The sequence below is a fragment of the Lacerta agilis genome, chromosome 3 (genome assembly GCF_009819535.1).
Source record: "Lacerta agilis isolate rLacAgi1 chromosome 3, rLacAgi1.pri, whole genome shotgun sequence".
Lineage (NCBI taxonomy): Eukaryota > Metazoa > Chordata > Lepidosauria > Squamata > Lacertidae > Lacerta > Lacerta agilis.
Genome location: NC_046314.1, coordinates 6067136 through 6139224, shown reverse-complemented (window position 1 = coordinate 6139224; position 72089 = coordinate 6067136).

Below are 72089 nucleotides of genomic sequence, written 5' to 3'. Positions count from 1 at the left end.
GAGAAATGTCCTTATTTTCATCTGAGGAATGTTGGAGGGTATGGAAAACTGAAATCCAACAACTGGGTCATCAAGTGTGGAAACTATTGGTGACTCTTACAGCCTTTCAATATTCCCTTTGCTCCTTTACTTTCCATATTTAGAAGCATAGTAGGCTTCAGAATCTCATGACTCCATATAAAAGATCAACATCTATAAACTATGTAAGCTAAAGCTCTGGAAAGGGAAAGCAAAAGAGGTTAAGGATTCACCTTCTTATAGTCAGTCAAAACATTTGCATTCCACTTAAATTCCCCTAGCCTGAAGGCTGTTTTCGCTTCGATTAGGCATACATATTGCTGCCCAATGCCTCACAACTCAATCTTATGCCTATTTACTTAGAAATATATATTTCAGGGATTATTCCTGAGTAAGCTGTGTACAAGTGCTTTTTATAGGGTGGGTGGTTTGGTGGTGGGAAATAATATTAATTAAATTTATATACTGCCCTATACCCGCAGGTTTCATGGAGGCTCACAGGATATTAAACTCCAAGGGTCACTTTTAACGTGCAAAATGGAACTTGTTGAAGTGTGCATGCACACGAAAGCTCATACCAGGAACAAACTCAGTTGGTCTCTAAGGTGCTACTGGAAAGAATTTTTGATTTTGTTGTTGTTGTTGTTGTTTAGTTGTTTAGTCGTGTCCGACTCTTCATGACCCCATGGACCAGAGCACACCAGGCACTCCTGTCTTCCACTGCCTCCTGCAGTTTGGTCAGACTCATGTTGGTAGCTTCGAGAACACTGTCCAACCATTTCATCCTCTGTCGTCCCCTTCTCCTTGTGCCCTCCATCTTTCCCAACATCAGGGTCTTTTCCAGGGAGTCTTCTCTTCTCATGAGGTGGCCAAAGTACTGGAGCCTCAACTTCAGGATCTGTCCTTCCAGTGAACACTCAGGGCTGGTTTCCTTCAGAATGGATAGGTTTGATCTTCTTGCAGTCCACGGGACTCTCCAGAGTCTCCTCCAGCACCATAATTCAAAAGCATCAATTCTTTGGCAATCAGCCTTCTTTATGGTCCAGCTCTCACTTCCATACATCACTACTGGGGAAACCGTAGCTTTAACTATACGGACCTTTGTCGGCAAGGTGGTGTCTCTGCTTTTTAAGATGCTGTCTAGGTTTCTCATTGCTTTTCTTCCAAGAAGCAGGCGTCCTTTAATTTCTTGAGTGCTGTCACCATCTGCAGTGATCATGGATCAAAAGAAAGTAAAATCTCTCACTGCCTCCATTTCTTCCCCTTCTATTTGCCAGGAGGTGATGGGACCAGTGGCCATGACCTTAGTTTTTTTGATGTTGAGCTTCAGGCCATATTTTTCGCTCTCCTCTTTCACCCTCATTAAAAGGTTCTTCAATTCCTCCTCACTTTCTGCCATCAAGGTTGTGTCATCAGCATATCTGAGGTTGTTGATATTTCTTCCAGAAATCTTAATTCCGGTTTGGGATTCATCCAGTCCAGCCTTTCGCATGATGAATTCTGCAGGGAGACAAAATACAGCCTTGTCGTACTCCTTTCCCAATTGTGAACCAATCTGTTGTTCCATATTCAGTTACACACCATATATTTAAAGCACACCCCTCAATAATCCTGGGAACTGTAGTTTGTTAAGGGTGCTTGGGATTGTAGCTCTTTGAGTGGTGAACTGCAGTTCCCATGATTCTCTGTGGTGGAAGGTGTGTTTTAAGCATATGCTGTATACACAGCCACTTTTAAACTTTCACATAAGTTAAACTACATGATAAAGCAATAATGTAATAAATTTATTCGTTTCGGGTGCATCTAGACAGGGACAATATTGCAAAGTGGTTGATCACATCTCACAGACAGGGAAATGACAACAGGGCTTTTTAACAGGATTTACCCTAGAAAGGCTAAATGTGGATTTAAAGGGGTGGAGGACATGAGCTGGTGCCTTGATGACAATGGCACAATGTGTGACTGCAGAGCAAAAATTGCATACAGTGGTACCTCAGGTTATGTACTTTATTCGTTCCGGAGGTCCGTTCTTAACCTGAAACTGTTCTTAACCTGAGGTACCACTTTAGCTAATGGGGCCTCCCGCTGCCGCCACACGATTTCTGTTCTCATCCTGAGGTAAAGTTCTTCACCTGAAGCGTTATTTATGGGTTAGCGGAGTATGTAACCTGAAGCGTAAGTAACTTGAAGCGTATGTAACCTGAGGTACCACTGTTCATGAGAGGCATCTATCCCACAATAAACGCCTAATGTTTTAGCACTTACATTTAACAAGGACCTTCTCCATTCATTGGAGAACAACTGGACCTGTCCCATCCTCTGAGTACTTTCCCAATAGATGTGGGTCTTTCCACATTTATAATTTATAATGGAATATTTGCTGGTGGGTGGTTTCTTTTTGGGGGGGCACATTTCTATGTTACACTGTTGCCATTCAGTACTGTGGGGGGACACACACTACAGAAAATTCCAACTTTTGTAAAAGATCTAGAATGGAGCCGCAATATTTTCCGTTGTGTGGCACATGTACAGGCACCAATGTGCTCTTTGTGCTGGTTTGTAGGCATGGTTTAGGAGACGTCTGTGACAGGCCACTTCCCTCTAACCAATGTGAGCTGTCAGTTTGTGAGTTCAGATCAAAGGGGAGATATGGCAGGTAGAGATGATGTCAAAATACTGCCCGTGACAGCCATCATTAGTTTCAGACAAAATTTCATCATGATAGCCAGGTTCCCCACAGTTCAGACGGACACATTGAGTGCCTTCTAATTTCCCACAGGGTCATAATTATGGAATACTAGACATCGAATACAAACAAAAAAAGCCACGAAACAGCTATTCCCATGTGCATGATCAGAACAAACATTTACTGGCTGAAAGAACACAAGGATGTGTTAAGCGTGTGCCTACGGCCATGAAACTTTTCTCAATTTGGGCACAACCCACCATTAGTGTGGAAAGAAAACGGCACACTCACTCTGTAATAATAGTGACATGTGAGCAAAGGTGCACACAATGGGCTACAAAGTGACTCTTAAAAACGTCAGGTCAAACAGCAACTATTTCTCTAGAAGTGGTAAAAGTGGAAAGGCCCATGGCCATAAGGAAAGGACTGGTGTTGTGATGCTTTTACTGCTATGATCTGTGTTTTAATAGACATATCTATCTCTATTTCTATCTATATGTAGATACAGTGGTGCCCCGCTAGACAAATGCCTCGCTAGACAAAAAACTCGCTAGACGAACGGCATTTGCTAGCGGAAGGCTGCCTCGCAAGACGAAAAAAAAGGTTTTTTAGCGCGAAAACCTCCGCGCTCCATTGCCGCTTCGCTAGACGAAAAATTCGCTCTACAAAGACACTCGTAGAACGAATTATTTTCGTCTAGCGGGGCACCACTGTATAGAAATAGATGTATCAGTGACCAGAGGAGAAATGACAGCTGGGAGGAGCACAGAGGGAGGAAATTCTATGTTGCATCTGCAGCAGCACAACTGGATGCCTTCATCTGCCCCAGCTTCAACAAAACATGTTTCCCCCAGAGGTGTACTCCTCCATTGTTTCCTGAGAAAGATGGATGCCAACACCAATATATAGATATATTCTAAAAATGTTTAATTGTTCTTAATGATGCTTTTTCATATGTTTTTAACAGGATACACACACACACACACACACACACACACACACAGGTGAAACTCGAAAAATTAGAATATCGTGGAAAAGTCCATTTATGTAAGCAATTGTTTTCATAAGCTACTGGAGTTTAATATATGAGATAAACTCATGACATGCAAAGCGAGATAGGTCAAGCCTTTGTTTGTTATAATTGTGATGATTATGGTGTACTGCTGATGAAAACCCCAAAGTTGAAATTGTTAATTTGGGGTTCTCATCAGCTGTATGCCATAATCATCACAATTATAACAAATAAAGGCTTGACATATCTCGCTTTGCATGTTGTGAGTCTATCTCATATATTAGTTTCACATTTAAGTTGAATTACTGAAAGAAATGAACCTTTCGAGTTTCACCTGTACACACAGACACACAGACACAGACACACACACACACACACACACACACATTCATACTTCATCCCAGGGCAACTATCAGCTGGAGCAGAGTGTTCTTTCTAGCACAGGGTTGGGTGGAAGAAACAAACTCCTTGCAGTAGAATTTAGCTACTGCTGGTCTTTTAAAATGAAGGGTATTGCATCCTATTGTTTACATTTCAGAATGAATTGTTGTATTTTATGTGTTTCCGAGTCTTGTGATGAAAGGCTGGTTTAAAATCTTTAAAATAAGTAAATGCAGATCAGTAACAGGTTTAAACACAGGAAGCCGAGAGTAAGAATTAATGAACAATTCTCACAATGAAAGGAAGTAAGAAGTGTCGGTTGGTGTTTCCTCGAGGATCTTTACCAGAACTGGTGCTCTATAACTTGTTCAAAAATGACCTGGAGGTAGGAGCCAGCAGGAGGTGGCCGAAGCTGGAAGACGACACCAAAATGATACAGAATGTGAAAAACAAAAATGGATTGCAAAGAGCTCCAAACGGATCCTTTGCAACTAAAATGTGACTGTGGTACATTTTAAAAATTAAAATTGTTCTGCATTTATGATTATTCTTCAGATAAATGCAAGGGTGCTTTTCAAAAGTTGGCTTAAATCTCTTTTCTGTATACTGTACAAGCCCATGATGTAAATACAGCTTCATAGTGAATTAAAGTTCTCTCTCTCTGCATGTCTATGTTCCCTATTGTACTTTGAGAAATAGACTGAGCCTGATTATTCAGTTAAGAAGTGCGCTGTGAGAATCGGTGATGTTCAAAGGTTTCCCCACAGAGCGATTGCCTCAAGGAGGAGGGAGTTTGAGTTCCCTTGTCATGATGCTAGCAGCTGGATCAATGGCTAATTGTGGTAAGGCTCTCTTCCGGGGAATGGCAACAGATTCTTAGTGCTGCTGGGAATTCTGAGTCCTGGTTTTGAACCAGCTGGGAAGAGGAAGAAAGGAGAAAATTGAATTGATAACAAAGTTAGTGAAGTTTTAATGGGGTCTTTTGCAAGAACTCTTTGCTTATTGATCTTAAAAACAACAACGTGATACTTTTGAGGCATAATACTAATGCTAATAATGTGTTATATAGACATACATTATCTGTAAACCACTAAGTTTGAAAACTGATGTTGAAGTAAAGGTAAAGGTAAAGGGATCCCTGACCATTAAGTCCAGTCGCTGACGACTCTGGGCTTGCGGCGCTCATCTCACTTTACTGGCCAAGGGAGCCGGCATACAGCTTCCGGGTCATGTGGCCAGCATGACTAAGCCGCTTCTGGCGAACCAGAGCAGCGCACGGAAACACCGTTTACCTTCCTGCCGGAGTGGTACATATTTATCTACTTGCACTTTGATGTGCTTTTGAACTGCTAGGTGCGCAGGAGCTTTGGACTGAGCAACGGGAGATCACATCGTCGCGGGGATTCGAACCGCCGACCTTCTGATCAGCAAGCCCTAGGCTCTGTGGTTTAACCCACAGCTCCACCCGCGTCTATTTTGAAGTATAAATTCATTAATAAAAGAAATGAATTTATATGAACTGAATTATTATTTTTTCTACTGTAGCAACTAGAAGCACTTTGGCCACAATCCTATCACCAGTTACCAAGGAGATAGTCCCATTAAACTCAATGTGGCTTATCACTGAGAAGGTATGGCTAGAATTTATTTTATGCAGCACATTGATTTCAAGCACAGCATTAGGGAGGCTTGTGTATTCAACTCTGTCCTCCTTAAAGGAGCACCTACTGACCTGTGCTGAAAGATAGGCATGGGAGACCCTTCCTGTGATCGCTTTGGGGGGCATGTCCCATGAACCTGAGACAGAGCTTCCTTGGTGGTGCCCCCCCCCCATCTGTGGAAGTTATCATGTTGGGCCCCCAACAGAAAGATATAATAATAATAATAATAATAATAATAATAATAATAATAATAATAATGGTGTGGCCTTGGGCAAATCTCTTTCTCTCAACCTCAGTGAGACGATGACCTGAATCTCAGATATGTGTTTGAGGTCAAATGTGATAAGTAAGAGAATAAAGAATGGTGAAAAACTAATTAATAATTACAAAGCCTACACTGAACTAGCTGTTACATTAACTTTCATTTAACCAAACCTACATAGAAAACATCCATACTATATAAGGAAAACAATCAGTGCTTTTTTCTGGGGGACGGGGGACGGGACACAAGGGTACGTATACCCTTAAACATTTTGTAAATCTAAGTTTGGCCTCATTGAGGGGCAGTATTTCAATATGAGTAGGATAATGAGAGCACCCCTAAATATACATATTTTTAGGGGGGAAAACACTGAAAACAATCATCCAATTAATCTGTAAATCATATCCTGACCCCCCCCCCCATTTTTTCATTTAGCTATGTTTGTATAGAAAATATCACATTATGGAAGAAGAAAGATAGTTCAAACTATCCATGTCAAAACAGACTGTTCTGATACTACCAGGGCCGGCCCACCCATGAGGCAAGGTGAGGCAACCAACTCAGGTGGCAGGATCCACCGGGGCAGCAGATCCTGATGTCAATCTTCCTTCCTCTGTGTTCCTGATATAGATCGTTCCTTACCTGTTCTTCCCTGGTGGGAAGAGAGGGTGACATTTGGGGGTCCACCTCAGGGACCAAATATGTTGGGTCAACACAGCACAACTGTTTTGTTCATGGTTTTATTCATCTTTATTTACAAGCATTTAGGGCAGACCTAGATGGGACACTTACTTCTTTGCTTTAAAAACAGTGCCGGGTGTTTGTATTGAGGCTGTGGTGCTGTGGGAGGCAGGCTATATGTGAGAGCATTGCACAGTGATCTGTGCCAGGGAAACAAGAATTAAGCACAGCTCTGTCTGGCTCACACCACATGTTAATTAGCAGAAAATAAGGGTATTGTGTTTGTATGTGTGTATTCTTTTCCCCAGAAGCCAAATGTATAATTGCATATGGATAGACACTGAACATATAAGGACTTGAACTAAAGACAGTGTTGTCGTCACTGCACAGATTTTCTCATTTCTTCTCATTTTTTATTCTAAAGCTTAATTAAAACTGTTTGTAATCCTTACTTTATTGAATTGTTCAGTGGCCACTGGTTTCAGCGCACACAGGATTTGCAGCCTTGGCTGAGCTAAGTGTTTAGAGTTTTACACAGGCAACAGGCTATTTGTCACTAATCTGTGAGGAATTTCTAAGCAGTTTTTACCCTTTAGAAATGCTGCTCAGGTTCAAGAAGGTCAAATATCTTACTGGCAGAGACCTTGATTAAAACATATTCGGTTTATGAAATCCTCTGGGGTTTTGGCATTCCTCAAAATGCTGTATGTTCTGCTGTAGATCTTGAGCAACAGAAAGTTGGCTCACCTAATTTTCCCACTTGAACTTTGCCGGCTTGTGCTGATTCTTTCCGTGTGTAAGCCTGTCCACGTTTATAAATGCCTTCTCTCCGCTGTATACCCAGTAGTCCCATAGCTGATAAACTGATTTTTAATACAATTACATACTTGGATAAATACACAAATTCCTTTTAGTCCAAGGTTTCTGAAAAAAATATATTGTTAGGTCATGTCTGGATTTAGAATTCTTGACTTTTTAGGCAAAATATTACAATGCCATTTGAAAAGATTGTTTAATTTCAATCAAACTTAAAGTAATTAGACACTTTGCAGTAATTATTCTGTATTTAAACCATGGAGCCTAGGGCTTGCTGATCAGAAGGTCAGTGGTTCGAATCCCCGCGACAGGGTGAGCTCCCATTGCTTGGTCCCTGCTCCCGCCCACCTGTTGTTGTTCAGTCGTTCAGTTGTGTCCGACTCTTTGTGACCCCATGGACCAGAGCACGCCAGGCACCCCTATCCTCCACTGCCTCCCGCAGTTTGGCCAAACTCATGCCAGTCGCTTCAAGAACACTGTCCAACCATCTCCTCCTCTGTCGTCCCCTTCTCCTTGTGCCCTCCATCTTTTCCAGCACCAGGGTCTTTTCTAGGGAGTCTTCTCTTCTCATGAGGTGGCCAAAGTACTGGAGCCTCAACTTCAGGATCTGTCCTTCTAGTGAGCACTCAGGGCTGATTTCTTTAAGGATGGATAAGTTTGATCTTTTTGCAGTCCATGGGACTCTCAAGTGTCTCCTCCAGCACCATAATTCAAAAGCATCAATTCTTCGGCGATCAGTCTTCTTTATGGTCCAGCTCTCACTTCTATACATTACTACTGGAAAAACCATTGCTTTAACTATACGGACCTATTTATCTACTTGCACTTTGACATGCTTTTGAACTGCCTGCCCACCTAGCAGTTCAAAAGCACGTCAAAGTGCAAGTAGATAAATAGGTACCGCTCTGGCGGAAAGGTAAATGGCATTTCCATGCGCTGCTCTGGTTTGCCAGAAGCGGCTTTGTCATGCTGGCCACATGACCCGGAAGCTTTACGCCAGCTCCCTCAACCAATAAAGCGAGATGAGCGCCACAACCCCAGAGTCGTCAGTGACTGGACCTAATGGTCAGGGGTCCCTTTACCTTTACCTTTAGTAATTAATCTGTATTTGGTTATTGATGCTCTTCAGAAATTTACAGACAGCAGAGTGCTCCTGTCCAAACGTTGGTTATCTATGTGCTTGGTTACCTGAAATTAGTGCCACAGTGTTCTAAACAATGCACTGCAGTTTGTTAATTAATTTAACACCACTCTGATTTATTCAGAATTTGACTACCTTTCAAGGCATTTGAAGTAGTTGAAGTTGCATACACTTAAGTGAACTGGGGTCATTTTAACTCCTCTTTACTGAGGCTCTTCAAAGCTGTGGGTTAGCCATATTTGTTCAACTACAGAAAAGTGTTTTCCAGGAACTGTCTTCACCCTTGTTAGCCATTAAAAATTGAGACTCGTTAAAACAACCCCTTCCAAACCACCCCTCCCTTGGTTCTGTATTCTTTGGTTACATCTCGGTCATTACTGTTTAGCAATGGGAGCCTGTTGTGTGCTTTAAAAATCTGGGCAACACATTTTCTTTGGGAATGTGAACATTGTGATTGTAAAGAGGAGCCAAAAATAAACTCTGGAGAAGCTCTGGGGGAGATCAAGATGGCAATCGGCTTATAAAGGAGCACTGATCAGGGAGAAGGGTGGGCATTCCCCTGGGATTTCATAGCATGTCAGGCCACATGATTTATACTAACATGAGGTACCAAGATTATGCTGGCATGACCCACCACTCATTTAATTAGTTCAGAATTTATAGACTACTCTACGTTCAGAGGGGAGCAGAAGACACTTTCCTGATATAATAAACTCTCAATTTTTATCACCTGCTTAATGCTTGACTGTATCATTTGCATTGTATACACATGAAATGTTTCTGAGGGGGTGTGGGATACTGGGATTGTTTGTTATGTCATTTCACAAACTGAAAAATAAATTAGTCGGCTTTTTAAGGAATCTGCTAGATTCCATTCATCTCCGGGGGGGGGGGGGGGTTGAACTATCTAATTGGAGTTGTTGCTGTTGTGTATTGATTCAAGGGTTATCATATCTGTATTACTATTGTCTGTACTCACATTAGGGGAAAGTAACTGCCTTCCTGTTCCAGAAGGAACAGCTACTATTGGTTCATTCAAGTTGCTGCATTTGGATCCTCAGTCTTATTGGTTCCCACCAAAAGGCAGCTTTGTATGTATCCTTTCTAGCCAGTCTTCTGTCCCTATAAATGTAGCTTCCCTCTCCTCAGTTCCCCAGTCTTGTTTGCCTGAATAAAGAGTGTTACATGAAGAAGCTGTCTCCTGCCTGCTATGTCAGAGAGCTGAAATCACTTGCTGAAATCATTATTCCCACGCTACTACAGTTGCCATGAGTCCATACCTCACCAGGAAATTCTCTGCTCATGACAATGGAGTTTGAAGCCCCTCCCCTACAAATCAAATCCTCTTCAAGGAGGGTACGCGTTGCACTCGGGTCCCCAGGCATCTCCCACCTCCTGGTGTGGGCAGGGCTATGCCCTGCTCCATTCTGGCTGGTCGTTTTGCAGTCACTTGGTCCCTAAAGCCAATGGCTTGGCTTGGGGGGTGGCCACCAAGCATTATTTAACCCCTGCGCGATCACTTTGCCTTCGCACAGCAGATCACTCGCCCACCCCACCCCCTTTATCTGGTGTTGGCCTTGCTATGGACGATGTTGATCGCCTGTTTTGCAATGGGGTTTCCATCTGGCAGATTGGCAGAGCCATTTGATTTTCGCCTACCACGTAGCAACTGTCACAACTTTATAAGGTTTGGCGGTTAGGCATTGGGTAAGCAATGTGTGGGGGAGCGGAGGTGCAGTCATCACCTGCCCCTCCAAGCTCAAGGGTATTCTGTTAAAGGATCAGGGGTTGGCCGGGGTCTTGTCCGAAAGGACTCCACAGGGGCACCGGGGGTGAGCTCACATCAGTGGGGTTCCTCTGGAGGTGTTTCACCCTTTTATCAGATTCCCCGCGATGCGGCTGGGAGTCTGATATAGTTTGGATGATTCCAATGCCTAAGCCAACACCACTCACATTCTGTATTCAAGTCGTGGCCTAAATTTCCCCCAGTAATTTATCCTAAAATCCCGTGTCAGTGTTTCTTCATTTTTGGGGGGTGGTTGGGGGTCTCAAAAGCACAACACTTGTACCATGCAACATGCAAGGGCCAAACCAACAAAATCTTTACACCATAAAAGCAGAGCATGTAGATTGAGCTCTACATGCCTTGGGAGCTATGTGGGCCCCATGCAGATAAGACATCTAATGCTCAGAGCAGGGGTGGACATGTGATCCTGAATCAGGAAACATGATAATGAAGAAGAAGAAGAAGAAGAAGAAGAAGAAGAAGAAGAAGAAGAAGAGAAGAATAGTTTGGATTTGATATCCCGCTTTATCACTACCCTAAGTGGCTAACATTCCCCTTTCCCTTCCTCCCCACAACAAACACTCTGTGAGGCGAGTGGGGCTGAGAGGCTTCAGAGAAGTGTGACTAGCCCAAGGTTGGCCAGCAGCTGCATATGGTTCACCAGATTACGAGTCCACCGCTCTTAACCACTACACACACACTGTGGTTACAGTGGCTAGGTGGATAAATAAAGGCAACAACTAAATGTGACTTTTGTTGTATCAACTATATTGGGTGGTTTACACGATTTTGAGTTCTTTTGAAAGTTTTCTATCTTTTTTTCTGTAGTTCAATAACATGTATTATCTGAACCCTTTTGGGTTTTCGTCACCCGTTGGACAAGTATAGAGAACTGCCTCAAAGAAATAAGGAAAGGTTAAATGGTCTGGCCATGGGATAGGAATTTGATGTCTGAAAGAAAACACTTTGAACTTTATGAGGAACGCATAGGTTGGAAGGGAGGGAAGAGGGAAGTTATGAAGAAGATGGATGGATGTCATAGATTCTGTTTTGTGAAAGGAATGCAGCTTGGAGAGTCAGTGAGATTGGCTAGAGATAATTCCACATATAGCTCGTAATTCCACATATAATTTACAGGAGAAAAGCAACGATTGTCCAGGATTAGGAGCCTGGATATACTTCCCTTCCCCATTCTCAACTGACACTGCTCCTAATTTTAAAAAGGGAGCCTTTTGCTCAAGAAACAACAAACTTTGCTGTGACTCAGCATAACTTTAGATTGTCCAAGACCCATGTTGTTTGATTCACAGCTTATGAGCCTCGAGTGTAAAAATAAAACCTTGGAAGCTCATTGCTTGGACTTGTTCTGCTTGGTGCAGACTGCCACTGAAAACTACTTCCATATGATGGTGTGTCACAGGCGTACACAGGATCAGTATTTAAGAGAGGTGTAAATCACCGCATAAAACATAATCATTGCTAAGGCTGATACACATGGATCATTTTTTTTTTTAAATAACAATCTGATTTAAATTTAAAACCAATTATGAATCAGCCATATTAACCCTGCTTTACAAAAAAATATAAGAATTTAATGCAGCCATGCTAAATTGTACACTGAAATTGTACACTTAAAACTGAATTCTTGACTCCTCTGTCCAGCACACCGCATAAAAAATTGCCTTTTTATATACAAAGGAGGACAACATAGGCAAAATAACATAAATATTACATAGCACACGTTGTGTTTATTATTGTGGCAAATTATTAGTATTTATGGTCCTTTCAGCAAAATATAATGGTCATTTACTTTCCAGCTCATGGAGGACCAGTATTTAGCCCAGCAATTACCAGACTTGTTTCAGTGCACACAACCCAGATTTCTCGACCACGTTGTGGTTTTTTTTTTTTTTTTTCTTGTCTTCTAGTGGTCTTGGATTTTTTTTATATTCATATTTTATTAAGAGTGTTTCATTTATAAAAATATAGAGTGAGGAAAAAAAGAAAGTAAGCAAATGAGAATGAAATAAAGAAAATAAATACTGTTACATTAAAGGGGGGGACCCCTGACCATTAGGTCCAGTTGTGTCCGACTCTGGGGTTGCAGCGCTCATCTTGCCTTACTGGCCGAGGGAGCCGGCATACAGCTTCTGGGTCATGTGGCCAGCATGACAAAGCTGCTTCTGGCGAACCAGAGCAATGCATGGAAATTCCATTGATGGTTATGCCATTAATTAATGGCAACAGTTCAACATTTTTGCAAAATATTGCATTGTTTTTGTTCTTGTTCTTGTTCTGTATAATACATAAAATATAAGCCCTGGAAACTTGTACTGGTCTCCTGAGAGCTTATCCTTCCCACAGTGCTGTTGTAAGCTGAACTTGAATAGGTGGCTTTATTAGCAATATCCTAAGTACTAAAAGTAAGCGGTTTAAACCCCGAAATATGCAATGGCCAGATTAAATCTAAAAATATTTAGGGCTTGCTGATCAGAAGGTCGGTGGTTCGAATCCCCGCAACAGGATGAGCTCCCATTGCTCCGTCCCTGCTCCTGCCAACCTGGCAGTTCGAAAGCATGTCAAAGTGCAAGTAGATAAATAGGTACCGCTCCGGCGGGAAGGTAAATGGGGTTTCCGTGCACTGCTCTGGTTCGCCAGAAGCGGCTTAGTCATGCTGGCCACATGACCCGGAATCTGTACGCCGGCTCCCTCGGCCAGTAAAATGAGATGAGCTCCGCAACCCCAGAGTCGTCCACGACTGGACCTAATGGTCGGAGTCCCTTTACCTACCTGTATGTTGTAGAACTTCAAGACAAAGTAAAATTGCAAAGCTCTGGAGAGCAAGTATGTTGTATTTATATTCTGGTCTACTTTACATGGATTAATACTCGTGCTGATAAATAAACAGTAACAGCAGATAGGAGTAAACAGGAATAGGAAATGTAGGCTTCAGTCTCAACCATACTGGTCAAAAGCTTCAATAACTTTAACTCCCATGAGCTCATGTTTGCACACATAAAGCTACCCCATTTCTATCCCCCCCCCACCCCTAATTAGTAAGTTGGCAAAATGATGTGGTAACTGGCCCAAGGTTGCCTACATAGCTTTCTGGAAGAAAGCAACCATGATCCCAGAGATCTTCCTGGTCAAAGTCTAAAAATCTGCACTATACCCTAGTTTCTCAGGTTGAAATGGAGGAGATATTAAAGCTTTTAAATATATATATTAAAATAATTTTACTCAGGATTCTGGTGTGTGTGTGTGTGTGCGCGCGCGCGCTAATTTAACACACTCATGAAGCTAGTCCATTATGTATCCATTAGAGAATCTAGAACAGAGGTCAGCAAACGTTTTCAGCAGGGGGCCGGTCCACTGTCCCTCAGACCTTTTGGGGGGCTGGATTATATTTTTTGGGGGGATGAATGAATTCCTATGCCCCACAAATAACCCAGAGATGCATTTTAAATAAAAGGACACATTCTACAGATGTAAAAACATGCTGATTCCCAGACTGTCCACGGGCCGGATTGAGAAGGTGATTGGGCCGAATCCGGCCCCCGGGCCTTTGGTCTCCTACCTATAATCTAGAATATTGTTTCCTTCTAATAAACAGAAATAGGCAAATGAGCACACCCTCCACGGCATTGCTAGACACTTGGCTCAAGGATATAACATAATTTTAATTGTGAACTTTTATAGTAAATATTTGTAGCGTAGATCGGCAGTGACATGCTCCCCCGGTCCAAATTATAGCAATAAGTGTTTTACTCAACTCCAGAAGGCTTCTGCAGTAACTAGGGAATGAAGAAAATTAAATAGAAGAGTTATAAGGATTTTGTTCCATTCAGTGGAACATAAGAAAAAACTGAGGCCATCTGAAATATCAGCTTAATGGTCAATAACTTTTCCTGTACGTAATAGAATGTAGGCATCATTCATATTTTCTCTCTCTTATTAATAGCATTTTGATAGTTCAGTTGTAACGCTTGTCCTTGATGTGCCTTGAAATATCATAGCCAGCTCACTTATTACAGAATGTTACTTTAATTTCCAAGGTGAAATGTTCCCATAGCAGTTATACTGGGGAAAATATGGTCCAAACAATTACATTTACTTTTTAAATGCCTCATAGAAAAGATGGTTACGCTTTTTGCTGATGCTTGGACTGACCTAGAGTCCGAGACAGTAAATGATACACAACCTTAAAATACCTGAGGTAGCCTTGCTTTAGAAATTTTAGTGAGAGTATTATTAAATGTCACAGTAAATTACACAGCCATAGTCCAGTTTATGTTTTTGCATTATCTTTCTTTGTGTCTCCTGGTAATTCAAGTCGTCTTGAAGCAATATCTTCTTCTAACTTCTACATTATAAGTGATTCTTAAGCTGCTTTGAACATGTTGAAATTGGATGGGCTTTGGGCTTTCAGCTGCTTAAATGATGATCCTATACCATTCAAGTCAGTGGCAGGGATGCATGAGCTGGAATAGCTCGGGCAGTAGAGTATATGAGACTCTTAATCTTAGGGTCGTGGGCTTGGGCCCCATGTTGGGTAAAAATTTCCTGCATTGTAGATGACCCTTGTCATCTTTTCCACTCTACAATTCTATTTTATGAGCAACCAATTAGCTGCCAGGAACTAGGGTTTTTGCTTCAATGTCCATCATTTTACATCAACATAAGAATGTGAAAAGCTCTGGTTGACCAAGCCGAAGACCTTCTAGTCCAAAAACCTGTTTCCCACACTGGTCAACCAGGTGCCTCCAGAAAGCCTACAATCATGACATGAGGACAAACACTTGTTCCTACTGTTGTCCTCCATCAGAGGTTTGCTGCTTCTGTTCCTGGAAGTCTCATACAGCCATCATGACTAGTAATCGCTGATAGCCTTATCCCAGTCATAGGCAGATCATCCCATCATCCCTGACCACTGGTCCTATTAGCTAGGGATGATGGGAATTGTAGTCCCAAACATCTGGAGGGCCGGAGTTTGCCTTGCTGTTGTTGTTCAGTCGTTCAGTCGTGTCCGACTCTTCGTGACCCCATGGACCAGAGCACGCCAGGCACGCCTATCCTTCACTGCCTCTCGCAGTTTGGCCAAACTCATGCTAGTCGCTTCGAGAACACTGTCCAACCATTTCATCCTCTGTCGTCCCCTTCTTCTTGTGCCCTCCATCTTTCCCAACATCAGGGTCTTTTCTAGGGAGTCTTCTCTTCTCATGAGGTGGCCAAAGTACTGGAGTTTGCCTATGCCTGCCTTATCCAGTGAGTTGGTTTTTTTGTTTTTGCTTTTAGGGAAATGGTGCCAGAAGTCACCATGAAGTTGTTACAGTAACTTCATGTGCCATACATTTAACATCGGGGGGAGGGAGGTGCCAGTACCCCCAGAAAAAAGCACTGGCCCTTATCTATCCATAAATTGCCACCACGTGTAGTAGCAAATTCTACAGTTCAACTATGTGCTGTGTGGAGATATACTTCCTTTTGTCTGTCCCGATTCTTTCACCGTTCACCTTCATTGGGTGACCCCAGATCCATTTCAGTTTCTCTGAGTTCCTTTCAAGTCTTCAGTGCAGTTTCTTGCATTTCCACATCAAATTGTGACTTATTTATTTTTAAGGCCTCGTGAAAATTTTCACTGCACTGTCGGTAATGATACATTGGGCCAAAGATTTTGGGTATAATATACAGCTAAAAGATTGAGAGAAACTGTGGAAAGAAGGAATGAAATTTACGGCATGCAATGCTCTGAAAGAAAATGTGATGAAAATGATGTATAGATGGTATATTTACACCAGTGAAATTAGCCAAAATGTATAAAACAAGTAACAAATGTTGGAAATGTAAAGAAAAAGAAGGAACTTGTTATCATTTGTGGTGGGAATGTAAGAAAGTGAAAAGGTTCTGGGAAATGATATATAATGAGATGAAAAAGATGTTGAAATATACATTTATATTAAACAAAAACCAGAAGCATTTTTACTTGGTATTTTAGACGAGGATATTAGTAGACAAGATAAAAAATTGTTTTTAGTAGACAAGATAAAAAAATGTTTTTATATGTGACAACGGCGGCAAGAATATTATTGGCACAGAAATGGAACCAAGAAGAATTACCGATGAAAGAGGAGTGGCAGACAAAATTAATGAACTATGCAGATTTGGACAAGATGACAGGGAGAATTTGAAACCGACAGGATCAGAAGTTCTTAGAAGATTGGAGAAAAATATGTGGATTATTTGAAAAACAACTGTAAACAATTGACTATGCTAGTAGGATTACAAGAAGTTTTGTAAGGAGGAATATAGGAAATATTACAGGGGAAATTTATGAAAAGGACTATTAATTATGGACTATTAAAAGTAATAGTGAAAATAATGAAATGCAGGAGTAAGAAAGGAAGAGTGAAAATCACTAGATGGTGTTGATGGAAGTCCTAGGCTTATAGCCAAAATATTGCATAAGAAGAGATGTTATGTGATGTTTGGAAAACATATGCAAAAATCAATAAAAATGTATATAAAAGAAGAAGAAGAAAATTTTCAGTGCACTTTCCTCCTAATACATTTTGCAAGCCATTTACCCCCAGAATGATGTGCTTTGTAGGCTGTTTTCTATAATATAAGCAATTTCTCCACCATTTCCCCTAATATTTGTGCACATTATTTTGTTGGAGAAATGCTTCTTGGGGCTGATGGGAGGCAGAGGCCAGAGGGCGAGAGGTTCCCCATCCCTGTCATGGAGGGTGCAAAGTCAGTGTGTATTTCCCCCCCCCCCCTAAAGATTAATGTCAACAAGGAAGCTGGTTACTTGGACCCTAGCTCCTTAATATTTTGACTGGAACTTGATTGCGCAGATAGACTTAGGTATTACTTCAGAGGAGCTCTTCCTTCAGGAAATCCTCATGCTGGTGCTCTGTGGATTATCTTGCAGTGAGCTAACCTCCTGTGTTGCATGTTAAAACTAAGAATGGAGAACCTCATGTGCTATGTTTGACTTATGACAACCTCTTCAAATTTGCACTCCATGCACTCCCAAGTCCTATCTTTAATCAGTGCTATCTCACAATGTAAAATAATTGGACAGAAATAATGTGTTGCATAGAGGTCACCAAGTCAATCCAGAGAAACATGTTAACCTTTGAAATATGGAGGTCAGATCTTGGGTTCTGAACGAGTATCAGGCATTGTGGATAAGGAGTGTGAAGTAAAGAATTCTCCCAGTCCTTGGAGTTTCTCCTTCTGGCCAATTTCCAGGTGTGAATGAGAAGTGTCAGAAGGCTTGTTCAAACGTAACAACCATCCTCAATTGACTTAAGAGGCCAAATTTTGCAGGTAGACACTAGGTTTTCTTGCTGCTCTGAGCATTCTGCAATAGGCAAATCTGCAGTACTGCGATAGTATTCTTTATCTTGATCCTAGACAATGAGCTCTTTTTAGAATCTGATCTTTTTTAAATTTTTAAATATTTTAAAAATGGAAAACTGCTTCGGCAGATATATAGCTAGCTATATATGTATATACATATAGTAAAACCAATATGACTTGCTTCCGGTTAGAAGTTCATGACTGGAGCAAAAGAAAATACTATATCCTTTATGTTGCTAAGAATAACACCAGCTCCAAGTCAGTTTCATCTGTTGCAGGACATCAAATGGGTGCAGACAGCCAGCTGACTGTATCATGTCTCTTTAGTTTATTTCTGTCACATAAAATATTTGCTTATTTTGAATTAAGCATTTTTTTACAGATAGAAAGAGGGTAGGACTCAAAAAAGAGCACTGACTAACCCATGACACCTTTCCATCTTGCCTTTCAAATCTGTCTTCAAAGCCTACCTTTTTCGTGTGGCCTTTGATTTATTCCTTTAATTACTAGAAGAAAAATATAAATAATCCCAGGCCATCTATTTTTTAAAAAAAGAAAAAAAACCCCAATAAATGGAAAAGTCAGGGTCTGTGTGCTATGAATATGCTGGGAATTATTTAATTAATCCTAATCTAGTGTTGCCATATTTCAAAAAGTGACAATCCAGAACACAGTTGTTGAGTTACATGTGGGTAGCCGTGCTGGTCTGCCATAGTCGAAACAAAATAGAAAATTCTTTCCAGTAGCACCTTAGAGACCAACTGAGTTTGTTCTTGGTATGAGCTTTCGTGTGCATGCAAACTCTGGAAAGAATTTTCTATTTTGTTTCGACAGTTGTTGAGCTTTTCTTTGGCAAAGTTGTTGGCATAGACCAGGGACGGAGAAACTGTGGCTCCCCCAAATGATGTTCGACTCCATATCGGGAGGAATTATTTTCAAAAAAATATGTACTTTGGTCAAAACTGCGTATGAAAGATTATACTATTAGGAGAAATTCACACTAAAATGCTGATGAATTTTCATGATGGTTTTTTTTAAAAAAAATATTGCAATTTGCTGCAGCGATGTGGAGAACTGACTGGAAAAATGAGAAATGGAGAGAACTGGAAGTGCGCGTCATCTAATGGGCCATAGCTTCTCCCTCCCTGCTGTAGAAAATACTGAACTAGATGGGCAAGTCATATCTGAGCTGGTACAAAGCAAATTCCTGTGTTCTTCCTAAGCACGTGGAGCTGTATTTTGCACGTTCAGACCCAGAAACCTCCCCCCCTAAATAAATTCACACTTGACTCAAATTTTACTTTTGGTTTTTGGCAGAATTTGGGCCACAACCTTATTGATTACAGAAAGTGAATGGTTTCATAGGCTCTGGTTCAACTAGCTCCCTGCCATGAAGGTGGCGCTGACCCAGGGCACCAGCATAGGTCAGCCAAGGGTGAATATCTGGATAAGCGGAGAGCCGGGAACAGACTATGTCCGCCACCCAAATGTCTCCCTGGACTCAACCCCCTCTCAGGGATTGACCAAACCACTGAGTCCTTGGATTCCTTTAATGGAATACCCTTCACATAGGGATGGCGAGAGCGTTCCCCCATCCCTATCACCTGAACCAGAGCCTATCCGCAACCTTACAAGTTGTGATGATTTGGTACGCAGCAGGTGAAACCCAAATGGCAACAGCCAATCAGCCAAGTGGGAAAAATTCCTGCCGTGCCCCTGTCCCAACGGCAGACGACACACGACGGCATAGCAAGGTCAAGTGCAAAAGGCCCTAAAAATAGGGAGAGGTGGGTGGGTGTTCCGAATGCTTGCGCCGAAAGAGGAAGCTCTGGGTCACGTGCATGGGTATAAATAGGTCCCTCGATTCGTTTGGACTAAGTGCCATTGGCCCGATTGAACCCAGCATTGAGGGACCTCCAATCGGGTGTTGTGGCTGACCAATCGAACCCACCCACAACACAGGGTGTCGGTTTCCAGGTCTCACCGCAATACGTGCCCTCTTTAAGGGAGGACCCGGTTTCCCACATTTCTCTCTCCTTTCTACCCCCTGTGGCGTTTTCCTAACTGCCTCTTTGAAACCTCTTCTGCCTGTTCTTATCCACCTCTGTAATGCACCATGTATCAGTTAACACCAAGAGCCTCTATTCCATCCATCTACTAATGGAAGTCGTGTATCGCTTATGGGGGCACTTGCCTGCCTATTGCAAATAAACTGAGCAACTACTTGTCTCAAACATTCTAATTTGACGTCTGCCCTTAATTTGTCATTTGAAATTTGTGGTGGAAGTGTGTTTAATTTACTGTTCGTGCAGCAGAAGGTTTCGATTTGCAATACAAGTAAGCGTAGCAATTCTGTAGCGTCTTAGATGGGCACTTTCAGATTTTGCTGTCATTGGGCTGCTTGGGAATTTGGGAAATCCTCATTCTTTATATTTGTTTGTTTGTTTATTAAATTATATACACAGTACCACCCTTCATGCGAAGATCACAGGGCGGTTTATAGCATCAAGTTTGCAATGCTTGTTGCATTTGGCAATTGGTAGTTAGAACGGTACTTGCAAGCAGTGAATGGAAGGCAGTGGCTGGCTGCACACTTGAAACGGCAAGAACAGTTAATCATACCGCTCCTTCAGGTAATTGCTACTTCCTAAAAGAAAGCTGTACATGCACAGTATATTTTCTTTTTCTTTCATTTTGTTTCTTTTTCCATTCTGCACAAACAGCTTACTTTGAGGAAATGGGAGGGGGGGGGCTGATCTGTTTCCTTCCTAGCAATTCTTCAGGCTATCAAGATATGTGTCTGATTTGTTTTTTTGTTTAATGTTCTAACATTACGTCTTTAAAAAAAAACCACACAAAAAACTCACATGGAACTGGATCACATTTGCCAGTATATTTTGTATTACATGCAACCTGAGCTGATTAAACAAATTTGTAATTATTTAAGGGTGCAGTCCTTTACACATATATTGAACTAATTCCCATGGAATTCTGTGAGGGCTTACTTCTTAATAGAAATGTACAGGATTGCACTGTAAATTTTATTGGTTTATTTTTCTTTTTTTAAAAATCATGGTTTTATTATTAATATAACACCATCTTTTTAGTTTTTATTTTACTTCATCTTATCCATATTGCTATTCGCTGGAATTGTATTAAATTGAGTATACTGATTTTTAACCAATATATAATGGTGTTTTTTATTTTACTAATATAACATCATTTATTTAATCTTTAGTTTTAGGTGATCCATCAATGATGTTTAGAAAGATTCAACCATCTACTGCACGCAATGTAAAGATTCATTCAGTGTTATAAGTTTTTGTCCCCTGTTCTGTGGTGCTTTGTTTTAATCAATGCATCAATAAGCAAGTGCCACCTGTATGCACATTAGTCTCTCAGCTCCATCAACTCACAATCATTATTTCCAGGCAAACTTCCTAGATTTGGCTGCTTGTCACAACTCACTTTTGCTAGGATACTGGCTACCACCAGTAGGATGAAAAAAATTGGGAGTCCTTGGGGAATTCAGGAAATCAATTACCGGTAGATGGGTTGCAAGGACTCAGGCCAGGACGAAAATAAACAATGGTTTCCTCTATTTTTGTTGTTTAAAGTATGAAACAAATTCCAGTTGCAATGTTTTTTTAACTCCAGGACAAGGCCCTGTTTCATTTATTCTTCATCAGCTGTCATTTCTTAGTTTTATGGTCAAACTGTACCGAGGGGTCAAAGTGTACCGAGGCCTGTTTAGGCAGAGCTGGGTCCCCCGTCATAGTGGAGTGACTCCTCTGTTCACAGAAGATGGCAAAAATGCAACTCATGGCATCCTAACTTCCCCCAGGCATTCACAGCAGAAGGTTACTAAAATGCAACAGATAATAAAGGTAAAGGGACCCCTGACTTAGGTCCAGTCTCAGACAACCCTGGGGTTGTGGCGCTCATCTCGCATTACTAGCCGAGGGAGCCGGCATACAGCTTCTGGGTCATGTGGCCAGCATGACAAAGCCGCTTCTGGCAAACCAGAGCAGCGCACGGAAGCGCCGTTTACCTTGCCGCCGGAGTGGTACCTATTTATCTACTTGCACTTTGACGTGCTTTCGAACTGATAGGTGGGCAGGATCAGGGACCGAGCAATGGGAGCTCACCCCGTTGCGGGTATTCGAACCGCCGACCTTCTGATTGGCAAGCCCTAGGTGCTGTGGTTTAACCCACAGCGCCACCCATGTCCCTTTTGCAACAGACAATAGCTGGCATTAAACAGCTCTAACAGCATTAAAGCAACATGAAGACACATTCACTGACAACAGCAGCTCCAGATAATAAAACAGTCTTGACCTGTCAACCGATAACAATTGGTAGACTATCATGGCAAATAGTAACACCCGTAATCCAGGATCAAGATGCTCCATGCCATAATTTTATACACAACACAGACAAAGATGTTAGTTGAACATCATTGTAGTGCACTGGCGGGAAAGCTGCAACGGAGACCAGTGGTGTAGCGTGAGTTGCCAGTGTCCAGGACAAGGCAAGTACTGTACCCCCTAACTAGCGCCTCCATGTGGCGCTGCTGCCAGACAGAGTTGCAGAGCAGCGGTGGGACATGTGTGTGTGGCTCCTTGGGTTGGGGTGCCGCCGCCACCATTGCCGTGAGCACAACCATCCATCCACCTGCCCCACCAGCAAGGGACGCTGCATGGCTGAGGGATACAAGGGACTGTCCCTTCCCAGCTCCTGCTCAACGTGCTGCTCAGATGTGATGGCGGGTAGGATGGAGAGCACCTCCAGTCTGGGTGGCAACTGCAGAGATGCGCTCCTAAAAACCTTTGTGCCCACCAACTTCCTGTGTGTGTGATCCTTGGATCCAGAGCAGAGGACACCAAAGGAAAACAGAAGAGGAAAAAGAAGGGGTAGGAGAAGAGAAGCAGACTGTGGAAGAAATCACAGGTGTCAATGAAACTATGGTCAGAAATATACACTGAAGAGAACCCTGTTTTGAAATATATGGAACCTATTCAAACTGAGAAAGTTTAAATGGTTTGAGCAAACAATGTTAAGAGCAATCTTTTCTGAGATGAATCAGTTGTCCCGAGCAAGCTTGACAGAGTTGTCAAGCGTGGTTTCAGCAACTGGAATGCTGACTTCTTGCAAGATTATTCGAGTGTAATACAAATTACTCAACAACTTGAATTGATAAGCACTCTGAAAATGCCTTGCCCCACAGTTCAAATGAGAACTGTGAAGCAAGACAAAGAAGCTTCAATTCCAACAAACCTCATGCACATTTCTGAAATCGTTCTATATTGTTCCAGCACCTCATGCTTTATAAAGCAACAATAACAAAGCAATAGGGCAGAAGAGACAAAGGTTTTTCTTCCGGACAATGACAGCTATTCATAAACCAGGATGACAAATTCTGTTATGAAAAAGTAGTCAGAAAAGAATTTCTGGCTCTAATCAAGTTTCAATGAAACTTGAAAATACAGAGTGTACAGGAAGGCTTTACTCAGCTTTAATATGTCATCAGTATGAGTTTTCCTGGGGAAAAGCAACTTCTACTAATTCAGGGCATTCTAATCTCACTAAACCACAGACTGGAAAATACAGAACTAACGTGCGCAGTATTTACCATCAATCATCTTCCATTTCTGCTGATACAAAGCCTAATGACCTAAAGAAAGTGGCTAGCTAAGCTAGCACAGGTCACCTAAAGCAGGCAGAAATGCCAAAGAAATGTGTTTCATCATCTGATGACTCGAATGAGCCGAGGTCCTTGGATGAAGTTTTAGACATTTTGGGGCAAATTTGACAGTCTTTGGGACCTACACTGAGATAATGATAACTTGCTGCATCAAGTGTGTATGATGAAGCTGGTGGGGTGTTGCGGGGGAACACTTTGGACCAAGAAAAAGGTTTTTTTTAAAGGCTCAATCAGTCGAAGGAAATGTTTTCAATTCTACCAGCTCCATCTTGTATGCAGGCTGAGACCCTACCTGCCTGTGCCCTGTCTCACCAGAGAAGAACATGCACTGCTTATCTGCCCCTTGGACTACTGGAATGTACTCTACGTGGGGCTACCATTGAAGGTGACTTGGAAACTACAACTAATCCAGAATGCGGCAGCTAAACTGGTGACGGCCTTGGTGCTGTAAACCTGAAGGAGCGTCTCCACCTCCATCGTCCAGCCCAGACTCTGTGGTCCAGCTCCGAGGGCCTTCTGGTTGTTCCCTCACTGTGAAACCTGAAGCTACAGGGAACCAGAACAGAGGGCCTTCTCGGCAGTGGCACCCACCATGTGGAACACCATCGGATGTCTAAACAGATAAACAACCATTTGACTTTTAGAAGACATCTGAGGTATAGTGACATTTTTAATGTTTGATGCTTTGGAGGACTGGTCCATGGGTCACGAAGAGTCGGACATGACTGAACGACTGAACAACAACAACAACAAAAATATTTGTTGGAAGCCACCCAGAGCCACCCATTATTATTATTATTACAGAAGGTACCCAGGTCAGTCCCTGGCATGTCCAGGTAGGGCTGGAACCAGCTTCTCTTTGGGACCTTAGGGAACTGCTGCACATTTTTCAGACACAGCCTGCAGCTGTTTTAAAAATGAGGGGGATTGTGATGAGAGGAAGTGGGGCACCTAAAGTTGTGTGTAGGGCATCCTGTCTGTGTCTCCAAGGTTTCAAGAGACTCCTCCATCATTCGTCCCTAGCCATAAGGGCAAGGCTGTCCTTTTTCATAGAATCATAGAGTTGGAATGGACCCCAAGGGTCATCTAGTCCAACCCCTGTAATGCAGGAATGAGAAAAATCCTTATACTATTTTTTCCCCCACCACAGTAAGACTTCACACTTAGATGTTAAGTCAGGAAAATGAAGGTTTTGCAGTGTGCATGATAACATAGGACCTCTAGTGCAGACGTACGTTATTTGCTTTGCAACATGGACAGCCCAATTCTCTACTAACATAACACAAGAAAACTGAGATTGCTGGACTCTGGCAAATTTGACACAGGAGGCAGGCAAATGTCCAGCCAAACCATATTAGGGTCAATCAATCACCTTCATTATAATATATAAACCTTCCAACTGACAATGAAACCAGTCAAACAATCTTTACTTCCTCTTCCAGAATAACTCTTTGATTTGTATAAACTTTTTCCTGGTATTCATGACAGCAGCTGAACATTTTTCTCTGTGGCTTCTTGGCTTTTTGGTCAAAATCAAGTGTAGAATATACTAGATTGTGTTGGAGATTCATTCTCCGTGTCTCTGCCAGGGTCCTACTCGTGTGTAGGACATCCTAACAGATTGTACATACTCGGAATGTGCCACATGAGGGCCAGTGAAGCCCTCCACACTGATATATTTTTTTCTCTCCTTTTCTTACCCTGGAATTCAGGTTAGTCTTTGCACCAACAAAGTTTAGAATAATAAGGCAAGCTAAACTTACTATTGTTTATTACCTCAAAGCCACCATTGCTAGGATTCTGGTTGTTTTTGACCTTCACTCAACCCCCGGGATTTTATTTGTTTGAGACCTGTACTATACATGACCCCTATTTTTTAAAATAGAAACCCAGGGCTAATTTCTCTGCCCAGTTTAAGTACCCTTGAGTACTTTTCTCTGCTTTTTTCTGATACCTGATACTCCAGTTCCTTGGACTCTCTGGGTTGGCTCCTAATGTCAAATGGTTCATTTGAAGGGCAACCTTGCAAAATTTCCTTGAAGCAAATGTCTGTTTCCCTACAGGTTGGTAGACATAATTCACGCAGCACTGCAAAGGTCAGGAATTTATCCCCTTCCTTCCTTGAGGGCTGCTAGCGGATTATTAATAAACCAGCTTTGTCCACTTGTCAGGACAATATAGTGCAGCCAGACGAACCTGGCTACCTTCAAACCACAAAGACTAATAATTTTAGATCGTGCAACTCATGACAAGTGAGGTTGCTAATGCATGTCTTCTCTTGTGGAACAAGAAAGGACATATTATCAAGGAGATGTTGCAAGGGGGGAAACCCCTGAACAAGGAAAATATAAACTGCAAGCATTGCCATCCCATCCACCTCTCTCCCCCTTTTCTTCCTAATGTCTCAACAACAAAAACTGTTTTTTTAAAAATGTTATATGGAAAAATATGAGAGAGACATTGCACTAACTTTGTAAATCAAGAAAATCTTTAATAAAAAATCTATATATTTTTTTAAAAAAACAAGGCAGCGTCTACCTTAGAGTTGTCTGCTGATTTGGATTATTAAAGAAATTGTTGACACCTGAACAGAAGCATCATCAAAAAAACACATGAAACGATTTTGTTAACATTTTGGCCTCGTCCTGTTCCACTGTTCTGTGAACCAACAAATAATTAGCAGCTGATTTCTTGCTATAGCATTAAAAGTGGATTCTTAATTTTCTACAGCAAAATTCACAATGTTCGCAAATCAATAGCTTAAATCTTTTCCCCTTTCTGCCTGCTTGAAAAAAGTAAAAGTATTTCCAGTGTTTTCTTTTTCTTCCTTTAAAATACCAAGATGTCCTAGAAACCATGAGTAAAAGACGCTTATTATTATTATTATTATTATTATTATTATTATTATTATTCTGATATTTCTTGACAATAATTTATTTCATCTGTCTTTACCCATCACAGTTTCAGATGAAAAATATCTTTGGATTTTTGTACCTGCACTTTCAGATATAAATGTCAGCTCTTTGTGGTCCAAGCACATGGAAGAAAGCTTCTGCAGACCGATCGTATTGCCAATGTTAAGGTCAATGCAGGTTAGTTGAGCTGCAAAAGTTTCATTCATAATAAAAGAGAAAAGGAGAGTGGAGTTAAGTACAATCGGCTTTAAACCTTTGACCCACAAGCAATAAAACCAAAGGCAAGCATAAGATGATCAGATTCAGGAGGGCAGGCATAGAAACACCACATCCCAAATTACCAAGGCCTATGCTGCTACAGATTCATACTTGTTGTTGTTGTTGTTCAGTCGTTCAGTCGTGTCTGACTCTTCGTGACCCCATGGACCAGAGCACGCCAGGCACGCCTATCTTTCACTGCCTCCCGCAGTTTGGCCAAACTCATGTTAGTAGCTTCGAGAACACTGTCCAACCATCTCATCCTCTGCCGTCCCCTTCTCCTTGTGCCCTCCATCTTTCCCAACATCAGGGTCTTTTCCAGGGAGTCTTCTCTTCTCATGAGGTGGCCAAAGTACTGGAGCCTCAACTTCAGGATCTGTCCTTCTAGTGAGCACTCAGGGCCGATTTCTTTGAGAATGGATAGGTTTGATCTTCTTGCAGTCCATGGGACTCTCAAGAGTCTCCTCCAGCACCATAATTCAAAAGCATCAATTCTTCGGCGATCAGCCTTCTTTATGGTCCAGCTCTCACTTCCGTACATTACTACTGGCTTGTCGTGGATCACTGCCTTGTCGTGGCTTGAATTACTCAGGGAAGCTATGGACAGGTCAAGATGGACAGGTCATAGTGGAGAGTTTGGACCAAACGTGATCCACCTGGAGTAGGAACTGGCAAGCCACTCCAGTATCCCTGCCAAGAAAACTCCATGGACAAAGACAAAGACAGATTCATACTAGGAACTATTAAATTTGCCACTCACTATTCTGTTTAGAGTGAAGGACAGAAGTAAACATCAAGAAGAACGTTATGACAGTAAGAGCTGCTCAATAGTGGAATGGACACCATTGGGAGGTGATGGACCCTCCTTCCGTGGAGGTTTTTAAGCAGAGGTTGGGTGGCCATCTGTCATGGATGCTTTAGTTGAGATTCCTGCATGGCAGGGGGCTGGACTAGATGACCCTCGGGGTCCCTTCCAACTCTACAATTCTATGATTCTGAGTAATATTGTAACCCAAACGATGCTCATCTGGGAGTAAATTGTATTGAATTCAGATTTATTTGTTTGTAAAATATATGTAGCATTTCAATATAAAGCAAATATATTATATAGAGAATCTTTAAATAGAAAAATACATGGGTGGTTCTGTGGTCTAAACCACAGAGCCTTGGGCTTGCCGATCAGAAGGTCGGCGGTTCGAATCCCTGCGATGGGGTGAGCTCCCATTGCTCGGTCCCTGCTCCGGCTAACCTATCAGTTCGAAAGCACGTCAAAAGTGCAAGTAGATAAATAGGTACCGCTCCAGCGGGAAGGTAAATGGCATTTCCATGTGCTGCTCTGGTTCCGCCAGAAGTGGCTTAGTCATGCTGGCCACATGACCCGGAAAAACTGCCTGCGTACAAACGCCGGCTCCCTCGGCCAGTAAAATGGGATGAGCGCCGCAACCCCAGAGTCGTTCACGACTGGACTTAACTGTCAGGGGTCCTTTACCTTTACTTCTTGTTTGTTCTACTGAAAGCCTTGTTTGTTCCCATGCTTGCCTCTGATGCTTCCTCCAGCCCGGAGCATGCACAGTTCACCACTAGCATGAAGACAGACTAGTGCAAATATAGTGTACACGTTGAGTGTACACTTTTCCCTTCATTGACTAAACAGTGTATGTTGAAATGTGCAAAACAAAAACTAAGTGAGATACAGCAGAGCCTAAGAAGAATCTTCTATTTTGATCATTCCTTCAAAGTATCTTATTTTGATTGGTTTTAATTGATTATGAACATATTGTATTCGATTTCTCTTTTGTGTAACCCTTTGAGATTCTTTAATACTGTATTTGAATATAGTGAGTTTAGGAAATTTTCAAAATAAATGCAAATCAAAATATAGACTGGAGCAGAATGGTCACATATCCTAAAGTGATTTGTACAACTTCGAGTGAGCTTTATGCTCAATGAACTCAACTTTTCCCCCCTTCAAAACATATTATTCTTTTATTTGCAGATCAGATTTTCCTAGTTGCAAAGCATAACTGAACCTCTTCTTGTAAAACGGATTAAAAGATTCTGTTGCTTTTAAATATATATATACAGTATACAACATTTACTTTGAATTTACCTATGGCTAGTCTATAAGGGAAATAAGTTTTATATTTCTTATTATATTTTTTTTATAAATTGCAAAAATTATACAGAGCAGGATCTGAAGTGTCAGCTGTTTTGTCTTTTCTTTCAATCGTACTTCCCAAGATAAAGAACTTTCTAGAGCAACACCAAATAAGGCATGAGAGGCTGCCACACAAAAAAATGAAATATTGTCCTCCCTCCTTTGTGCATACAGGAATTTTCCATTCATGTAAGTGGGGAGGGGTGGATCCCTGGCCGTACTGAAAAAGATGTATCTGGTCTCATGCACACATTATTTTCTGATGAGAACATTCTAGACTCTTCATAAACAGCCGTTTTCATGTTTTTTTTTTGTGTTTTTACTTCCTAATGTTTGCTATAGCAGCTTTGACTAGTGAAAGCAAACTACATCATTTTAATTAATTATTACACATGTACTCACAAGAAGTTTGGTATTCCGATAGCTGACATTGCACTGCATCACATATTCCTCTGGGCAAAGAAAGAGACCTGTAGAAGTAGTAACCACAATTTTAAGTACATTCCACATTGAATTATGAGTGTCATGTTTCATTATAAATTAATTTATGACTGTTTGCTCAAGCCCTCATCTCCATTTCCTCTTCAGCGCAGTAATTTCTGACATGAACAGAATGATAGAGAGGGCCTTTTTATTTAGTATAAATGGCATTCTCATATATCCACATAATCACTCAATATAAGGTTTTGGAGGTTGTTTTCTGTTGTACATCATTGCTTCTTTTTCTGCATCGCTTGTCCTTGTTGCAATAAATTTTGGATGTAGTATTTTGAAGAAAAGATGCAGCTGCTTAGAAATATATTTTTTTTGTCACTGTGGCTTAATATTTGCATGGTAAGGCCCCAAACCCTCCTGTGAAGTGGAATAAAGACACATGTAACAGTATTTTAGGTTAATGGGCGAAAAAGGCCACAACTTTATTGGTTACAGTATGTGAGTGGTATTGGCTTAGGCAGTGGTACCTCAGGTTACATACGCTTCAGATTACAGACTCCGCTAACCCAGAAATAACGCTTCAGGTGAAGAACTTTGCTTCAGGATAAGAACAGAAATTGTGCTCTGGCGGCGCAGCGGCAGTGGGAGCAGGGCCATCTTAGAGGGATCAGCCGCTATGGCGCAGTGATCCCTCGGCGCCCTCGGCCTGCCGCCTCTCCGTCCGCCTCCCTCCCGCGCTAGCTGCCCCTCGGGAGGGGGGTGGGCGAGCGGGGAATGAGGGGCATGGCGTTGGAGCGGGCGCTTGCGTGCCGGCGGGCGGGGGATGAGGGGCAGGTGGGCGGGCTGCAAGCCGGCCACCCTCGCCTCCCGGAGCCCCAGCTGGAGTGCTAGAAGGGCGCGCAAAGCCCTGCGCCGCTCCAGCTGGGGCTCCGGGAGGCTTGCAGCCCGCCCGTCCGCCTGCGCGCGAGTGGACTAAACTTAAAATTGGACTAAAATTGGACTAAAATATATAAAAATGCTTTATTTTAATGTTTCAAATTATAATACATACACATATTTCCGACAGAACATACACAACCTACAGACATTTTTTAAGATGTTGAAAAATTAAAATTGAACTGAATTAAAAATGGCCCGATGTTCCACTGCAGAAGGAAATTAATTCACGCCAAGTTCACCGGGAAATTGTAGAAAATACTTTTGGGTGTAATTTAGAGATTTTTGTGTAAATTCAGTGCATTTCTTAATCTGAATTAGTTCATTCCAAACACTGTGATAATGGTTTGTCTCCGTTATCTGCTTCTGTAAAACAAAAACAAATAAAAATAAAGATTCTAGTGGTAAATTTGTAACTTTTAAAATTTTGTACTATTTCTTTCTTCTGTTTTTATCGTAAGCCACTTCGGACTAAAAGCAGTCTAAACATATTTTAAATAATTTCCACTGGTAGCATGCAAGTGCCTTTAAGACCTTGGCAAAATGGTATTGTCATTGGATTAAAAAATAAACAATAATTTGAAAAGCAAGGGAATGGAAACTCTTAGAACAGATAGTGATCTAAAATAGGGAAAAAAATCAAAAGACAAACTATAAGGAAGCCAACACAAAAGCTCTATTATCTGAGAACTGAATTAACAGCTATTCATCCACTCCCATGATTCCAGTGTTTATATAAGAAGGCTGCTCAGCGATAAACCAAGGAAGACTGCCCAAAGGGCTTAAAGAATGCATTGACAACTGAGCTGTAAATCAGAACTCTTGCTTGTTCTTCCTGAGGTTTTGGTTATTTGGTTCAGGGACATGTTGCTTTTTAAACACGTACACACAATGTGCATTTACTGGCCATTAGAATAAGCCCCCAAGTCTTAGCTGCTAACCTGGAAAAACAATCTAGGAGTAGGGAGAGTCGACACACGGATGTTGCATAGAGCTGCACAAGTAAAGAACAAAAATGTGGCAGGTCAGATTCAGACAAGAGATTTCTCAGCGACTATTTCCTTGTTCTAGAGTGGTGGTGGCTAACCTGTGGCCCTCAAGATGTTGTTGGACGCCAACTTCCCTCAGCTCAGCCAGTATGGGAAATGGTCAGGGATGATGGAAGTTCTAGCTCAGCAACATCTGGAGGAGCACAGGTTCCCCAGTCCTGATCTAAAGTTTTTTGAGATACGTTCTAATACTGAGGTTATCCAGTGGAAGACTTGGGAAGAGGTGGAAATAAAATCAAACTGATAACACGAATAAGTTGTGGTTCTTACTTTGATGCAACTCCACCCCTGACTCCGTCGTAAAGGTAAAGGGACCCCTGACCATTAGGTCCAATCGTGGACGATTTTGGGGTTGTGACACTCATCTCGCTTTACTGGCCGAGGGAGCTGGCGTACAACTTCCGGGTCGTGTGGCCAGCATGACAAAGCTGCTTCTGGCGAACCAGAGTAGCACACAGAAATTCCATTTACCTTCCTGCCGGAGAGGTACCTATTTATCTACTTGCACTTCGTGCTTTCGAAATGCTAGGTTGGCAGGAGCAGGAACTGAGCAACGGGAGCTCACCCCGTCGTGGGGATTCGAATCGCTGAACTTCTGATCAGCATGCCGTACGGTTCAACCCACAGTGCCACCCATGTCCCTGACTCCATGATACATGGAGCAAAAAGATATATAAGCGCAAAAATATATACAGACTGCCTGTATCACATTTGCAGGGAAATACTGTGTATGTCTTAGTCAGAAGTAAATCTCAACAAGCCCCATTGGTTCCAGACCACTTAGTTCCAAGTACTCCAGCTAGTTTCTAGTTTTTAGAGACCATGCATGTACAAGATAAATCAGCTTGTGATAAACCCTGGGATAAATCTAGTTACTTTGAAGTCTCCCTATAATTTCACTCCATAAAGATAGGTGTGCATAGTATAGTACTTCAATGGGTAAACAATTACCTCATTAAGAAAATAGCACATTTGTAGAACCTTTTCGGCTGTTTGCTCCTGGTTACAAACATTGATAAACAGCAAAATCTATGTGTAACAAACCTTAGATGCCTGGGGCTTAAAAAGTGTTTATAATACATCTTGCTAACTCGAAGGGATCTTAAAAAACCCCCACAAAAAACTATTTCATCTAGGGATATATTTTAATGCAGGTCCAAAATGGACCTAAGTATCACAAACACCATCATCTAAATGGCTTTTTCTGAATTGCTGCATCCAAAGAAGAAGAAGAAGAAGAAGAGTTTGGATTTGATATCCTGCTTTTCACTACCCGAAGGAGTCTCAAATCGGCTAACATTCTCCTTTCCCTTCCTCCCTCACAACAAACACTCTGTGAGGTGAGTGGGGCTGAGAGACTTCAGAGAAGTGTGACTAGCCCAAGGTCACCCAGCAGCTGCATGTGGAGGAGCGGAGACGCAAACCCGGTTCACCAGGTTACGAGTCTACGGCTCTTAACCACTACACCACACTGGTATTTAAAGCAAGCAGAAAGCTTGTCCTTCTTGATTCTCAGTTCTGGGATGTAGGCATTTTCTACATGGACCCAAAATATCAAATACTATTGGTCCATCTAGCTTGGGATTGTCTCCAGAGTTTCAGATTGTGACATTCCAAGCTGAGCTTGCAGATGCTGAGGATCAAACCTGGGACCTTTACAGATTCTTTACTATAGACCTAGAACACATCTTCTAAATCACCCATCCTTCAATTTGTTAACAGACAAGGCTCCCTGGCTTCTATCCAGCCCCTTTAACTATTTGATTCCCCTCTTCTTCTTTTTTGTATAATTTGCTTCTAGGTGAAAAACTATTGGAGCAGTTCCAATGTCCAGGGGGCTTAGGATCAGGTTGCTGCAAATTCTGTGTACTTATGCCCTTGTGTTTGCTGGATTTTTACAGCAAAAATAAAATAAAATGCATCTCAGAATGTCGTGAGAGTCCTCCCATATCTTGTCTGTTATTATATTGTGCTCTTTTAACCCCAAATAGTGGTGAGACATTAAGAAAGAGAGGATGCTGGTTCAAGTTCTTAATAAATATTAGATAAAACTTTTGGCAACCTTTCTGGCAGAATCAATTGAGCACTGTATATCTCTTTTAAGTCCAAGAAAGGTACAAAGCAGAGAGCTGGCCGTCTTTGGGAAAGAATGGAAAGCTGTATGAATTGCATGCTGAAATAATACATTTCCAGTTGCTTTTGTTGTAGTGTCTGCTTGTTAATAAACTTTAGTGTGGTCTTAAGGTCTAAGATTGGATTGTTCTGCATGGTACATCTGTATGGCTTTTCCTTACATCAATAGCAGGTCAGAGTTTGAGACTTGGACTAAACAATGTCACTGACCTTGGATAGCCAAGAGCATGCATCTTAATGGGAGCTAATGGGAAGATCCATTAGGGAAAAAGGCTGATGTGTGTTTAGCAGAAGGAGGTACTTTCATGTAAGACTTTTAAATGTTGAACCAAATAATATGCAGAAATATTTATTAGGAAAAACTGAGATAACAACAACAACAACAAAACAACAACAACAACAATAATATATTATTATTGTTATTATTATTTATACCCTGCCCATCTGTCTGGGTTTCCCCAGCCACTCTGGGCAGCTTCCAACAGAACATTAAAATGCAATAATCTATTAAACATTAAAAGCCTCCCTAAACAGGGCTGCCTTCAGGTGTCTTCTAAAAGTCTGGTAGTTGTTTTTCTCTTTGACATCTGGTGGGAGGGCATTCTACAGGACGGGTGCCACTACCAAGAAGGCCCTCTGCCTAGCTGCCCTAGCCTTATACTGGAGAGAAGATTGAACTTCTGGGCACATCTTCTGGTAGTGATCTTCATATTCATGAAAATACTTCTGGTATCAAAGGTAAAGGTAAAGGGACCCCTGATCATTAGGTCCAGTCATGTCCGACTCTGGGGTTGTGGCACTGCTGTTCGCCCGCTGCAGCCTTAAAACTCGGCACGCCATCTTGGGTGGACTGCGCATGTCCACACGTGCGCAGTCTACCCAGGAGGCTGCGCACGCGTTGTGATGTCAGGGCGTGCATGCGTTGTGATGTCAGGGTGCACACACTAGGGAGTGCCTTCATGTTTGCCTCCCCGGGCAGCAAAGCAGCTCGCTACGCCGCTGGTTGTGTGTTCAGCCCTTTAAACCTCCCCCTTAAATAAATTCAGACAGGACTCAAATACTGGTTTGGTTTTGGGCAGAATTTAGGCCACAACTTTATTGATTACATCAAGTGAGTGGTTGCATAGGCTCTGGTTCGACTAGCTCTCTGCACCGTTGCAGGTAGCGCTGACCCAGGGCACCAGCATAGGTCAGCCTAGGGTGAATACCCTTCACATAGGGATGGCGAGAGCGTTCTCCCATCCCTATCACCTGAACCAGAGCCTATCCGCAACCTTACAAGTTGTGACAATTTGCTATGTGGCAGGCCAAACCCAAATGGCACTAGCCAATCAGCCAAGTTGGGAAAATTCCTGCTATGCCCCTGTCTCAACGGCAGATGACACACGACAGCATAGCAAGCTCAAGCGCACAAGCCCTAAAAATAGGGAGAGGTGGGAAGGTGTTCCGATGCACTGACCAAAAGAAGAAGCTCTGGGTCACTTGCATGGGCATATATGATCCATTTGGCTAGCATCCCATTGGCCTGATTAAACCCAACATCAAGGGACCTACCAATAGGGTGTTGTGGCTATCCAATCGTACCCACCCACAACACAGGGATTGGTTGCCAGGTCTCACCGCAACACGTGCCCTCTTTGAGGGAGGACACGATATAGCTAAAGGCCAAAGAATAAGTCCCCTTGAACTCAGTGAGATTGGCTCCCGAGTAGACCAGCATAGAATTGTACTGTCCATAACATGTAGGAGTGTTCATAGGAAACTAAACTGCAGATTAAAACCTTGCAAAGAAAAAATTTAAGATCTACCAGAAAAATATATAAAGGAGAACAATGCAATCCAAGCTAAGCACCCTTTTTAGCACTGATCAAATTACAGTGATGTGCCTTGGAGCAGGATTTGGGGGGTGGGAATCTTCCAGGACCTGCTACCTTTCTTTATGCCTTAGTCTTATTAGGTCAATGGGGGTCTATAAATGAACTTAACTCTTATCTAGATTGCAACCCCATTGTTTATTTATTTTAAAACTGAAAGCCACCACATTCTCTTTTCTCATTAACGGTGAGATACACTCTTTGCAATTTCGTATCCCAGTTTTACTGTCTTATAAATCAGGCGTTGCTCTACTTAAGTGGCCGGGGGCGGGGGAGGAATCCAGCAAGTGACTTCAGTGGGTGGGCCTAGAATAAAACCTGTGTTAGAATAAATCAGAATCTCTCTAATGAGCATGTGTCTCTATCACCAATCCGCCCACATAGTGTTTCATAGCTTGGATCCCATTTCTGGTAACTTCAACTCCTGGGCAACGAATGATTGGAAAAAAGCGAAGCGTTGAAACTCCTGGCTGAAGAGCTTTGGCAGGGCTATATGAGGAGGCCAGCACATCACCTATGCACATTTTGCCTGGCTGTGAGAAATGCAATTAATCTTTTGTTTTATGAGCAGCAAATTTATCAACAGCTTGGAATCATTAAAAGGGGGCATCTATCTTATGGTTCAGATGCCCCTGTGACGTTAGGTAAAAATAAATAAATCATGAAATCTTTAGCATCCTCTCCCTGTCTAAAAGATCATTTCCAACCACTCTTAATCAGGGGAGTAGCCATGGGCAGTCAAGATTAAATTGTAAACTCAGGAATTGCATCTTATCAGTCTGATATTGGAGTGAGATGCAATAGAAAGGAACCTGAGACAGGCTGATTTTTCATTAACTTTAATGGAAATGGAAGAGCGTCTGGTGCCTCCTATACTCCAGCATTAAGTAACTACAGCAATGTCTATAAAAATAAGAGTTAAGAACTTCAATAGCTCTTCAGCATGAAGCTGTCAACTATTCAGGATTCTCTTACGGTGACATTGATTTGTCCATTCCAACAGGGAGGCAGGGGAAATGGGGAGATAAGCTTTGCACAGGGGGAACGAGAGGAGAAATAGGTTTAATTAATCTTAAATGTCTTTGCAAATCCATGAATTGTAGACCTGGAAGAGTTCCTGTACTAACATGATTAGCAAATATTGACTTTTGAGTACAATAATAATGTGTCATCTGAAACCCTTGAAAAGTAACTTAAGTACTTCCTTAGCTTGCACCTTATTAAATTAGCTGAGGTATATGGTGGAGACACATTACACAAAGCCACTGAAAATGAGAAATCCAACTTAAAGATTTTAACATTGATTGAAGGAGAGAAATGTTACAATAAAAATAAAATTCGCAGGGCCATGTTCTCATCTCCGTTGCACAGGGCATAAATTGACGGCCAAACTCTTAAGCGATATTTGCCGTGCTTCTCATGGGTCTGGGGTGTCTGCAGAACTGGAGCCATATTGGGAGGCAAATAAGACAGGATGAGGCCGTCGTGCTTTTGTGTCCATTGTGGACTCTGGCAAGAAAATATCCAAGGGGGGAAAGGCAAGCTGAACCTCTGACTGTTGCCCCAGAGTCAGGCATAATGAATCCTACTGAAAACAAGATTTCAGCACACTTAAATACTGTGTGTGCTTTTCTTCCAGCTTGGCTATGATACCATAACTTTGCTGGGCTAGAGGGGTGTGGTGAAGCAATGAAATGGATCACCATCCATTTGCAGGGAGCAGGGGCAGGTGTCAGTTCTCCTCACCCAGCAGCACGTTTCCTTGTAAGTAAATCCCTCCTTTATACACAAATGTGGCAGACACGTGAAAAAGCATTGCTGCTCCCATACCATCTAGTCTGGTCCTCAGTTTGACTCAGGAGGCAGAAGCTGCACAGCCTACAATTTCTGCAAATAACTCAGACTTGTGTGAGACACAGGCTACATTCACAGAGCTGTGATTTGCCGACTGTGTTAACAATCAGTCCTGCTTCACAGGGAGCTCTGGAAATTGTAGCCCAGTGAGGGCAATAGGGGTTTTCCTAACAACTGTCAGCACCCTTAGTAAACTACAGCTCCCGGAATATTCTGGGGAGAGCCACAGCTGTTTCAAGTGGTGTCATAGGGCTTTATATGTATAGTGTGAATGTCACCACAGCCAGCAACTGATCCACCACAGAGTCAATTGTCCTTAAAGCCTGTTGCTATCACTGGGTTTCAACATGCCCACCAAGTCAGATCTTGGCCTTCAGGTAGGCTTGTCAAATCTCAAGTTTCAAGGTTCTAAGTATCACCTCTAGGCCAAGAGTCAAACTATCTTGGCTATCAGCTATCCTCATTGTTTATTATCAGACGGTTTTATGGACCACTCCATAAAACCAGTGTGGTGTAGTGGTTAAGAGCGGTAGACTCGTAATCTGGGGAACCGGGTTCGCGTCTCCACTCCTCCACTTGCAGCTGCTGGGTGGCCTTGGGCTAGTCACACTTCTCTGAAGTCTCTCAGCCTCACTCACCTCACAGAGTGTTTAAAGGAGATTGTTAGCCACTTTGAGACTCCTTCGGGTAGTGATAAAGCGGGATATCAAATCCAAACTCTTCTACATCAATAATATCAGTATAAAGCGAACTTGCTGGATTAGCCCAATGGCTCATCTAGTCCAGCATCCTGTTCTCAAAGTAGCCAACCAGATGCCTGTGTGAAGCCTGTAAAACTGGACTTGAGTGCAACAACACTCTGCCCTCCTGCAATGTCCGGCAAGTGGCATTATGCATATACCTTCTGCTATAGTTACTGATGTAGAAGGGGGTGCAGCTAGGTGCCCTGTGGACAGTATCACAGATGCATCTCTTATGTAACTCCAGGTGGAAGTGAATCCGCAACCTGATTGGCATACAGGAGTGTCCCAGAATTAGCCAATCATGTGGGGCCCATTGTGTAAATAAGGTATATAAAGCAGACATTTTGGGGGAACTTCCATTCCTTGCTACTGTGAGTTGAATAAAGAGCATGAATTCCACACTTGACTCCGAGTATATTTCAAGCTGAATACACCAAAGTACTGCACAAGTGCCTTTTTTGTATATAGCGGGTTCTCCCTTAAAAGAGAGCACGGGTTGCAGAAGGGTTAAAGGAGCAGCTCCCAGTTACTGGGCAGTTTTGGTTTGGCCACAGCTAGTGATTGGTTGGGGCGTGTTGCTGGGGAGTTGGGTATGTTGCCACTTTGATGATTGACAGGTACCGCCTATAAAACCTGTGTTTGTGAAACTCTAGTTTCACTTTTGCTGCGTGCAACGGATCTTCCGCCCGCCATCCCTAACTTTAGGGAATGGTGTTCTCCTACTTGGCCTTGCTATGCCTGTCATGGGGTTGTCTGCTTTGGAGCAGGAGCCTGGTAGGAATTTGTCCAAGTGACTGATTGGCTTTTGTCACTGGTTTTGCCTACTGCGTAGCAAATCGTCACAACTTGTAAGGTTGGCGGTTAGGCATTGGTTAAAATTGCTTGCACTAGGGGTCAGGATAGGCTGGGCCTGCCCCTAGTAACGCTGCTTCAGGGGTATGGATAGGCTGGGCCTACCCCTGAATGCGCTGGGCAGGGGTATGGATTGGCTGGGCCTACCCCTGCAAAAAAGGGTATTCTGTTAAAGGAATCCAGGGGCTCATCTTGCTTTTGTCCACCCCCACCTCAAGTGGTGGGGGGCTGGGGCCATGCAGAGTCCTTGGGAGCATTTGGCGGAGAATCGTGGGTCTGTGGCCCGGCTCCGTTTTCTCCCTTAGGTGTTTACCCTTTCTGACTTCGCCCAAAAGCGAATGTCAGCTGTCCCATGGCTGGGGGGACAGTAGTCAGAACCAATGCCTAAGCAGCCACTCACATAGGTTGTATTTAAATAAAGTTGTGGCCAAAATTATGCCAAAAACCTTAAACAAAAATTACTGTGTGTGTCTGAGTTACTGGGGTGGGGAGCTGGGACGGTAGCCTCAACATGCAAACAGATGGTTGATAACTTTTGTGGACTGCTAAATAGCATCCCTAGAATGTTGCTCTGTGTGGTACAGTTGGTTCCCATCACATCTACACAGTCATTAATTGGTGGAGGTTTTCCAATCAGAAATCCTTCTTGAATCATCAACCGTCCCTTGGCTTTTCCACGGAGGTTCCCACTGAATTTACCCATACATAGAGCTGTGCTCCTTTTGCCTGTACTGCCTGCTCCCACCACAAACCATTCCACCTGCCCCATCTATTTGCATCGTAAATAAGGGTTGACTGGTGAAAGAAGCACAGCTCCCTGATATGGAGACGACAGTGTGGCCTCCACCTGGGGAGCAAATGTGTGTTCCTTTGATTGATTGCTAAAAGATTCCACTACAGTTTGAATGAACATGTAGCCTTTGTTGTCTTTTTGCACAGTAAGTGTCATGCGTTTCACAGTGTAACTGTGGTATACATTCATTATTTGTGACGTTCTGACAGATGCAATCAATCAGCAGATTATGTATGATGACCATGTAATTTTAGTTTTATGGAAGGCTAACCAACGCAGATTGTCAGGAGCTTTTGAAGTTAATGCACAGAAGGAAAGCTGTGTCACACTTGTGTGCCTGTGAATGCAGGCGAGCATCATTCATCCAGCTCTCTTCATAAGGTTTAACTTAAAAATGTGTACACTAAGTCAAGCAAGAAAAGAGTAAAAGGATGCAATCTTCTGTCACTTCAGGCAGACAGATCTTACAGTATTGATTAGTTTTCCAATGGGTCTGCAGCCTGGACCCCACAGCTGCAAGAGACTTTGGAAATGGAGGCCGAGGACGAAAGAACTCCAAATGTCATCAAAGCAAATGGTCTGTGAATGTTGCTTCAAAGCTACTCATTAGTTGGCAAGATATCTCACCACAAAGGTTGTAAAGAGGTTTTCCTGGAGGGGAAGGTATGAGAAAATGCACTTCTTGGCAAGATGCTTTCTGCTTAAATTGCAGGCCACATTAATTCTTGCTTCATACGTAAAATTAATTAGCGGATTAACATCTTTTATGAAATTTTGCCAGAATCAACTCTGACAGTCTCTCTCTCTCTCTCTCTCTCTCTCTCTCTCTCTCTCTCTCTCTCTCTCTCTCTCTCTCTCCTCCCCTCCCCCACCCCCATACCCATTTTGCCAGGAATAGACCTCAGGCCTTTTCTGTACTCTAATGAAATTGCAAATTGACTTGTGTCCCAATGATGCTTGACTAAAATGAACAATTAAAAAATGTGTTGCTTACAATGTGATGGATCTGCTGATCTTTTCAGGGAAGATTAATTAGCTTCAAGACCCACCTATCTTATGTAATAGACCAAAGGCCAAATACTCAATGCCTTTACAGAAGCAATAATCCCAGTGACATATCCAGAGTCTTTCCAGTTATTCAACTGAGATCAACTGGGATTCACCAGGAGCAGTATTTGGGTCTAGAAACAATTAGTGGTAATTGTGGTTCAGCTGTGATCAGGGGGAAAAAATGCAATGGACCTCTTCTTCCCAATGAAGTCAAAAAGATACTTATTCCCCAGTTTTCAGGCTTACCATATACGGTACAACCAAATAATATGCTGGTAACGATTTGTATCAATGGAATAAAATACAAGTCGTTACAAGCATATTATTTGGTTGTATATGGAATAAAATGAAAACAAGTCAACTTGTAATGTTATGAAAATACATAATATTCCAGAAGTCCATTTCTGGTGATAGAAAAGGGGGGTGGAGACAGTGTGGCAAAATTTCACAGAAGACATGAAAGTTTCTCTACTGGGTTGTATAGAAACTGACTACAGATAAAATCATCTACAGCACAATCCTATTCATTTTTACTCAGAAGCATGTCCTGTGGCACTCAAGGTGGCTTCCTCCTAGTCAGTGAGTTTAGTATTCCAGCCCCAATCAAATAAATTCTCAGATTTCTGTAATGCAGGAGTGAGTGACCTCAGGCCCAAGGCACCGTGAAACTCTCCCTAAAGCCACACCACTAACCTTGCACTGCACCCAGGTCAACTGCTTTTGCCTGGGTGGAAAATGTCCTTGAACTCTTGCTTGCCCAAATGAAGAATGAAGAGATAGATGTGGGGCACATCTGTGCAGGAAGAAACCTCTGGAATTTGCGTGGCTAGAATGCAGCATAATCGGCAAAGATTAAGAGTCACGTCTGTGGCTCTGGTCATCTGCTGCTTCTGTCCCTTCCCACCACAGACATGTGGCCCTCAAAAGGAATTGTTTTTTTATTATTAATAATAATTTTATTGATTATTTTAGTTTAACAAAAAAAGCATCTTGATCCAACTATATTGTATAACGTTACAAAATAAAATTTTACCTACAACATTGTCTTGTCTGTTATTTGTCTTTTATGTCTTAAATAATCCCTTTTTCAAAGAAGAAGAAGAAGAAGAAGAGTTTGGATTTGATATCCCGCTTTTCACTACCCGAAGGAGTCTCAAAGCGGCTAACATTCTCCTTTCCCTTCCTCCCCCACAACAAACACTCTGTGAGGTGAGTGGGGCTGAGAGACTTCAAAGAAGAGTGACTAGCCCAAAGGGGGGGGGGGAGAAAAAAAGGGAGAAAAAAGAAAAGAAAAGAAAAACACCTCTTCCACATACAGGTGAAACTCAAAAAATTAGAATGTCGTGGAAAAGTCCATTTATGTAAGCAATTGTTTTCATTAGCTACTGGAGTTTAATATATGAGATAGACTCATGAGATGCAAAGCGAGATATGTCAAGCCTTTGTTTGTTATAATTGTGATGATTGTGGCGTACAGCGGATGAGAACCCCAAAGTTGAAATTGTTAAGTTGGGGTTCTCATCAGCTGTAAGTTCCGGCGGCACTGCTATAGCGTGGCACACATGCGCAATGCATTGTATGCACTGTGCATGTGCCGCTGCTTATGACGCATGACGCACGGTGCGTGTGTCGGACGCAGCGGCGCTGTTCGCGCACGCACACTGCCGATGGGTCCCTGGGTTTGCCGCCCCAGGTGACAGAGCGGCTCGCTCCTCCACTGCCTGTTAGTTTCAAAAACTTACATTAAGCACAGCATTCTTGTATGTGCAATGCTGCTTGGAAGTTGAAGTGAATAAGCAATTTTCCCTTGGGCAAATGGAGACAAAAGACATAGCAAGGGAACCACGTTTTTCATGTTTTATTCCAGGAGGGACAACAGGGGGCACACATGTATGCACCTGCACATAGACCAAGCACTGTAAAGATGAGGCGCTTAGCATTTATCCTTCACAGGAACTAGGCAGAGGTGTGAACTGAGAAGGATCTCCTCTAGAGTTCCTGTCAAATGGGATTAACTAAGGCAGGAAGCATCCTTTTGTATATTCAGGCAAATCTCAGGGTTCGTTTGGGCTGCTTTTCTGTCATGGAGGAAAAAGCCTTTGGGAATTCTTCTAAGGGACTAAAAAGTTAAAGCTAGCTCTCTTCATCGCAGTGATATTTTTGGATGCATTCGGTTTCGTAATTTCAATGACATTTGAAGTGCCTCATTCATGTAAGCATTTTTTAAAAATGAAATTATATAATACGAAATTCCGTAATATAAAACCCCTTTTTGTAACGGAATTGGGTATCCCTTTATTGATTTCCTTCCCATCCCCCCCAAACAAATAATATTTCTCTCCCCAAGTGTCTCACATCAATAAAAAAAAAATTGAGAGACCCTGCTCTTAAGTGTACCAAGTAAATAGATAAGAGACATATGAGAAGAGGAGTAGAGGGAAAAGGCAAAGGCGAGAGAGATCATTGATAATGGCAGGAGAAAGTGTTGTTAACATCCATCTGTTGGAGAGACAATGGAGTGTGCCTTCAGGGGTGAAGTCAAACTACTGCATTAGCAGCAATGAAGTGATCTCCCCAGGACGCAAATTTTGCCAGTGTGCATGGAGTTCCTGCACTGTCCAGGTGAAACTGGCAAGTGATAAACTACTATTTACATTCATTTGGTGCCAGGCTGATCTTCCCTTGCAACTGTCCCAATGGCCCTTGTTCCTCTCTGACTGGCACTGTGGGTTAAACCACAGAGCCTAGGGCTTGCCGATCAGAAGGTCGGCGGTTCGAATCCCTGCGATGGGGTGAGCTCCCGTTGCTCGGTCCCAGCTCCTGCCAACCTAGCAGTTCAAAAGCACGTCAAAGTGCAAGGAGATAAATAGGTACCGCTCCGGCGGGAAGGTAAACGGCATTTCCGTGCGCTGCTCTGGTTCGCCAGAAGCGGCTTAGTCATGCTGGCTACATGACCCAGAAGCTGTACGCTGGCTCCCTCGGACAATAAAGCAAGATGAGTGCCGCAACCCCAGAGTCGGACACGACTGGACCTAATGGTCAGGGGTCCCTTTACCTTTACTTTACTCATTCTGGAAGGGAGCGTGGAAAGCAATGTTACTGCAGCTGCTTCTTCCCTGGCAGATGGATGGCACAAGCTAATGCCATCACTAGCAGACTGACCAGAGATGACTGACCAGAGATCAGCACTCATCAGCACTGATCTCTGGTCAGTCATGTTGCGACTCTGGCATATATATATATATATATATATATATATATATATATATATATATGGCATATATTCAACACAAAAGACAGCGGCAATTTGTTGTTGACAAAGGACAGGTGGACATATAAAGGGCCCCATTACCTTCAGTGGCTTAGGGCCTCATCAAACCTAAATCCGGCCCTGGGTAACAGGGTTTAGTGAGCAGGAGGAGGCTGGGGCATAAAGCAGTCCAGACCCAGAAGCAGGAAAGGAGGGGGCCAGGAGACAGAAATGAGACAGCCTGCTGAAGAATTCAGTGAGTCCTCCCCTCCTGCTGCAACCAGCTTCCTTCTCCACTGGTCTCCCAGAATACATAGAAAAATGAAGAGGGCAGAGAAAAGAGAAACTAGACCGAGGAGACTCAGCTTGCTTGGGAAGGACCTGGGGAAGGAGGAGTCTTGGAGAGCGGTGGGAAGGTGGAGGCCTTCAGTCCTTGCAACTGCCTCATTGGGGAAAGACCTACTGGGAAAGAGTTGCTGTTGATCACTGTGCCTGCACTGTTTTGGTTTCTTTGAATAAAGAGTTAACCACTGACACAGGGTGTTTGATTGCTAACCTACTCCTGACTTTGGCTCCTATGCAGCCCCAGGACCTGTGGCAGTTGGGGCCAAGGGTCCGTCCTGGAGGGCACCTTCTCAGACAGGTGGATTTGCTTTTCTCCAGACAAGTTCTAACACTCAGACTGTTTAGATCCCAGTTGACAGTTTCACATTCCTGCCTGCAGTAGTTTTTTCACCCCCTTCCATTTTTGCTTTATGCTGAGTTAGGTTAATCGCGATTTAAATCTAGTTAGAAAATAAAATGTGTGTGCATTTGTGAACTAACATTATATGTTAAGTATTGAGTGTCAGAAAGGCTGTTACGCCAGTTGCTTTGGTTTCCCTTAAGTCATCGAGGAATAAACTAAAATTTCAAAAGAAGCCCCCGGCAGAATTTGAAAGCTGTAACAACAAATAGAGAATGTCTTTTCCCTGCTTTACTTACTGGCCCAGTTTAAATTGACACAGCTCTGGAAGATGTCATCTTCCTTTGGCTCCCCTTAAGTCAGATATTCGCACTGCTGTGTTGTGTAGAGTCAGCCTAAAAGGTGTATTTAGTATCAAAGGACTCGGTAAATTCTGCTTTATTGTGCTCTGTACGCCCTACAGGGCATTCTGAAGAGATGAATAATAAGTGTGAACAGGAAGAGCAAGTTTCCAGTGCTGTCAAATTAATTAGACCAGCCTTGAATGAAGTGAGGCTTGTCATTAGGTAGGTTGCAAAAATGCAAAGAAAATCACTCGGGCATATACTCCCACCCCACCCCACCCCGTCTGTTATTTCCCCCCCCCCCCGAATTTTTTTCGCAAACAGAGATATGTTATCTGCTCTTTTGTGACCCATAACTGTGTCATTTTCAAACATAGCTTCTACAGTGAAAATAGGAAGCCCAACATTTTGCATACTTCTTAATGCGGGAGCCGTGAGCAGTGCAGTGTCTAAAGCGAAAGGTCTACGCAGGAGGAAAACCGCATCCAAATCCTTGTTCACTATGGCGATCACTGGGTATCTCAAGGTCAAGCCCATTCTCTCAGCATAACCTGATTCACGGGGCTGTCAGGAGGCTACTTCCCATAATTCCCTAGAGAAGCTATCTACTATCTGGTACGCTCCAGATGTTTTGGTCTCAAACTCTCATCATCCCTGAACTTTGGCCCTGATTGCTGGGGCTGATGGGAGTTGGGAAATCCTGTTTCGGAGGAAACTGAGCAAATGTAACAAATAAATCGCATGTGCAAGGCACCTGGAAAGCTCAGTTTTGGTTGAAAGGCACACTAGAAATGTATAAATGAACGTTGCAATTAATGGGTGATGGACAGGGTTAGTCATACTCAGTGGGGACCCACTGAAATCAATAGACATAAAACATAAGACTAGATCCCAATCTTCCTCCAGCATCCTGTTCTCATAGGAGCCAGCCAGAAATGAGCAGGAAATGAGCCCAACAGCACTATATCATCCTACGGTTCCCAGCCACTGGTATTCAGAACCGCATTGCCTCCATGAATTTGTCTAATTCTGTTGGAAAGCCTCCCAAGTTGCTAGCCATAACTATATATTGTGGCAATAATAAGTAACTGAAGTAACGTGTGCCCATGAATTCCATTGTGTCCTCTCTGAGTAAGACTTAAATATGGGACAAAAAAAACAAAACCCACTCACAGCAGCAAAGGTTTATCCTGGGACAATTATAACCATGACTATGGTAGACTATGGATGCGGGTGGCGCTATGGTCTAAACCACTGAGCCTAGGGCGGTTTGAATCCCCGCGACAGGGTGAGCTCCCGTTGCTCAGTCCCAGCTCCTGTCAACCTAGCAGTTCGAAAGCATGTCAAAGTGCAAGTAGATAAATAGGTACCGTTCCAGCGGGAAGGTAAATGCCGTTTCCATGCACTGCTCTGGTTTCTCCAGAAGCGGCTTAGTCATGCTGGCCACACAACCCCGAAAAACTGTCTGCGGACAAACGCCAGCTCCCTTGGCCAGTAAAGCGAGATGAGCGCCACAACCCCAGAGTCGTTCGTGACTGGACTTCACTGTCAGAAGTCCTTTACCTTTACCTTTTTATGGTGCAAGAAAATGTGCCTTCAGGTAGGTTGCAGAATGTGGTGCCTCTTCAAAGCAGACAGAGGGAACTGCCCTGAACTTGTGCAGTCCTGCCTCCCAAGACTGCTCCCCTAGATCCAGATATATCTTACTAAGAACATGAGAAGATCCCTGCTGGATCAGGTCAACGGCCGATCTAGTCCAGCATCCTGTTCTCACAGTGGCCAACTTGATTCCTGTGGGAAGCTCACAAGAAGGATCTGAGCATAAGAGAACCCACACCTCCTGTGGTTCCTTAGCAACTGCTGATCCAAAACATGGCCGCCTCTGACTATAGAGGCAAAGCGTAGCCATAATGACTAGTAGCCGCTGATAGCTTTATCCTCCTTGAATCTGTCTAATCCCATTTTAAAGCCATGCTAGAATGAAGGATTAACCTTGTATAGCAATACTTTTCTAAAACGGTGATCAAAAACTTTTAGGTAACATAGTCCCTCAGACAATCACCATTTTATGTCTGTCAAGGCTTGTAATTCATAGTGAAAAGTTGTAAGTCACTCTTCTGAATCCAGAGCTTCTATTAATCCATAGGTAAATGGCTGGCCTGCTTTCTGGCCAATGTTTATGGTGTTTGGCAACAATCCAGTAGCTACTTTACCTTGATATGATTAATTTCTCGCATAATGTGAGGCTTTACGTATGCGGAGTTGAAATAATCCTAGCGGGCAGAGGAGAAATCAAAAGGTCTTGTGTGCTTCACATTTTCAGAACGTCTGAAACAGCATGAGAATTTTCCAAGTTTGCCAACAATAATACCAGCTAGCCATGGAAGAGACAACCACAAGAGACATGAGGTTGGTGATGGGTCTCGGCAGTGTGAAAGTAATTGCTCTACTTTCCGAGCCAAACACGCTGCATCATAACTTGACTTCCCGAAAAGTTAAGAAGTGGAAGGAAAGAGGGGAACTCAAGAATTCAACAGGAGTCATGGTGGTGACTGTCATTTGGCAAAACCCTTTTCCCTACCGGAATCATTCTAGCAGCAAGGGTTGTCCATTGCACTGATTAATCCAGCACAAGGGAATAAGATGGCTGTTGATGCACCAGAGCACTAAATGCCTAAAGTTAAGTCAATGTTTAACTTTAAGTAATCCCTTTCATTTCACAGAAACTACTCTGAATTTTTCATTATGATATCCATAGATCTATGGTGCAAAGGGCTTTAATCTGAATTTAAGATGGCATGCTAAGAAGCAAAAAATATGGTTTTTATTTTATTTTTTACTTTTAGAATGCCTTATAAAAGTTTTCAGCTCTTTAAAAATTACACAATTAAGGAAGTTCTCGAGCCCTAAAGGTCTCTTTAGTCCAGAGTTGGTGGTCCCCCAGTGGAATTTTCTACTTTTTTTCTTTAGCAGCTGGACCCCATGTCATATATCTCAAAATGAAACCTCCTCCCTTCAAGGGTGTGAGCCACCCTTCAAAATTCACACGTCTCTGAAATTTTCATCACAGTTATCCAGCCAAGTAATGTGTACGCAAATAAAAATGTATGTACTGGGTAAACTGTGCAAAAATGCAAATATTATTGAAAAGGACACACAAAATTGCCTTATATTAGGGGAAATTGCTTTGCAAAAATGTATGTACTAGGCAAACTTGCATTCCGGAAAAAAAATCACAAACTTGTTGAAGTGTGGAGAACTGAAGTTAAGACTGGATAAATGAGAAACCAACAAACCTAAGTTGACATATTCTCTCATCCTGCCATCTGAGTGAACATCTCCCCATATGGAGCTTATATACAGTACTGGTGATGGAGTACCTAATGCTGGATGGGGGCATTTTATCTGTTGAGGGTCACATTCATTTGATGCCTGTACTGATGGCAGTGAGCAAAGGTGGAGTCGGCAATGGGTGGAGTCACCAAGCTCTCCCTCTCCTTCTGTCTCTCTGCCTCTCTGATACCCTGAATCTCTTTCGTTAATTTGTTTCCCCAAATCAATATCCTATCCACTGATCACTTCACGACGGGCAGGAGAACCCCTGCCTGTCTGATAAACCTGTGAAGTGCGCCATGGGCTTGCTGAGGAAGGGCCAGATAATGTAAGACAGGCAATATGGCAGATGAGGGTGACCTGTCTCTTGACATATGATTGCAGTGGTTTAAATGGAACAGTTGAAAAATGGAAGTGGTAGAGAAAGACTTTGAATTTTGTCTGGTGGTACAGCCAAGCCACTCTGTCACGTCACACTCCTGCAGACCTCCTCAAAAGGGTAATTCTATGGACGTAATTGTCTTTCCTGGTGATTGAAAACTCACTTTCTGGGACTCAAGTGTGCTGACATTTTCTTTTCTCTGGAGACTGATTGAAGAAAGAGAGTTATTGCTACGAAGAAACAGAATTGCTTGCTGGAGCCATCGCTAGCATTCAGCCAAAGGAGATCCCGGGTGCCCTCTCTAACAGATGTACCCCAAACCTGTGGGGATAGCAAATTTCAAATCTATCAAGCTAGCTGAGGGTGGGGTGGGAATTTGTAATGTAGACTTTGCGGCTAACAGCCCAGACATATAACCGAAACTGAATTAGTAGTAGATGGATGCACACGAATGTGTTTAAAGTAACTTTCAAGCCAAGAAAAAATTGGGTTGCACAGTGGGAATGTCACAGCTTTCAGTCTTAAGGGTGGATTTATATCACAAACACACACACACACAGTTCCTTCAGTGATTTTGATACCATCCACACCACCAGTGAGGTCCACCTATTTTAGCCTTAGCAAGGGTCCGATATGCATTCACAGAATGAAAACAGTGGCACTGTTATTGTTAGACCCTGAGGGCATAAGTGTCAGCCACGGAGTCACCCAAATGATACTCTGATGGGTGTGTGTGGAGAGTCTGGCATCTGTGGCAAGCCACAATGGTAGAAAGTGCTTCACCAGCAGCTTAAGAAATGTATGCGAGCTCAAATGTGGGTCTACATATCTACAGTAATTGTGATACAATTGTGATACACTGATTGCAAACCATACCATCGATGAGAACTGTGAGGCTACCAGCTGTGGAAGACAAGCGGCATAATTTCAAAAAGAGCAAAATTCCACGACTGTCAGCTCCAATGATAATGTTCTATGCAGGGGGGGATTGCTACATCAGTTTTGATATGTAGTAAAGCAGGGGAATCGGTTTTAATTATTCTACCTCAAGGCTGAGGCATAACTGACAAGCTTTTATATGTACAGTAGTTGCTGAAGATGGATGAGAGCAAAGGGAGAAAAGAAAGGCCCTCCCATCCTTTTTCTATCAAATAATCAGTGGTCTGTCCATAGCCACTTTGTTTCCTCCAGTTTAAAATTCATTTTTGACATTCCTAAACTGCCATTGCCTAAGCATTGCAATAAATGATCAGTGGAATAAGGAGAACCCAACCCACATGTATATGTTTTCTCTTCCATACAAAGCCAATTTGTCAGACAAGACCTCTCATCATCCCAGAGGGGAGAATTTGCGAGCGGGGGGCCATTTCCCGCACTGGCAGGGGGGCGTGTTCAGCCCCCTGCCTTAGCCCTTCCTTCCTGCTGCGCAAGCCTCATAGCCAGCCAACAGGGCTGGCTGGGGGGCGGTGCCTGGCTGCATTCAACCAGCCAGGGCACTGCCATCTTCCTTATTCTGGCCCTGCTCGCATCGGATCTCCTGCCCTCCCTCCCTTTAGGTCTTGCTATGCTTCTGACCTTGCTATGGACTTCGGTTGGTCGCCTTGGTTGCCCAGGGGGCCTGGTAGGAGTTTTATTTTATCCATTTGACAAATTGGCACCGACCTTTTGGTTTTTTCGCCTACCTCGTAGCAACTCGTCACAACTTTATGGTATTGGCGGTTAGGCATTGGAATGTTCAATAGGTGATGTAATATGTGTTGTGTGTTGGAGGTCAGGTTGTGGCCATCACCTACCTCCTAGGGGTATCCCTTTAAAGGGATCTGTCGGTCATGGATCCTGTCCGATGCCCTGCTAGTGGCTAGGGTCATGGCACGACCCCCAGTGACATCAGGGGAAGCTTCCAGTTGAATTTGCATCAACAAGCTCCTCCCACTGGTTGTCAACCCAAAAGTGTTGCGCTCTTGTCCAATGCCTAAGCCAATACCACTCACACGCCGTAACCAATAAAGTTGTGGCCTTATTTTCCCCATTAACTTAAAATCATGTGTCCGTGTGTTTTATTTACTCCACGCGGGTGGTGGGTCATCGACTCGCAAGATATAACTTCCAGGATCGAGAAACATCAACTAGTTTTCTGTTGTGCTCAACTGTAGTCCCCATGTTTTGCATAAGGACCAAATGTGTAAAATCATTAGACCTGGGAAGAATAACACTCAGAGAAGCAAGCATCAACTTCATCAATAAAAAAGAAGAAAGAAAGAAAGAAAGAAAGAAAGAAAGAAAGAAAGAAAGAAAGAAAGAAAGAAAGAAAGAAATCAGGAAATGGACTCACTGAAGACTTTCTCAAGGTCTTGGTCACTGATGGCTTGAGTGAACATGGCTGATCTTCACAGACAGGAATGTGACAATGGGGCATGTATAAATGGCAAGCACACTTCCCATGTGTCAATGGTTTTGCTAGTCTGGCCTTCTCTACATTTCCCTGACTTAATTTTACTGGGGTTGCTTACTGCAGATGTCTCTGTGGATATGTTGTCATACTCTGGCACAGCTCAGCAAATATTTACTTTCTTCTCACATTCTGCAAGTTACTGGGAAAACCTCACAAATTCCCTTAAAACTGCTTGAAGAACCATACTGAGGCCAGATGGTTTCAATGGCATTTATTTTATATGTGCTTTATATTTACTCCTTATTGATGTACTACAGACATTGTTTAGAGTAGACAAGGCCAATGCAAATTCAGAGACCATTTTGTAATCTCATAGCCTTATTACATAAGTGGAATTCGTCTTCATTTGCATTTTCCTTCACAGATACAAGTTTTAGGATACATTGACTGGCATGAAAGAAACCTGGTGAGTCAAAGCTAAACAAGAAGCTCAGTTATAAGTTTAAATGTTCACATAGCAAGGATCCTGATTCAAATTCAGTCAAGGGTTTGGTGAGTCACTATCTCTCTGCCATTGTTCCCTAGACTGTGAAATGGGATTAATAAGTCAGCACTAAGCATCAGTTCACATATGGTTCTATTTTGGTTGGTTGAAACAGTCCTCTGTACACTCACGCTTCTTAGGAACCCTCCAAATATTGTGTACAACAATGGTTGTGCAAATTGCCCTTTAGAGAGCTCAGGAGGTGTGCAGCTGGAGTTGCCATTAATTACAGTAAAGGACTGGAGAAGACTCGGATCATCAGTCAGACTGAAGACTCCAGATTTCAAGGAACTGCAATTGTTCTTGATGCTCTCTACCCCAGTGATTCATTCAATGCAACAAATCCCTATTTGTTTTATAGCCAAGCAACAAACCAGCTCAATTTATTTCTCCCCCTCTCTCGTTCTGTTATCAAAGCGGTACTTTAACAACCTTCCAGACCATTTACATTTACTCTGAAGCATCCCATTAACTTCAAGTGGAACCTATTTATAAAACAAGGCCATATCTATCTATCTATCTATCTATCTATCTATCTATCTATCTATCTATCTATCTATCTTCTATCTATCTATCTATCTATCTATCTATCTATCTATCTTCTATCTATCTATCATCTATCTATCTATCTATCTATCTATCTACCATCTATCTCTATCATCTCCCAGGATTCTTTGAGTGGAATCATGTGTTTTAAATATGCATTGAATGATATTTTAATGTACCAACCCCAAAAATTAAGCTTAGCAGATGCTGAGTTTAATGTCCAGGTTCCTTTGCTACACACAGCTACCAAAAGACTCTGGATTTCCCTTCTAGAACACTCCAGCTCCCATCAGCGCTAGTCAGCATGTCCAATGGTCAAGATTGAGGGATGCTGTAATCTAACAGCATTAGAAACAAAAGAAGCTGCCTTAGTCTGAGTCCATTTGGCTCAGTATAGCCTATCCCAGGCTTCCTCAACCTCAGCCCTCCAGATGTTTTGGCCTACAACTCCCATGATCCCTAGCTAGCAGGACCAGTGGTCAGGGATGATGGGAATTGTAGTCTCAAAACATCTGGAGGGCCAAGGTTGAGGAAGCCTGGTCTATCCTGCTTTGTTGCAGGTTTCAGACAGGGGTCGCTGCCACACTTATCTGGAGATTCCAGCAACTAAACTTATGTTTTACCACAGAGCTATGGGTACCACATGGTCTGCTTCTGTTCCAGGATCCCCCTCATGCATTCAGTCAAATATAAATTATGTGATTAGCTCATGAGGCTGTGAAATTCCAAAAAAGAAATATCTACATACCAACAGTCTTGTGAAGTAGGCCGGGCTGAGATATAAGGACAGGTCCTAGTCCAACAGATTTGCCTAGTAGCTGAGCAAGGACTTGAACTTGGGTTTCATTTGCAACCCAACTCACCATGTTTTCCACATTTCAGTTTTATTCTTCCTTAAGCTTTGCAGCCAAACAAAGTATGACAATCAATAGCATGTCATAGCTTCTTCTTGGAAGTATGAATGCAACTCTTTCTTTTTCTATATTTACTCATAGATCAGGGCACCACCAAAGAACTATAAACAGTGGAGAGCAAAAAAAAAAAATAAGAGAGGCTCAGAATAATTTTTTGGCATGCCCTCTAAACTTTAAATGCCTCATAGCAGTTTTTTTTTTTAAAAAAGTTTATTTTCAACAGAAATATAACCCCTTAACTGCTTTTTTTCAGGAAAAAGTGGTTCCAGCAATGTTAAAGTATAAATCTATATATAATGTTGTTGTTGTTTAGTCGTTTAGTTGTGTCTGACTCTTTGTGTCCCCATGGACCAGAGCACGCCAGGCACTCCTGTCTTCCACTGCCTCCCGCAGTTTGGTCAGACTCATGTTGGTAGCTTCAAGAACACTGTCCAACCATCTCGTCCTCTGTTGTCACCTTCTCTTTGTGCCCTCAATCTTTCCCAACATCAGGGTCTTTTCCAGGGAGTCTTCTCTTCTCATGAGGTGCCCAAAGTATTGGAGCCTCAACTTCAGGATCTGCCCTTCCAGTGAGCACTCAGGGCTGATTTTCTTCAGAATGGATAGGTTTGATCTTCTTGCAGTCCATGGGACTCTCAGTGTCTCCTTCAGCACCATAATTCAAAAGCATAGCATCCCTCATTTTGTGAATTTGAAAGTTGAAAAATTTGACATGCCCTAAGTGTCATATATGGTTAAATTCTTATTATATATGGTTAAATAATAAGAATACGAGAGAGTAGAATGCAGAATAATTTATTTTTAAAGCAGTGGAGCATGTTTGCTATGCAATGTACAGTGGTACCTCGGGTTAAGAACATAATTCGTTCTGGAGGTCCGTTCTTAACCTGAAACTGTTCTTAACCTGAGGTACCACTTTAGCTAATGGGACCTCCCGCTGCCACTGTGCCGCCACTGTGTGATTTCTGTTCTCATCCTGAAGCAAAGTTCTTAATCCGAGGTACTATTTCTGGGTTAGCAGAGTCTGTAACTTGAAGCATCTGTAACCTGAGGTACCACTGTAGTAAAAAAGCTCAAAAAACTATGCAATCTTTTGAGTTACTAGGGTTGCTGTAAAATATGTTGTTTTGTTTGATGGACTGTTTGTGAATTTTGTACGCTCATGTGCTGCTTGAGTTCTGGACAGACGGCGGCGGGATCCCTCCGCCACTGCTGCAGATGCGAGCAAAGGGTCCCTCTACTGCCACTGCTGCCAAGAACAGAGGATCCCGCCACCGTACGTACGACACATGCGCAGTACGTAGTGGTGAGCGTGCATACACCATACGTACAGCACACGTGCATGTGCCGCTGGGTGGTTTGCCCCGCACCGGGTGCCAGTTCTCCTTCTTTCACCCATGGGTGGAGGGGGCACTCATCGAATGACCTTAGTTGATTGTTTCATTCCACAGCCCTGCCATTCCACTGCCGTTCCCCGTGTGCTTCATTTTCCAGTTAGGGTGTCTGACTACCAGCCTCCCATGTCTGGGAGCAAGATCTAGCCTAAGGAATCCTGTGAACAGCAAGCGTCTTTCTGCATGGCAAGAGGAAAAGGAATGTGGTATGAGCATCTCACTCTGGGTTAGGGGAGTTCCATCATCACAGATCATTGACCAGCAGCGTCCATGTTTTCATAGTGAATGTTTCCTTTGATGGAACCGTGAATCTACAGCATTATGCTTGCAACTGCCAGTTTCAGCTGATCACCAAGATCCTATGCTATGATGGACAGACAGATAGATAGATGGATAGACAGACAGATAGGTAAAATATATTTGTCTGTCTATCTGTCTCATCCCTTAGGCTTTGGAAATAAGCCCAGATTTATTGTTCAACTACTGGTGCTAAAGTATGTGAGTGAAGGAGAGAAGAAGCTAAGCCACACATTATTTTCCTATGACACCGAGGTTTCTTGCAAACATGCCTTTCCTCTCTAGTAAGCTGAGAGCTAAAATATGCCATTGAAATCGACTGCATGTCCCGAGGAAACAAATGATGACCTGGCTTGTTTCCACTTTGTATTTCACTTCTCACAGTGCATGAACAATAGCCTAAGTAGGATGTTGTGTGTATTTTCGGAGAAAGAAGAGTGAAATATTGATAAACTGAGATTAAGGATTTTTTCCTTCCCCCACCCCACCCCAAATGTTTATATCAAGTGCATATGCTCTGCCTCTTGGCCATTATGGAAATGTCACAGGTTTAATTGGCAGCTGTGAAGAGCAGCACCTGCAAACAGCTCAGGGCTTGTTCCTGTGGTCTGGCAACATTCTTATTCTGTGCTTTAAATAAAGGCTAACTCGGTGAGACAGAAATAACTGACAGCTGATGATTGATTATCGCCCATCACGCAATGGCTGACACCTACCATTCACCCAGCCTATTTGCAATCTCATTCCAGACTTCATTGATGGGAGAAGGATGCATTCAGGCTACTCTTCTTGTTGCCTTATCACCTCACCTGTGACTGTGCTGTCCCAAAGAGAGATAAAGATCTGCATTGGGGAGCCACTGATAAGGCCTAAGGAGGCAGTCCTGTCACAGGCGTCTAAACTGCTTCATGTTTCTCCTAGTGGAAGAAATGGAGCACAAGGCAAAACCCTGGGCAGCCCCTATTGCAATAGATCCAGTTTCCTTTAATTTCAGTCCCTCATTATTGTGGAGCTGTTCCCTGTTTACACAGTACTGTCAAATGGTAAATGCCATTGCATGTTGTTGTTGTTGTTGTTCAGTCGTTCAGTCGTGTCCGACTCTTTGTGACCCCATGGACCAGAGCACGCCAGGCACGCCTATCTTTCACTGCCTCCCGCAGTTTGGCCAAACTCATGTTAGTAGCTTTGAGAACACTGTCCAACCATCTCATCCTCTGTCGTCCCCTTCTCCTTGTGCCCTCCATCTTTCCCAACATCAGGGTCTTTTCCAGGGAGTCTTCTCTTCTCATGAGGTGGCCAAAGTACTGGAGCCTCAACTTCAGGATCTGTCCTTCTAGTGAGCACTCAGGGCCGATTTCCTTGAGAATGGATAGGTTTGATCTTCTTGCAGTCCATGGGACTCTCAAGAGTCTCCTCCAGCACCATAATTCAAAAGCATCAATTCTTCGGCGATCAGCCTTCTTGATGGTCCAGCTCTCACTTCCGTACATTACTACTGGGAAAACCATAGCTTTAACTATACGGACCTTTGTTGGCAAGGTGATGTCTTTGCTTTTTAAGATGCTGTCTAGGTTTGTCATTGCTTTTCTCCCAAGAAGCAGGCGTCTTCTAATTTCATGACTGCTGTCACCATCTGCAGTGATCATGGAACCCAAGAAAGTGAAATCTCTCACTGCCTCCATTTCTTCCCCTTCTATTTGCCAGGAGGTGATGGGACCAGTGGCCATGATCTTAGTTTTTTTGATGTTGAGCTTCAGACCATATTTTGCGCTTTCCTCTTTCACCCTCATTAAAAGGTTCTTCAATTCCTCCTCACTTTCTGCCATCAAGGTTGTATCATCAGCATATCTGAGGTTGTTGATATTTTTTCCGGCAATCTTAATTCCGATTTGGGATTCATCCAGCCCAGCCTTTCGCATGATGAATTCTGCATATAAGTTAAATAAGCAGGGAGACAATATACAGCCTTGTCGTACTCCTTTCCCAATTTTGAACCAATCAGTTATTCCATATCCAGTTCTAACTGTAGCTTCTTGTCCCAAATAGAGATTTCTCAGGAGACAGATGAGGTGATCCGGCACTCCCATTTCTTTAAGAACTTTCCATAGTTTGCTGTGGTCGACACAGTCAAATGCTGTGTCGACCACAGCAAACTATGGAAAGTTCTAACTGTCATTGTTGTTGTTGTTTAGTCATTTAGTCGGGTCCGACTCTTCGTGACCCCATGGACTAGAGCACGTCAGGCCCTCCTGTCTTCCACTGCCTCCCGCAGTTTGGTCTAACTCATGTTGGTAGCTTTGAGAACACTGTCCAACCATCTCGTCCTCTGTCGTCCCCTTCTCCTTGTGCCCTCAATCTGTCCCAACATCAGGGTCTTTTCCAGGGAGTCTTCTCTTCTCATAAGGTGGCCAAAGTATTGGAGCCTCAGCTTCAGGATCTGTCCTTCCAGTGAGCACTCAGGGCTGATTTCCTTCAGAATGGATAGGTTTGATCTTCTTGGGACTCTCAAGAGTCTCCTCCAGCACTATAATTCAAAAGCATCAATTCTTCGGCGATCAGCCTTCTTTATGTTCCAGCTCTCACTTCCATACACCACTACCAGGAAAACCATAGCTTTAACTATATGGACCTGTCATATGTATTTTTAAAATGATATGCAATCTCACTGGCAACTGAGCAAACATTCGACAATATATTTGATCAGCCAGTGAATGTCTGGAGAATATATTGCTTCAAAGCACACATTTTGGGGAGATATTTTGGGGATAAATTCATTTCAGCTGCAGCTGATCTCCATGGACATCAGTTTACTTTGATAGTGTTTCTTTAGGGATGTATTCAGATAACAGTGGTTCCTTTGTGATTAGAAATCTCAGTTTTTGAAAACTTGTGATTGGCTCATAGGCTGAATATTCAAGGCATCATTGCAATGGGGGCAAAACACACCCACCCTCCCCAAGATTGTCTGTGACATATGGAAAACATATCCCTATGAGACGGGCACACCAGAAGCAAAAGAGACCCCCCCAAATGACCTTAGCCCATGATTAAAATTGATTTCCAACAATGATCCAGTTTCATTCTCAATTTTTGCTTGGTTCCAAAAATGAGACTGTGATGTAAACAAAACAAAACACACGTGCTAACACGTGTAAATATACCATTATCATCCCAGCTTTCTATTTGTAGATCTGAGCTGGGCACTGTCAGAATTGACTAGGGTCATGTAACAAGCTCATAACCCCCTAAAGGATTTGAACCCAACTCTCTCTAATGAAATCAGGTTGGGCATTCCAGACTCTGCCCAATAAAATCTTTCATCTGTCTTATGCTTTTAAAATATTATACCTAAAAGAGTAAATATAAAAGTCCGAACCACCTTATCTCTGAGACCAAGTAGGGTTACCTGAGCTGCTGTTTCAACATTGTGTTTTGCTTTGTTCCAGATACAGGATGCTGCTAGTGGTCTTATAGAATCATAGAATCATAGAGTTGGAAGAGACCACAAGGGCCATCTAGTCCAACCCCCTGCCAAGCAGGAAACACCATCAAAGCATTCCTGACAGATGGCTGTCAAGCCTCCGCTTAAAGACCTCCAAAGAAGGAGACTCCACCACACTCCTTGGCAGCAAATTCCACTGTCAAACAGCTCTTACTGTCAGGAAGTTCTTCCTAATGATTAGGTGGAGTCTTCTTTCTTGTAGTTTGAATCCATTGCCCCGTGTCCGCTTCTCTGGAGCAGCAGAAAACAACCTTTCTCCCTCCTCTATATGTGATTCTAAAAACTTGTTATGTTATGCTTTAAACACTTTTGCGATCTGATGAAGAAAGATGCTTTGGCTCACCTAATTGACAGGTGAGAGGTGCTTTGGTGCGAGATAATGGGATACAAAGAGTGGGATTCAATCTGGTGCTAAGTGGGGTATGTGTGCCCAAAGTTAAGACTGTTCATGCAGTGAGACTTCCTCCCCTGTCCTCCCCATGTGCACCCCCTAAATCTGTTCTCGGTTTCCCATCAACCCTCCAGAGCAGATTTAGGGGGCAGTAGGAAGAAGAGGAGGCAAAAGTTCTGTTGCACGAGCAGAATTCATCCTGCACATGCAACCTACCCAAATATCATAAATTCGTATGGTGCATGGTAAGAAGGAGGTGTCAAGACTATGGCGAAAGAAGAGGAATACCTTGTGTCTGCCACTTTCTAAAAAGTGGCAGTAGTAGCTAACCAGTGTTGGCATCACAGCAATGGCACATTTGTTTAGCATGAGAAAGATGAGACTGGGAGAAGGTATGATAGCTATCTTCAAATATCTAAAGGGCTGTCACATGTAAGATGGAGCAAGCTTGTTTTCTCCTGCTTCGGAGGGTAGGACCTGAACCAACAGATTCAAGTTACAAGCCAGGAGATTCCAACTAAACATTAGGAAGAACTTTCTGACAGTAAGAGCTGTTTGACAGCTGGGGGACTGTCCTGCATCGGATGCTTTTAAGCAGAGGTTGGCTGACCATCAGTCATGGATGCTTTAGTTGAGATTCCTGCATTGCAGGGGTTTGGACTGGATGAACCCCTGGGGTCCTTTCCAACTCTACAATTCTATGATTCCACGATTCTATGATGTTATAATATTTCTCAACCATGAACCATGAAAGCATGTAAGATATGCATGCTCCAGCATTATGATAGATAACAAAATATGTAATGGTAGCGAAGAAGAAGAAGAAGAAGAAGAAGAGGAGTTTGGATTTGATATCCCGCTTTATCACTACCTGAAGGAGTCTCAAAGCGGCTAACATTCTCCTTTTCCTTCCTCCCCCACAACAAACACTCTGTGAGGTGAGTGGGGCTGAGAGACTTCAGAGAAGTGTGACTAGCCCAAGGTCACCCAGCAGCTGCATGTGGAGGAGCGGGGAATCGAACCCGGTTCCCCAGATTACGAGTCTACCGCTATTAACCACTACACCACACTGGCTAGTATGTAAGGATGCACATCTGTGGGGGGAGTGGGGGGGGGAAGCAAAAAATAAAAAGTTTAGACCAAATGCAGCCCTCCATCCTTTCTCTCTAGCCGTCAGCACTCTCTCCTGCCATCCTCGCTCCCCAGGCCACATCTTGCTTTCCTTCTTGAGTGTTTTTGCTTCCCTGGATGGAGGGCAGAGAGCTGCGTGTGAGCATGCATGGAAGCCTGTCCCGCCCACATTTGCGCCCCTCCCTCCACCCAAGACTGGCATGCGGTAACACAGAAATTTGCTAGAAGGGAAAATGGCCCTCAGGCTAGAAGAGATTCTTCACCCCTGGCCTGGAGAAATAGCCTTCTTCAATCTTCCAGTGTGGTGTAGTGGTTAAGAGTGGTAGACTCGTAATCTGGGGAACTGGGTTCGTGTCTCCACTCCTCCACATGCAGCTGCTGGGTGACCTTGGGCTAGTCACACTTCTTTGAAGTCTCTCAGCCCCACTCACCTCACAGAGTGTTTGTTGTGGGAGAGGAAGGGAAAGGAGATTGTTAGCCGCTTTGAGACTCCTTCGGGTAGTGAAAAGCGAGATATCAAATCCAAACTCTTCTTCTTCTTCTTCTTCTTCTTCTTCTTCTTCTTCTTCTTCCGCAAAAGAGCTGCACAGTTTAAACCACGTGCCTTTGTTGCACACCGCAATCTCCTGTCGCACCAGAGACAAACTGGCAGCAGCCACTATTATAAATCTCCCCACCCTCAGGCCAACTTCCTGGCCTTACTCCTCAAGTTAGCTAAAGATTTTGTTTTCAAGCCTGCAACTTGACCAAGGTAAATATTGGATGGGAGGCTGCAGTACAAAGAAACTCTTATGTGGGGAGGAAAGAAATTGCGGCATGTGGAAGTTGCCCTGCCTTCGCCTCTGTGTGGAGGCCAGACATACCACTTGGAGGTCCACCTCTACAAACTGCAGCATCAATCTTTTTTTTCTCCTTTCCTTTTTTAAGTGCTGCAAGTATTTAAGCCAACTGGCTCTCTTCTGCTGCCTCTTCATCCAGTTATGGCATTTTAAGGTTAACTTAACCTGGGTTATACCTCTTCATTTCATCTTTAGAGACTGCGCTAATCCACAATAGGTCTGTAAGAGTCTTTAAAATATGGCCCCAAATTACAACGTGACATTCTGGATCCACTTCTGACAGGTATTCCTTAGTTTCACATCTCCAGATGGAGTTAATTTGGCTGAACTGTACTGACCCAGGTTCAGAATTTTGAGATGTAAATGGTATAAATGTAACTCTATTTGCCAACAAAGTAGTTCAGTGTTCAGATTTCCAAGATCTGTCTCCCAAGCAGACCATATAAGGAGTTTATTCCCTCTGTTGGGATTTATGCAGCCATTAATCTATTACTTGTTTCAACAATAGAAAGAAATATGGAATGAGATCACTTGGATGGATGGTCTAGTGATGACTACGGAATACTTCTTTTTAATAAAGATTTAAATCTGACATAAGTTACATTTGTCATATCATGTGCATGGATACAAATTCACTCAACTATCTTTAAAGGCCATCTCAAGTGAGTAACAAAAACCCCATACAGAATCCTAGAGGGAAAGCAAGGATTCATCAGGATTTTCATCAGGATTTTCATACAAAGAATTCTTCTATAATCTACATATTAGGGCTGATTCACACATTACAGAGCAAAAAAAGAGTGTGATGTCAAGTCTACTTTCATAGGTGCCATCTGGGGGGCCCAAAAAAATCAAAAAGGGAGCCGACCCCCCCCCAAAGAACCCCATAGTGGCTGTGTGCGCATGCCACTTTATATGCTCACCTTAATCACGCAACCCGAGCGGTGTGCCCGCGTCACTCTTGCACACCCCTTGTGCGCATGTAACATGTGAGGATGTCGCACGGCATGCTTACATCACACACACTCATTGAGGGGACAGTGTGAAATTGCTGGATTAGAACTTATCAATCCATTTGGTTTTATCTGTTTATGGAAAATATTTAAAGCCAAAGTAGAATAATAGCCATGTATACGAAAATACACCATCAAACAAATTAAGCAGCTAAAACAACAGCGCTGATTACAAAGCAGACTCATCAGCTTCCAAAATTTAAAATACCTGGACAATTAAATAAGTATTCACCTGGCACTGAAATGCTAACAATATTAGTGCAACTGACACCTGTAAGGGGAAGACTACAAACAGTTCCAGCAGAGAGAAGACTGTATCCCACGCTACCGTGGCAGAAGATAGAGAAGTAGTGGATTTGAACCTAAACAAATATGTAACACTCAATAGGACCCAAGCTATCACCATCTCTGCTAGGAAGAGAAAATAAGCTTCAATAATGATCTAAGCACCCCTACCTCTTGATCTTGGTACCCCAAAGCACAGTTATGAATGGGGCTTGGAGGGTGGGGTGAAATTGTGGGTGCTGGCTTGTGCTGGTCAGGGTGGTAGATTGGGGGGGCATGTGTTTCTTCCTTCTGGCCCTCCTATTGAAATCAAAGATGTCTGGTCTGGTGTAGCTAATGGGCCCAATCTTGGGGTCTCTACAGAGAATATAGCAGATTGAAGGCCAACTCTATGGACTGTCCTGTTTCAAAGTCTACTTCCAGCTACTGCCAGCAGAGCTTTCTATGAGACGGGGGAGGGGCACCTGCAGCAGTCAGCCCCTCCCTCCACCTTGACAGAGTTCCTCCCACCCAGTGGTGAGGCGCCGCCAGTCATTGGACCTGGGAGCCCATTGCCGCCACCATGCGAAACAGAAGCAACTGTTTTCTCAAGATAATTCAAGGTGACTCAGTTACTGGTTACATTTTAACCTCCGGCAGTCGTAAAAGAGTCAAGTCGCCTCCCATTTTTCAGTGCTGATGTTGTAATGCCTGCTTGTTTCAATGATCGTGTGGTACGCAATCAGTTCCAGAGCAATCATTCGGAATTAAAACATGTAGCATAGTCTGATGATGCAACACCAGTGTGAACAGGAAGATGAGAATGAAACCGGTGAAATTGCGCTCGCTCATTTCCCCTGCAAGTAAATTACTTTTTCTCGTCTTCTTTTTAACGGAAATGGAGCTCATTTACCCAAACAGGTCAGTATGGTGTCAAGCAGTAAAGTCTTTGCATGGACAGGCGGAGTCCCCCCAAACCTCAGGCGACCCCTGAGCGGAATAATGACACAAGACAACGTGTTATGGGATTAAAATTGGCCACAACTTTATTCAGATTCAGATGTAGGGAGACCTTGGCTCAGGCACTGGGCGTTTTCCTACCCAGCCCTTAGCCGGGGATCTGGGAAACTGCAGGGTTATCCAAGAATGTGTGTGGATTGGGCTGGCTCTGGAGAACATATGTTCAAGCAGAGAGCCCGCCCCCTGTTCGCTGTTGCTGGAGGGGGAGGGCAATGAAAAGCTCTCGGTGTATGGCCAAAGCCTCCCCCAATACCCCTTTAACAGGGAACCCTGTTATCACCGCCGCACTGGGGGTGTGGAGTCACCACCCCACCCCACCCCCCATTTAGGAAGATGACTAAAGGATTCCGCCCAAGGCCTGAAACCACCAAAGTTGTGACGAAATGCTACGGGAAAGGCGAAACCTGCCAATGCAGGGAAATTCCTTTCCGGCCCTTCAACAGTGGCCTTGACATAGCAGAGCCTGCGTACCCATGAAGAAGAGGTTAACCTGCAAAATAAGCATTAATTGAGGGGGTGGAGGCTGGGAGAAGCTCTGGAGCCGACTGCTGCTTCCCAGGTAAGCTACACCCTCTATTGTGTGGGCTGGGTAGTCCCTCCCCTTACCTGGCCAATCCCTTAGCAATGCCTCCCCCAGGCGGGATTGGACAGTTAACTGGGGTAGGCGGAGACCCCAGATATCCCTTCTGGGGGAGGGAGCAGCCAGCCGAACTTCCAGGTGTCGCCCAGGAATTCAGGGGGCTGAACGCGACCACGCAAACGTCACCCCCATTTGATGTGGGGAGCGGTCATTCTGCTTACACAGAAGATAAAGGAGAACTTCATTGGGCGCAAGGGTGGGAGACCAGGAGCGCCTCTTATTTGCCAAGAGGCCACTGTAGAGGCAGCATTGGGGGGCTGCCAAGGAGGTGGAAGATCCCGTCTCCAAGGAGTACACAACAGCTGTTGCTGCCACTATGGCAGCAGCAGCAACAACAACAGGGGAGGCATCCCTTGAAAGCCAGATCTGCTGCCCCTGTGGATTCTGCCATCCAAGGGAGACTCCTCACCTTCCCTCATGGGTGGGCTGGCCCTGAGAAGAGGGCAAACAAATTATGAGCATTTGGGAAAGATTTGGACTTCGCTTCTAAACAGGGAAAGTTCAGATTTTGTTGTCGATCTTCTCTAGCGCATTCCTGATGCATTCCATGGCAAAGAATGCAGTTGTCCTTGCAGAAGGAAGCCATGGGTTATTTATATCATTCACAGTATTTTCATACTATGGGACTCTATTCCAAATTCGAGAGGTTCAGCAGCCAATTCTACTAGGTTTTAAGCAGGCATGGAAGGGAACAGACTGACCATCACAACTCACAACAGAAGGGGCTGGGCAATTTCTTCACCACCACCCCCCCCCAGTGATCCAATCTTCAGACCCAATCAAAAGCCATTTTTAACCTCATACCTCTACCAGAATTCAAGCTTATGCTGAAAAAAGTGTGCACAAGTAGATTTTCACCATTGTGCAGAAGCTATCTTGGAGCCCCACCAGCCTGTCAAGCATAAATATGCATGTCTGAGATCAAAGCAACAAGGAGTTAACTGCACTAACAAAATGTTACAGGCCTGTTGCTTCATTATGACAACATTTGTGTGACCAAACAACCTCAGAGGTTTACACTAATGCCCCTGTGATTTGGTCATATGTTTTTACTGTGTGCGTTTAGTGTTAGAAGGGTCCATTTCTTTTGTGTGGGTTTCCTAATCTAAATAATGAATTATTGTCTGAATATGTATGAGGCTTGCTTTATATACAAAGGCTACAAGCCAACTCAGAGCTAAGCATGTTTAAGCTCATGGACTTTGACCAGCTTAAGTTTGCTTAACTTTGTATTGAATTGTGGCCAAAATGTGTACCACATTGTTGTGTCTTTATCTCTTCATGACAAGCCTAGCTTAGAGTTATGCTGAAACAGATTTTGGTATCGCTCCCCACTTCAGGCGTATGTTCTCCTCAACCATTCATGTGTACTTTCAGGGACAGCCACACAGAGATGTTTCTCCATTGTCTTGAAACTGGCCATAGTTTTACATCCAAAGGTTATGAATATTGCAAATTACTCTCCCAGTACTTTGGCCACCTCATGAGAAGAGAAGACTCCCTGGAAAAGACCCTGATGTTGGGAAAGATGGAGGGCACAAGGAGAAGGGGATGACAGAGGATGAGATGGTTGGACAGTGTTCTCGAAGCAACTGGCATGAGTTTGGCCAAACTGCGAGAGGCAGTGGAGGATAGGGGTGCCTGGCGTGCTCTGGTCCATGGGGTCACGAAGAGTCGGACACGACTGAATGACTGAACAACAACAACAACTCTCCCAGCTTAGTTGCCTTTTTTCCCTCTGTCAAAACAGAACTCAGTGGTGGTGGGAAGCTCAACCCTGGGGGCTGAATGGTGGTACACCATTGCTGCTTCAAATACCAAGGGTTTTTGCCTCGCTGGACGATATCCTTGAACTCTGATTATGCCCTTTGCTTGTCTGGATGGAGGTTAGACAGAGGAGCCTGAGCATGTGTACTAAATCACTGTACAAAGGCACACATTTGCATGTTTTGCCCCACCTACTTTTGCCTCTGGCCCCACCTACCACGACCAGGTGTTCCTCAGAAGTTTGCCCAGAAGAAAAAACAGCCCTAAGACTGAAAAAAGTTTCTCACCCCAATACACAGTAAAAACAGCTGCCATGAGCTTCAAGACATTTTTAAATGAGCCTTTTTTGCACATTAAACAGGCAAGAGAGGTGGCTCCTCACAAATAAAATCCCATTTAAATTATATGCTAGCAAGGAGGACCCCAATTAGGCTGGTCTCTCATTCATTTGGTACTCTACTTAACAAAATTAGCTCCCCAACCATCTCTGATCGTTATAAACCATGTGCTTCGCATTATATTTAAACTTTACAAGGCTGCTAATTTATCTATGCTAACTGGAGTGCCGCACTGTTCCTGTTCCTTGGCAATAACCGTGTTGCCTTCCTGGGATAAAATAAAACCGCCTGGTTTATCCACTCAGAACTTATTGGCTTGTAAAAGAAGGCAGCCTCCTCTCCTTGCTTCAGCATTGCAGGCTTTGTTATTTGTCATGCTAATGAGTCAATTAAACAATTGTTTGTAATTTGGAGGAGGGAAGAAGCTGTTTCTTCAAGGTAATGAAGATCCTTAAACTTCATTGGCATGAAAAGGAGCTACGTAGAATCAGGCTTGAATCAGCTTTCACTCATCAGCTTGTGCCACAGCTTCAGAAATGAGCAGTGAACACAATGGGTAGTTATTGTGTTTTGCAAGTTCAGAGTCAGGAAGATGAGTGTTTAGAGGCACTGTAGGGTAATGGTCCGTATAGTTAAAGCTATGGTTTTCCCAGTAGTAATGTATGGGAGTGAGAGCTGGACCATAAAGAAGGCTGAGCGCCGAAGAATTGATGCTTTTGAATTATGGTGCTGGAGGAGACTCTTGAGAGTCCCATGGACAGCAAAAAGATCAAACTTATCCATCCTTAAAGAAATCAGCCCTGAGTGCTCACTGGAAGGACAGATCCTGAAGCTGAGGCTCCAATACTTTGGCTACCTCATGAGAAGAGAAGACTCCCTGGAAAAGACCCTGATGTTGGGAAAGATGGAGGGCACAAGAAGAATGGGACGACAGAGGATGAGATGGTTGGACGGTGTTCTTGAAGCGACTAGCATGAGTTTGGCCAAACTGCGGGAGGCAGTGGAGGATGGGGTGCATGGCGTGCTCTGGTCCATGGGGTCACGAAGAGTCGGACACGACTGAACGACTGAACAACAACAGGGTATTGGCTAAAGAAACGGAACAGGGAGATCTGGGTTCAAATTCCTTATCCACCATGAAACTCGTGAAACCTTACCAATTGTTGTCTCCCAGTTTTACCTTCATTATAGGGTCGTGTGCTGCCCTGAACACCTTGGAGGAAGGGGAATGTATAAATGTAGCAAATAAGGAATAAATGTTTCAAATGCTGCTAGCCAGCCATTTGTGCTTTGAACGTAGCACAGCAGCAGATAATATGTCATCTGTTTTACACTTCAGATCTCTCATGCAAAATGCTATCTCTCCTTCACTGTTGTGAGAGAAAACAATAGTTTCTTAAATAACTCCAGAAGAGCAAAACAACTTTCTGTTCCATTGCTAGATACGACGATTGACTTCTCCATGAACTTGCAGTTCATGTTTTATATTGTATCATTTCACGTGGCTTTCCAATTGGATCACATCCCCATTGTCCCGTATATTCATTCTCTCTTTCTTTGGAGAAAGTATCTCTAATGGGCAATGCTATTATTAAACAATGCAGCAGAACTGGGATGTTATATGCATAAAGGGCACTGTATTGCACTACAATCCAGCCAGATTATACTCTTTTTTTTACATTTACTAATGCAATTGCCCAATGCATATCAGTATCTTATCTTATTCAAGTGCCCTTATTCCTCTACACTTTGAAATATACACCCAGAAATACTTTTGTTTGTGCTGAAATGTTTGATCTTCCCTATCTGTCATTAGTGTCTTCAACAAGCCTCAAAGAAGCATCTAAGCTTTTGGCTCAAGTAGCAACAGTGACCTCTAGTGTGTGTTCTTAATTTCTACCCTTTCTTTTCACTCCATTGTTCCCACAACCTTTAGGGCAGCATTTGATCACAGTTTTTCTTTCCCCTTTTTCTGACTGTGTAGACTAATTTTCATACTGAGAGTAATCTATAGTAGGAAATGAATCTCAGTTGATCTTCCTTCCTTTCCTTGTATGCAATGCCATGAAACCGAGAATGCAAATATAGGGAAAGTTTTAAAAAAAACACATAGGAACGAACCTAGCTTTATTTTATTTTATAAAACGAAAATTGCCCTTCTGCTAAACATTTCATCCACCTTGCAGCAATTTATGTCTTGATCCCAGACGGCATCATTTGGCAATTCTTGCCAGATGTAACTTCTGATTTCTCTTGTTCTTCAAACATCATTGGCTCTGCCATACACAGCAAGCACTACCATAGAGGAATGTTGCAAGAAAATTCAAAAATGCATATGTACCGGTAGGTGCCTTTAAGCTGTTGTCGGCGTGTATTTTCAGCAATTCGGAAAGTGAAGAGATTGTCTGTAGATTGCACTGTAACCAAGCACAAATTCCTTCTGGTTGCACTGATGTTTTATATGTGAGGCAAACAGTCGTTAATATAAATAGAAACAGATAAAACTGTTTAAAGATGCTAAACTTCAAGGCACATAAGTAAATGTTTCAGTGATGTAATCATGCTTTCCTCCTGCAGAACTCGTGGGAGTCTGAATTGTCCATTCAACCAGCCTTCCTACATTTGCAGATGAGCACGACAAGTATAAAGAGTATTGAACACATTATACATTTTGTACAGGGAAAAGCACTTCAGCCTAGGAAATTGTGTGCAACCTATGTGTAAGATCATCCCCGTGCTTACTTGTATTGATTGCATTTCTTTATTTTTTTACGTTGTAAAACTGCCCTGAGTGGGAATGGGGAGGGGAGTTACTGAAAAGCCAAGATATACAATTTAAAAGCAAACAAACAAATGTGTTACAATTATAAGGTCCTACTCAGAGTAAATGCATTGAAATTAACGGAAATGACTGACTGAGTAATTTCAATGCCTCTGCTCTGAATAGAATTTGGTTGGATACAACCCATAGATTTTTGAGTAAAAAACAAACAAACAAATGTGTTACAATTATAAGGTCCTACTCAGAGTAAATGCATTGAAATTAACAGAAATGACTGACTGAGTAATTTCAATGGCTCTACAGGTGAAACTTGAAAAATTAGAATATCATGGAAAAGTCCATTTATGTAAGCAATTGTTTTCATTAGCTACTGGAGTTTAATATATGAGATAGACTCATGACATGCAAAGCGAGATATGTCAAGGCCTTATTTGTTATAATTGTGTTGATTATGGCATACAGCTGATGAAAACCCCAAAGTTGAAATTGTTAATTTGGGGTTCTCACCAGCTGTACGCCATAATCATCACAATTATAACAAATATAGGCTTTACATATCTTGCTTTGCATGTCATGAGTCTATCTCATATATTAGTTTCACCTTTTAAGTTGAATTACTGAAAGAAATGAACCTTTCCACGATATTCTAATTTTTCGAGTTTCACCTGTATTCTGAATAGAATTTGGTTGGATACAACCCATAGATTTTTGAGTAAAAAACAAAATAGGTAGACACATTTGTAACTGTACTACTAAAGACAGTCTACACATGCAGCAAAATGGAGGGAGGCTGGGTTTGAATGTCCCCCCCAGGAAAATACCCTGTAAGAAGAAACCTAGTGTTTCAGGAAGAAAAGCTCTCACCCAGCCCTCTTCCCTCCTGTGCTTCTTTCCTTTTTGCAGTAGAAAGGTTTTCTGTTTTTTTTTGTTTTACACTAGGGGAGCATTTGGTATTTTGCCTGCAGTGTGAATTAATACAGTCCAGTATATCACCTCCAGTTACTTGGCACAGCTGTGGCAATGGGAAGAACCCCGCTATAGTCTTGCCACCTCATTTCACTGCTGACTCATTACAACAGGGGAAATTCTGTTGCCGCCAAACCTGTTTCGCCACCCCTGATTTGTGTTGCTTGGCTCTCTGAGCTCCTGGCTTGAACTGGTTCAGGGCTATCAAGAGCCATGTTTGTATAACTGGTAGCAACACCGAGGTTGCAAAAGATTCCTCACTGCAAATACCACGAGGATGTGCCTGGGAAACGGCTGGGAGGGGGTTGGGAACAAGTGGTGGTTATACGTGCTTTTTGTGAGGCAAGAGACAAAAGGTAGCGTTGGAAAGTTTCTCAAAAAGTTGTGTTTTTTGGGGGGGGGGGGTTCAGTCTCCACGGTAGAGGTAGTTTTGCACCACTATTTGGATACTTGTCCATTCAAAGTTAAGTATGTTGCAAAATTATGTTGGTTTGTTTTTGCTTTGCTGCTTTTTTTTAAAAAAATTACTAGACAACCGGTGAAGCTGCATGTTGGAAGATTGAGGACAGAAAGAAAGCAAAATACAGTGGTATATTGGGTTACATATGCTTCAGGTTACATACTCTGCTAACCCAGAAATAACGCTTCAAGTTAAGAACTTTGCTTCAGGATAAGAACAGAAATCGTGCTCTGGCGGCGCAGCGGCAGTGGGAGGCCCCATTAGCTAAAGTGGTTCTTAAGAGTTTCAGGTTAAGAACGGACCTCCGGAACAAATTAAGTTCTTAACCTGAGGTACCACTGTACCTCTTCGCAGAGTGCAGAATAAAACTATGCAGTCTGCTACCTCAAGTTGTAATGATGGTCACCAACTTGAATGGCTTTAGAAGGGGGATTACACTAATGTTTGATATCTTCACGAAGGATATGGCTATAAATAGCGCCTAGCTGTGAGGGTTATGTTCTACTTTCAGAGCCAGTGTGCCCTTGAATCCCAGTTGTCTTCGAGCCTCTCTCACAATATTTGTGGTACATTCGTACCTCAGAAGTCGAACAGAATCCGTTCCGGAAGTCCGTTTGATTTCCTAAACGTCCGAAAATCAAAACGTGGCTTCCGATTGGCTGCAGGGAGTTCCTGCAGCCAATCAGAAGCCCCGTTGGACATTCGGCTTCCAAAAGAATGTTTGAAAACCAGAACAGTCACTTCCAGTTTTCGATCGTTTGGGAGCCGGAACGTTTGACTCTCAAGGCATTCGGGAGCCGAGGTGCAACTGTACTGAATAAATGAGGCAAAGCAGAAGAGAGACACCGGCCATAAGAATCTGCCACCTGTGTCAATGTATTCTCATTACGAACCAGATTAGAACAAGAAGTACATCCATTAGGTAGGTAGGTAGGTAGGTAGGTAGGTAAACAAAGGAAGGAAGGAATGAAGGAAGGAAAGGTTTTCCAAATCAGGGGAAAGGTTAGGAGACCCAGGGCCTGCCGCAGAAGACCTAGGACCCTGGTCCTGTTTTCAGCAGTTCTCCATGATCTCAGGCGATAGGTCTATCCCAGGCCTACTAAATCACTAGTGGAGAACTGGATCTAGGATCCAGGATCTCCTGCAAACTAAGGCTGCACCTTATCCCTGAGCTGCATCTCCTGCTTTCCGGGAAGGAAAGACTAAGGGTGAGGTGTGTGGCCTCTGCCTTGCAGAGAGATCTGTGAAGCTACTTGTTTGCATTTCTGCGCGTCACTGGTGTCAGAAGGACGATCTCAATTGAGAGGGTTTCCTTGACGTGGTGTTTTCGGCGACCTGCCTCTCAGCTGAACCACAACCTGCCTTCTCAATGAACGGCACCCCATTCAACAAATGTCAATGCTTCCCCTAATAGCAAGGCACCCATCTATCCCCCCCCCCTTTGCCAGGTCTGTAAACAGCATAAATTAGTAATCAAAAAAGATACTGCCTCCTGAATATTTTATGGCAGTGCGAATGAAAGGGAAATGTGCAGACCGAAGGCTTGATGATGCAAACATATTTGTCAAGCTTTTCTTTGTTTAAGCAGAAGAGCGAAAGTGCTGGAGGCTGGTCCCTCCCATCCCCTGCTCATTGGGAGATAATTATAATCTTAGCAAGCTGGCTGTCTCGGAGCTATTCTTGGGGGTGTGTGGGGGGGGGGAAGTTGCTTGCACAAGGCACCAGCGGTGCCTCAATTATCTGAGCAATCCCTCTTATTATATCTTCTTCAAATACCCACTTAGTAGAAAGTTATATGAAGAGAGCTGTATCTCCCCACCCCCCCAAAAAATAAAATTCCAACAGAAGATTGGTTTGTTTCTGCAAAATAAGTCTGAAATTTCCATTCAATGGTTCCCACAGGATTCCCACTGTGAGAACATGATGCTGGACTATATGGGTCTTTGGTCCTTGTCAATAGTAACCTACTGTACGAAGTTGGTTACATAGAATCATAGAGTTGGAAGAGACCACAAGGGCCATCCAGTCCAACCCCCTGCTAAGCATGAAACACCATCAAAGTATTCTCCCAATAGGTTAGAAGCAGGAAAGAGTTAGAAGGCCTCAGCAGATGAGTCCATCACGGCTGTGGAAGCTATTGAGGACTGGGGCTGATCCGTGTTGTACAACACATCTGATGGGCACTAGGTTGAATCATAGAATCATAGAGTTGGAAGAGACCACAAGGGCCATCCAGTCCAACCCCCTGCCAAGCAGGAAACACCATCAAAGCATTCCTGACAGATGGCTGTCAAGCCTCTGCTTAAAGACCTCCAAAGAAGGAGACTCC